This window comes from Zingiber officinale, chromosome 10A (genome assembly GCF_018446385.1).
Source record: "Zingiber officinale cultivar Zhangliang chromosome 10A, Zo_v1.1, whole genome shotgun sequence".
Taxonomy (NCBI): domain Eukaryota; kingdom Viridiplantae; phylum Streptophyta; class Magnoliopsida; order Zingiberales; family Zingiberaceae; genus Zingiber; species Zingiber officinale.
The window spans coordinates 2,437,779-2,509,867 of record NC_056004.1 but is presented as its reverse complement, the minus strand read 5'-3'; the positions used below and the strand labels follow the sequence as shown (position 1 = coordinate 2,509,867).

The 72,089-nt window shown below is 40.4% G+C and overlaps 2 protein-coding genes across 3 annotated transcripts; both read right to left on the bottom strand.

Annotated features, from left to right (window-relative positions):
• Positions 1–1,812: 1,812 nt before the first annotated feature.
• Positions 1,813–2,958, bottom strand: LOC122027554 (oxygen-evolving enhancer protein 3, chloroplastic-like). Its single transcript, XM_042586540.1, has 3 exons — positions 2,595–2,958; positions 2,142–2,437; positions 1,813–2,056 (listed from the first exon to the last, which is right to left on the bottom strand). The coding sequence occupies exons 1-3, from the start codon at positions 2,914–2,916 to the stop codon at positions 1,958–1,960; spliced, it is 717 nt and encodes a 238-aa protein (XP_042442474.1). The 5' UTR covers positions 2,917–2,958; the 3' UTR covers positions 1,813–1,957.
• An 11,714-nt stretch (positions 2,959–14,672) lies between these two features.
• LOC122026322 (phosphatidylinositol 3-kinase, root isoform) lies at positions 14,673–49,132 on the bottom strand. Of its 2 annotated transcripts, none has more exons than XR_006124105.1 (19): positions 48,579–49,132; positions 48,191–48,325; positions 46,207–46,303; positions 45,956–46,052; positions 44,591–44,749; positions 44,288–44,497; positions 43,344–43,522; positions 27,349–27,496; positions 26,708–26,803; positions 25,897–26,032; positions 23,161–23,282; positions 21,483–21,677; positions 21,223–21,393; positions 20,191–20,328; positions 18,906–19,060; positions 18,386–18,529; positions 15,743–15,890; positions 15,430–15,656; positions 14,673–14,833 (listed from the first exon to the last, which is right to left on the bottom strand). XR_006124105.1 is itself a non-coding variant. In XM_042584995.1 (19 exons), the coding sequence occupies exons 2-18, from the start codon at positions 48,297–48,299 to the stop codon at positions 15,519–15,521; spliced, it is 2,442 nt and encodes an 813-aa protein (XP_042440929.1). In that variant the 5' UTR covers positions 48,300–48,325; positions 48,579–49,132; the 3' UTR covers positions 14,674–14,833; positions 15,507–15,518. The 2 variants fall into 2 exon arrangements, 1 of the variants encoding a protein (XP_042440929.1); XM_042584995.1 differs by having other exon boundaries at positions 14,674–14,833; positions 15,507–15,656.
• Between the last annotated feature and the right edge of the window lie 22,957 nt (positions 49,133–72,089).

The window sequence follows — 72,089 nt, the reverse complement described above, 5'->3', positions numbered from 1 at the left end:
ACAGCCTCCTTTGATTAGACTTGAGGGGAAGGCTTGTGATGCGGTGATAAGGGAGGGTCCACCAAGTGCGGGTCAAGGGCGGAGATAGCAACCAAGGTGGAGGTCAAAGTCAAGGCGGTCAACTCTAGGGAACCAACGAGCTCACCAAAAGTGGATCAAGCGGAGGTCGACTTCAGTTACCAATCGGGCATGAAGTGTCCAATCGACCAATGGTTTGTCCGAGCAGAACGTTCGTATGGCTAAGAGCACTATGGCATGAACATCATATGTTCATTACGGGTCGTAGGAACATTAAGGTGACTAGAGCGCTTGTCCGGTCCGACATAAATAATCTACTGAACCAACTTAATGCAGGGAAAGCAGCAGAGGTCGACCGTGCGGAGGAGTGTCGGCCGAGTGGAAAGCCCGCTTGGCCGAACAGTAGGACCATTCCCGTATCTCTTAATATCCCTTTGGGAGGTAATGTCACTGACAACAGGACATGGTCAATAGGCGAATCGTACAGTAGAAGCTTCTACTATCTCATCGGGGATTTGCATGTCTTATTAAGGTATGGTATCAGAGACACTTTTCTGACATGTCCTTTCATAAGACGATTGTGAAAGTGTGTCTGTACATTGAGGAGTGTGCATATCGCCCACTAGGGCACTATATAAAGGGGGTCTATGTACCGGTAGAGATATGTGCTATTCAGTATTCACGTTTGTGCTTTCATTGTTGCTATGTTGCTCTGTTTTTTACTATTTCGGTGACTGACTTGAGCATCGGAGGATCAACGTCGGGACCCTTTCCCTGGCCTGACACTGACATTTCCTATATTACATAGTGCATGGAATGGAGTCTTTACGTGGTCAACCGATGAACCACACCTCCAGCCAACCTTTTTTACGATTTTTAGACGATATCAATTACTAAATAGAGGAGAATGGAGTCTTATAATTTATGTCACATTTAAACCTACACCTTAAATCCTAAAAAAATATTTAATTTTAAAAGATATATATGAATACAAATACATAAATGATGATAACACTCCAAGAAAATAACTTGTTTTTAATCATATAATTTTAACAGATATATATGAATACAAATACATAAATGGTGATAACACTCAAAAAAATAACTTGTTTTTAATTTTATATATATATAAAAGAATACAAATACATAAATGGTGATAACACTCCAACAAAAATGACTTGTTTTTAACATTGATGATGTATCAAATTCGATGTTGAAATTACAAGCAAGCAATGATTAATAGTTGAAGTAATGGCCTTTAAACATCCTATGAAACATTTGAATATTGTAGAAATAACATCCATTGAGTCACAATCTAGTCTGGTAAGACAACTTAGTTTGATTATAATTCATAGAAAAATATTTTTATAATCAAAGACCTAAGTACCACAATTAATATGATTGAGATTTGAAGTCAATGACAAGTAATCACACAATAAAGCCTTAAGGTTTCCACCGACCATCATTATTTAGTCCTCAATTAGTTGTTGATCATTTCACTCACCACTATAGCCTATTTATTGAGGAGAAGAGAGAGTAACAAATGAAAATAAAATGATAAAGAGAAATAAAAAATATAAGGAGCATAAAGAGAAATATAATTGAGGGAAAAAAAAGAGGGATTTAAAAGGGAAGATCTTTGGTCTACTTTTTACGGATTAGAGGAGGATCACTTATATATATTAATGGAGAGTTATATCCCCCACTTATTTTACAAGTAGGAATCATGTATGATTCACCAAATATGTACTCTATAGAAACTTATATCATAATCTAGTTTGCTTGGACTTAGAATGAGAATCTCATAAAAGCATCAAAATCTTATCAGTAGCCAGCATTCATAATCTTAGTTGCTAGAAATTACATCCATGACTGGTTCACCAGGAAGGAATTCACAGAGATTGTACCAAACAGAAGAACAAGATTGACCTCCAGCGGTCTAGCCCAACTTGGAGAGGACATCATCAAGGAGAGTTTTGGTGGTTGCATAATATTTCTCAGCTTCTGGAGTGCTCTTGATCTTTGCAGCATGATCAAGCTGTTACACGTTTAAACAAGGACAAATGAGATGATCCAATTTCAGACAAATGATGCAGAGGATGTGATTACTCAAGTGTTATTACCCCATCGATGGCTGCAAAGAGCTTTCCAGTGAGATCCTTAAGCAGCTTCTTCTCCTCCTTTGATTTTGCAGAGATGACGGTGTTAAGATCAAAACGCAAAATTCCTGCCTTGAGGCGGAGATCGTTCATAACATAGGGCCATTCCTTCTTATCGATCAATGGCTTAACATTAATGATATCCTTGGCCGAGTCTTTCGCCCTTGCAGCTGCTGCAGTTGGAGGTAGAGGTTGAATATAGAATCTCTCCTTCAGTGGTCGGTCCACTTCTCGCGGCTCATCGGAGTTTTTGGTCCCGGCTAAGAAAAAGGGGGTCAGAACGGAAGATTAAGCAATCCATCGTCGGACATTGAAGCATAAATCAAGCGAAGCTCGCATCTTTCGGACTTAAATCTTCCTATTAGGTTTTCCGAATTAGGGATCGAATCGATTACGAAGTAGTAATCAATCACTTACGGAGGCCGCCAGAGGGCGGAGGCGGCGGTCCGATTTTGATGGACTTGACGGCGAGCACGTCCTTGGTGAAGGAAGCTCCGGCGATTCCTGCAGCCACGAGTCCAAGCACGGTGCGGCGGCCGCTCTGGACGGCGGCGGCGGCGGCGTCTCCCTCGGACGGAACTTGCTGCTGGGCTCGGACGACGAACCCAGGCCGCGCGATAGCCACGCGGCTCCCGCCGGGGATGGATAGCCTGCTCGAGCCGCTCACCTGAAGGCTCCCCTCGAGCAGCGCCTGCGACGAAGCCCGTAAGCCCGCCATGGAAGCCATCGCCTGCGCCATCTCTGTCGTGTCTTGTGGACGGGAGACGAATGGGGCGACAGCTTTTAATTGGAGCGTTGCTTATTTCTTATCTGCCCGTGCCCAACTTTGGATAAGTTCTCAGCCACTGGATGACTGACACGTACACTTCCTGGTCCGACGTGGCATTGTTATGGATTGGGTGTCACTTTCTCGCCATCGGGATATTAACGTTCGTTTTAATTCTTGATCCTCAAATATCCAAAATATCTTCTCATTTTCAATTCTACGAATCATTTTCCTCCACAATACATTCGCAAAACCCTTCTGTTTTTTTTTTCTGTTTTACAAAATATCTAATACAAACTTGAAACGCATTATTCAAAATTCAGATATCGGCATTATTTTCAAAGGAGTTTGTCGACTCATTAGAAATAATCTTTTGTAAAAAGTAAAGTAAGACGGTGTGCAATGAATTTTTTCTCGGGACTTCACACGACGGAAACTTCATGTTCCGAACTTTTTTTTTTCGACGACTCTAGCTTGCATCAACTGGAGTTATCTCTCAACTATAACAGAGTTAGGCATAAACACAACATTAGCCATAGTGGGTCTTTGTTCTGGGTCTCCTTGCACACATAATAATCCTATATGTGCACATCTTAATGCTTCTACTTCTTGAGTGGGGCAATCAACTAGATTTTGATCAATTATCTGTAGAGTATTCCATTGAGTCCACTGGCGCCACACCTTTTCAAATCAGATGAAAATTGAAAAAAAAGTTGTCCATTATCTTTTATTCAAAGAAAAATGCTAATTAGATTTCTATCATTCAATCAAAGAAAGATTCATACTTACATGAGTTACGAGGTCTATGCAATACCCAGATTTTAAACTTCCATTCTTCTGACCAATTAAAATCTCTAAGATCAGCACACCATAGCACTTCATTTTTCAACTAAATCAGACTTTGCACTGATCTTGAAAGCCTTTTCACTGCTATTTGCTCGCCGTTCTCTCGTCTTAATTCCCTGCGTTCAACTACCATCGATATTTATCAATAAATCAATCGAGGTATTTGACATATGATGTGGACTCCTGACATGGTCAAAATCTAAATTTTTTAATCCATATTTTTCCGTGTGAGATTATTTTTTGCTCTTCTCTTCCTTCGCCCGTCTCTCTTCCCTAAAAATGAAAGTCCTAAAACCTCTTCGCCGCTCATCCACTTCTCTCTTCCTCCGCTTCCAAGCCTAGATATAGGTTATTTTGTTCAACTCTTAGCTTGCAACAAGTGAGTGAGGATTTTCGTCTAAACTATACTGGTCATCTCTCTCCTCTTCTTTTTCTACTCGTGTTTCGAAATGACGTAAAAAGGTGTTGCAAAGGTATGTTGAGTGTTTATCTTTTATTCATCATAGTTTATAAGAACCAGTTGTTTAAAAACTATTACGAGAACACTTTGGTGCCTAATTTTGAAGAATATAATGGTATTGGTTTTCAAAAATTGCACATTAATGTTGATCTTCAAAAACCAGCATCAACGTCGATGCTGGTCTTTCAAAATCAGTACCAACGTTTGTACTAGTTTTTCAAAATCAGCACTAATGTTGTCATTTTTAAAAATCAACATCATCATGTTCTTCAAAATCAAGCACCGAAGTGTTGGTTCTGGTTTTTGCAAATCAACACCAATGTTGGTGATGCTTTTTGAAAACCAACACCAACGGTTTATACTACACACTCTTACATGAGCGATCAAGGCAGCATCTAACATGGACTCCTGACACGTCCAAAATCTAAATTTTTTAATCTCTCTCTTCCTTCGCTCGGGCTTATTTTTGCTCCTCTTCCTTCGCTCGCCTCTCTTCCCTAAAACGAAAGCCCTAAACCCTCTTCGCCGCTCATCCGCTCCTCTTTTCTTCCGCTTCCAATTCTAGATACAGGTCATCTTGTTCAACTCTCAGCTCGTGGCATGTGAGTTAGGATTTTCATCTAAACTATATTGGTCATCTCCCTCTTTTCATTTTTCTAATCATGTTTCGATATGGAAGGCATTGCAAAGATATATTGAGTATTTGTCTTTTACCTATCCTAGTTTCTAAGAACTAGCTATTTAAAAACCACTACGAGAATACTTTGGTGCTTAATTTTGAAGAAGATAATGGTGTTGGTTTTCAAAAATTGCAACATTAATACTAGTCTTCAAAAACTGGCACCAGCATTGGTTCTGGTCATCACCCTAACTCACTTGCCATGAGCTGATAGTTGAACAACATGTATTTAGGGTTGGAAGCGGAGGAAGAGAGTAGCGGATGAGTGGCAAAGAGGGTTTAGGACTTTTGTTTTAGGGAAGAGAGCTGAGCGAAGTAAGAGGAGTAAAAATAAGCTCGCGCGAAGGAAGAGAGGGATTAAAAAATTTGGATTTTGGCCTTGTCAGGAGTCCACGTCAGCTGTCACCCTTGGTCGCTCACGTAAAGATGTGTAGAGTGTATATATATACACACATACACTCTTAAGACACTTGAACAATTTAGATTATGAGTTGAAGAATCATCTTCTACCTTGATTTAAAGGCATTGAACACCCTCGATATATATATAATAAGTCAGCATTTGCTCATTATTTAAAGGTATATATGATTGCATTAAGACACTTATATTGGGGTTTAGGAATGTCTTTGCAATAAACTATCAAATTCAAGCTCATGGTATGAGTTGCAATTCTAAGCTAATATTCACATTAATGTTGATCCCGATGAGGTTGGCTAGAAGACGGTGAATAGCCTGCAAGTACAATTTTAAAACTATCTCTTGGTTCTTAACTTAGCAAGGACAAACAGGTGTTAGTTGAACAAATAAAATATAAAAACTAATTAAAAAGTAGAGGTTAAAATTTTACTTGGTTTGTAACCGAGGAAGTTACTAATCCATGGCAATGAAAGCTTCAATAAAAGATCTCCTTTCAGTCAGACGGAGAAACCTTTTTACAAGTGTCAAAAGCACAAAACAGAATTTAAATTGAAAGTTCAAAGTTCGTTGTTTTTAACTTCAAAGATCAGGACTCGATTTATAGTCCACTAGTCGAACTAGCTATTTGTTGACGTGGCAGCTCCTAAGCGCCTGGACCTGGTCCGGACCCATGGATGTGGTCGCCTCAATGCACTCCGCAACGACGGCTCTTTGCCAATGACTTATCAGCTTCTAAGTGACTAAACCCGGTCTGAGCACCTGGAGTCTGTTGACGTAAACTCCAGCTCTGATCCTCTTTGCAATGGATCGTCGACATGGCTAGGACATCTCGGGTGCCTGGAGTCCGAGCACCTGGATAAAGTCAACTCAAGTTGACTTGTTCGATCGCTTGGGTGATCTTCCAGCCATGAAGAGTTGAGCTCACCTCAACCCAGCTCTGGCCTAATCCTCGAACAATCTTTCTCCCCGACTTCTCGTCTCTCGGAAGCGTCGCGAGCATCCTTCTCGCCCGTCGATGTACTCTTCCGCAACGCCTCGTCCCTTAGATGTACCGTCAACTCGTTTCTTGTGTCATTCTTTTCGTTAGCTGCGTCTTCCGCTCAACGTCTTATGTTCCTAAGTCTCTACGCACTTAGATAGAAGGCATTAATAACACAGAGTCTAACTTAACTTAGTTGATCACATCAAAACTAACCCGCGATACTTACAATCTCCCTCTTTTTGATATGCATCAACCCGCCAAGTAAGGATAAAATAAATGATAAAATAAATTATGTAATTAAATACAATAAATTGGCAATTTTAGCAAATAAAGAAAATTGCAATAAAATATTAAAATCTATATCATGCCCTAAACTTAATCCCTAATTTTTTTACTTTTGATCACATAAAAAAATGTTAATAAAAAGTTAGAAAAATATTATAAATTTTTCTATAGCTTTGAAATAGAATTTTTAGCAATTTTCCTTTTTATAGAAATTAAATTTTAAAAAGATACTAATTTATCAATTAATTCTTTGTTTTGACAAATAAAAATAAAATTTATTTTTTCAAAAAATCCTAAAAATTTTATCAATAACAATCATGCGTATTCAAAATATGATAAAGATTTTCACCTACAAAATATTCACATCACAGTGTAATAGCAATAAATATTTTTGAACAGTAAAAATTAATTTTTAAAATTAAAAATAATTTTCGAGTCCTAAAAATTTGGATGATTTTTCTCACTATTCAAAATACAAGGACAAGTTCTTGAAAATACGGGTTTTCAAAATTAATCTCCAAAAAAAATTTAAATTTTAAATTTCCTTTTTTCTTATCAAAAATTCATAACAAATTATATAATCATCGAAAAATCTCAAAAAAATAATCTAATAAAAAATAAACTTCATTATCATAAAAAAAAATTCAATAGAAATGAATAACATATATACGAAAGAATGAATTTTACTAAACAATAACAATAATTTAATCAAACTAACCATGATTTATGACCCCAAAATAAGTTCTTACCTACTAGATTTATTAGAAATTTTCTTGGAACATATTTTCTAGCTACTTTTATAATTTGACCCCTATGATTTTTAATATATCAATTTAGCCCTCTAAAATTTGAAATTGATGAAAACTTCGAGCATGCGTCATTCTTTTTCAGTAATTCTATTTACTCTTTTAGTTTTGCATTTTCATTTTTCATTTTGTCTAAATCTCCTAATAGATATTCATAGTCTTTCTTTGATTTTATGTATTTGGTTCTATTTTTTACATAAGGATCTACTTAGCATTTGCACAACTTCATATAATTGCTCAGAGGAGAGGTTACGTACCTCACTTACTGTATCGTACTTGTAGTTCGACGCTGCCCCTTCATCGTTGCTCTCAATGCTCATATCAGACGAACTGTCGTCTTCTTTTTGGTAACTCACCGTTAATGCTAGTCCAACCTATTGCTTAATATCGGATTCGAATGACGATGTTTCTTCCCAAATCACCTTGAGGTTCTTTTACTTTGACCATCTTCGTCCTCTGTCTTTTTCCTTTGCTTTGCTTTTTAACTTTGAACAGTTATCCTTGATATGCCTTTTTTCTTGACAACTGTAGCATTGAGCCTTTCATTTGCTCCATAGAATCTTCTTAAAATGTGACTTATCAAGTTTGTTAGATGAACTTTGACAATTTTCTTATCATGTACTCTTCTTCATTTTCGTCGAGTGAAGAATCTAAATCTGGTTTGTTCTTCTTGGTTTGCCGCTCTAAGTTAGGATTTGGTTCCTTTTCTTTTCTTAAGTCTACACATCTAGACTCATGTAATTCAAAAGTTAAAAATAAACTCTCTAAATTACTATAGGAGTCTACTATGGATGTTCATTTCGGTGTTCTCGGGAACCCATTTAATGCATAACTTTGTGAATCCCAATTTGTTATAGATTCTCATAGATTCATGAGTCCGATAATCAACTCCTTAATCCTTGTGTGTAGATAAGCAACTGTTTCTTCTTTTTCCATCTGATGGTTCGTTAGCTAATTTCTGATCAAGCCCCGTCTCGCTAGCTTAGTGATAACAAGTCTATCACACCTGTAAATTAAATTAATAATTTATATTTAATGAACCCCTTAACTACATAATGATATCGTAATAAAGAGCCAGGGTCAAATCACTCAAGGAACTAACAATTAGATGTTTGTCTTAGACTTAGAACTATTTTTTTATCATTAAAATAGGGGTTGCTGATTTTTTATTCTAAATCAAACAAATGAAAAAGAAAAACAATAAGAAACTAATCTAATGCATGAATGAAAGCTAACTAAGTACCAACAATTAATCCACAATGCATTGTCACTCTACGCTATGAGTTTAACCATCAATACAATTAAACTAAGGTACGAAATAGCAAGACATAAATGAATTCTAATCTAAAGCAAGAACTAAACTAAGGAATGAAATAAAATCGATCCAAATTCGCAACTAACTACGTAAATATCACACTCTTGCCGTCACACAAGAGGTTGGAGATGAAGCCTCCCAACTCCGATCGTCGGAGAAGATGCACAAGTAACTTTTGAACTCTTGAATCAACACAAAGCTTGCAATCTTCACCACAGAGACCTCTCCAATGATGAATGCAAGAATCTAATCGAATTCAGAAGCACAAGACTGGAATCTGCCGATCTGAATATCTGCTCCAAGGGAAAATCTGATGATGGATGAAAGGGTGTTAGAATGAACTTAGTAACACAGGGGAAACACCTCCAATGTTCACTGCTACAAGGCGGAGCCGCTAGAACGGAGAAACTCCTCCAAATAGGGCGTAAATAGAGAATTCAGACCAGCAGCAAATTCACCGTCGAAATCTCCCTCCGACGAACTTTCAGCTGGCCAAAAGATGGTCTAGAAGCTGCCTTGAAACTCTCTCTCTATCGTCAGCACTTGAGAAGCTGATTGGAGGTGGAATCGAGAGCTGTAGGCGAAAAATCACAGATGAACAGTACTTGAGCTATTGTTCATCCGTGAGAAATCTGGGCTTTATACATGGGTTTGAACTGGTTGTGAACAGTAGCTTTAGGTTTGGTTCAAGTGGGGTTTTAGGATTTTGGTGAGGAGGATTTGATTTGGGTTAAGCTTGAGAGGTGACGCCTTGTGATGGGTTGAATTAATTTTGGTTTGAGCTTCTTCCCTTGTTAGATGAACCAAACTTGTTTACCTTGATCAAGTACCAATTGAACCAACTCAAGTGTCCTACAAAACCAAATTCAAATTGTGAGAATAATATCATGAACTAAGAGAAAGAAATATACACTTGAGCTAAAACAATCTCCATGTATAAACATGATAAAAAGTGCATATAACATGTGCAATTAAGTGTAATACACCCAATATCAACCCAAAAGAATGTATCAAATAATAGCTTATCACTTTGCCTCTAAGGTCCCTTCGTGAAGCTCTAAAAACTTCTCCTAGAGCTTTTTGGTAGAGTCGTAGGTGCCGATCCGATTGACTTTTTGTAGTAGCAATATAATTAGCAGATGAAATTCTGCTTTACTGTTATCCATGAAGTCGGTCTGCTCCTTTTTACTCGAAAGATGTTCTTCTTTTTAATTGTCATGCTGATCTCTAGGTGCTACAAAATCATATTTGATAGTTAATAAAATTTTAAAATCAGTCTTAAAAAATACCTCCATACTGTTTTCCATATAGCGAAATCTCCCTCAAATTTTGGTGGGTGGATGCTCTCTCCGGTCATCTCTTTATTGCTTCAGTTAGCGGTTAGTCCTTATGAAGTTGCCTTGCTCTGATAGTACATTTTGGTCTCGATGAGGTTAGCTAAAAAGGGGGTGAATAGCCTACAAGTATAATTTTAAAACTATCTCTTGCTTCTTAACTTAACAAGGGCAAATAGACGTTAGTTGAACAAATAAAACATAAATATTAATTAAAAAGTAGAGGCCAAAATTTTACTTGATTCACAATCGGGAGATTACTAATCGAAGGCAATGAAAGATCCAATAAAAGATCTCCTTTCAATCAAGTGGAAAAGCCTCTTTATGAGCATTGAAAGTACAGAAATAGAAAAATAGAATTCAAATTGAAAATTCAGAGTTCGTTGTTTTTAACTTTGAAGACCAGGACTCTATTTATAACCCACTAGTTGAACTAGCCATTTGCTCATGTTGCTGCTCCCGGACGCCTGGATCCGGTTAGGGCGCCTGGATGTGGCCGCCTCAATCCATTTCACAACGGCTCTTTGTCAACGACTTATCAGCTTTCGGGTGCCTGGACCCGCTTCAGGTGCCTAGAGTCTGCTGACATGGACTCCAGCTTTGATCCTCTTCATAACGGGTCGCTGATGTGGTCGGGACATCCTGGACGCTTGGACCTAGTCCGGGTGTCTGGAGTTTGGGCACCTAGACCCAATCCAAGTGCTGGATAGAGTCAACTCAAGTTGATTTATCCGATCGCTTGGGTGATCTTCCAGCCGTCTAGAGTCGAGCTCACCCGAATCTAACTCTGGCATTCTCCTAGTGCATTCTTCCTTCCCGGCTTCACGTCCCTCAGAAGCGCCGTGAGCGTTCTTCTCGTCCGCAAGTGTACTCTTCAACAGCACCTTCTCCCTCTGATGCACCAAGCTCATCGACACACTTTCCATGTCATATTCCTCGCTAGCTACGTCTTCCACTTGACATCCTGTGTTCATAAGTCCCTACATATTTACACACAAGGCATGAATAACATAGAGTCTAACTTAACTTAGTTAATCATATCAAAATCAACCCGAGTTACTTACAATTAATTCCACTGTCAAATTAGTAAATTAAGTTTTAGTACACAGATAAGTACATAGTTTGTTAGAGTTAAATGCCATCTCAAAATACACACACACACGACATTGTTATCATGGGCACCCAGCGTGGGCGACGCGGAAAGCATCGCCCATGGTGATTTTTTTTTCTTTTCTTTTTTATTTTTTTACGCTCCCAAGTATGTCAATAAGATTTTACTTTTAAAATTTAAGTGTTGGGTTATAGTATTAATCACAAATAAATTTTTTAAATGAAAAAAATACATGTGCATGGGATGTGCAGGATAAGGTATGTAGGGTAATATATGTTGGAGCAATCGGTGTGACCCTAGGTTTTGATATTTGGGCAGAGGTTTAAGTTAGGTTATTTGTTATATTTAATATGTGCTTGTGAGTATGTAGGATGTAAGTTCAACAAGGAAAGTCCAAGTGGGATCTTGGCAAACGCAAAGTTCAAGGATGAGTCTTGGCGGTATAAATCCAAGTATATATTTTTGACAACGTAAGTCCAAGTGTGACTTGGCAAGGTTGAAGTTCTGGAGTGAGGAGTTCTTGGCAATAGAAGACCTGACAATAAAAGACAAGGTTGAAGGAAGCTCTTGAAGGCAAGACGTGAAAGATGGGGAAACATCCGAAGGACGCAAGGCTGATGGAGGAGGCTAGAAGGCAAGGTCGAGGTTGTGCGGGCGAGGACGAGTGCATGAGAGATTGTACTCAAGGTAAAATCTTAGGTTTAGGGTTTTACCAATCGACTGAAAACTGGATCAGTCGACTAGGGCAGGGCATAGAATATTTCTATGCCCGACGGTTATGAAAATTAGTCTACTAGTACTGCAGCCAGCTGACTGACACTATAGCCAACTGACAGGTACTGTAGCCAACTGACTCATACTATCACCAGTTGACTGGTACCATAGTCAGTCGGCTAGTACTATAGCCAATCGACTGCTACACTGTAGCAGTCAATTGGTAAAGAGTCGTTGACTGAATTACAGATTCTGTGGAGTGTCGTTGGCCAGCACCAGTTGACTAGTGCAAGAACTAGTCGATTGGTAACGATAAAATCAACTTGCTGATTTCCTTAAGCTCTATTATGGGTGGCTGACCTTAGTAACGAAATTAGACTTGGCTAAAACGCAATTAGAGTCTCCAAGCCTTCATAGCAAATCTATAGTCTTGATCGAGTTTGTGGTGAGGTTTCTCCACCGATAAGGAGGATTGTGCTAGTCGAAGTTTCTGGGGACTAATCTACCGACGGATAGGGATCGTTCAGCTTATGGACAGCCATGAAGTAGAAGTTTTATCTCCAAACCACATAAATCGACGTGTACTGTGGTTTGTTCTTCTTGCCATTATAGTCTTTAGGGTTAAGCTTTCGTTATATTTGTTTTTTATATTTCTGCTACGCTAACAAATGTAGGAAGAGATCGAGGTGGGTGATCGACTATTCACCCCCTATAGCCTAACATCAAGGTCCTAACAATATATATATCTTGGGCACCCCAATGGGCACCCAGGATGGGCCACTGTTGTCAGTTTTTTTTTTTTTTTTTTTTTTTTTAAGCTCCTAGTTATGCTCGTAAGATTTTATTCTTAGGGTTTAGAAATTGAGTTATAGTACTAAGCACATAAAAAACTTTTAAATCGATTTATGTGCATAGGATGTAAAATGTGAAAAATAACATTCCAAAGTGAGCTAGAGCTCTCTTAATGTGTATATCATAGAACTGGCATGGAGAAGTTATTCAAGTGGAACTCAGGAATACCTTCTTAATTATGAGGAGCCCTTATTTAACCATTCCATCAAAACAACTAAGGTTTTGGCTGTGAATCATGTCCATGAACACGTTTGAACCCCAAAAAAAACTGTATTTAACTAAAAAAAATGTTTTATGTATTTCAAGTCAGCAGATTAAGAAATTAGAGTTAGGTGGAGTTGACTTAATATAATAAATTATATATATATAAAACAAAAAAATCATTTATATTATACTATTCAACAAAATTATACCCTACGAGATTTTGAAACATAAAATTTATTTATAATAAAATATATATATATCTATATCCTTAGTTAATTCTCGTTCCATATATAGTGTCCATCTATCTTTAATAAAGTCATCCTCCATTTTATTGTGAAGTGATGTCTTCACATATTTCATTACTGAAAAGGCTTGCTCAGTACTGGTCATAGAAATAGGTAACGTCAAAACAAGATAAATCAATCATAAGCCTTTGACCATCCTCTAAGTCAATTGTTGACACAACTTAACAGAGAAAGTAGTTTCACTGATGACTCATTGAACTAAGTATTTAACTTCATATCAAAAGGTTGCAAATCTACTAACCTTGAATTTCTGTGCATGAACAAGAGTGATTCCTAAAAAGATAAAGCAATGAAATAAAGTGAAGACAAATCCAAACAAATACAAACAGTAAAGAAATATAAAAGAAACAGTTTAATTCAATCAATCTGAATTTCAGCCAATATTAATCTACGTCAATCCTCGACAACGGTATTAAAAACTTGATATGGACAAACCGCAAGTACACAGTTATGTGGTCAAATAATAAAGATCAAATCCACATGGAGGGATGATTGAATACTAGCTTACTAAATAGATTTAATAGTCCGGACTAAATCAGAAAATGATTGTCACGAACTCAGATATCAACGGTTAAAATGGAAATAGAAAAGAAAGAGAAAGACAGCTAGATTAGTAAGACAACAAAGCAATAGTAGTCCAACTAAAAATGACCCTCTCAAAAAGTAGTAATGCAGTAGAAAAACGATAACAAGGTAGAAAGGGATGCAATTAATTAGAGAGAATGATTCTAAGACTTCAGTTTTACTTTTATGTAAGTAAACACTTAATTTAAGTGTGAATCTTTATCCTCAATGTTGATTTGTGTAGGTAGATTATTTAGAGTGGATCAAGTTAGGGATTGTACTTAAGTAAGGCCTTGTAACGATATATATATATATATATAAACGTTGAATTAATTTACTAGTGTTAAAATTGTGGCCGCTAGCGGCTGGCTGCGAGCTTCTGGGTTGGCTGCAACATCGCAGCTGCCACGTGTGCTCTAGAGCCAAGCGGCTGCCAAATTGCAGCTGCCGCGCTCTAGAGTTTGTTTTTTCTTTCACGGTAACAGTTTGTTTCCGGCAAGAAAGGATTCAATCCGGTTAGAAAAATAGATAAAAGAATATTTTAGAAAAATAAGTTATTGATTGACCAATCAATCAAATTTAAATGTGTTAACATTTCAGATCAATCAATATGTATGCTATTTGGTAAAAAACCAATTTAGATATGCATTTTAAATAATTTGCTTTTTAAAAAAACTGAGTCAGTAATATGAAATCATTATCAAAATCTTGGAGGGACTCTCATAGGAGAAATTAGAGCAGCATCAGGAGATACACTACGATATTGTGCACGGATGTTTGCGCGTACATCCACACCAAGAAATACAAAATTAATACATCTTTACTCAGGAATAAATACTAAAACAAGATTCCCATAAAGAAATGTTTTAGATTGAAAACAGAAGATGGTAACTGTACAAAACGAATTTTGACTTATGATTGCTAATACTATGATCATATCGTTAATTTACAAGATAGTAATTCCCAGCATTAAAGAAAACCTACCTAAATACAGCACGCAATTTCCGGAACCAGCCCTGAGAAAATAGAAAACCCTTCAACTTGCTGAATACAAATTGACAACGCAAGTAATTTGTCAGACATCAGAAATCGCATGATTCTTACCAAGAATATACCATTCGACTAGAATCATTAAACTCATGGTTCATTGTGCTTGGTTTATATAAATAATTTAAGGAATGAAATTGACAAGGGATAAATAGGAATACCTATTCTTTAATTTTGGTCATTCAGTGAAATAAACATCACATCCAAGTCGAAAATAGTCATTCAGCTAGAAAGGAAAAACAAATAATAGGATGCACAAAGAAACACAAGGGCTTTCCAACAGGAAATATGGAGCAGAATAGAAAGGGATTATAACTGTACAAGAATGAATCTATAAGCACAATTCTTGCAGATTGCATGGGAATTAGAGTAGAATTTAAGGTTTATAAGTGTAGAAGAAGAATCTATAAGCATAATTCTTGCAGATTGCATGGGAATTATGGAGTAGAATTGAAGGCTTATAAGTGTACAAGAATGAATCGATAAGCATAATTCTTTCAGATTGCAAACTCAAGAATGACTGGAATCAACATGGAGTGCATAATTTAGGGGGAAAAAAAGATACCTAGCAGCAAGGCCATAATAAGATACGTGTATCAACCTTAACTTTGACACAGGCCCACAAAAGTTGGGAAAACCCACCATGGAGAATAATTAACGCCAGTATTGGGCCCATCGATGGATGGTTTCAACCATTTGAGGGAACAGGGCACTAACACTCTCAGTTATGAGATCCTGGAAGAAGTGTATGGCATCTTCATCATCCAGATCCAAACGGAACTTTTCTTGAACCTAAACACAGATGATCAGATTGTGAACTTGTATATTATTTGATATTCTTACTGAAATACAAACCATGAAATGAACCATAAGCACACCTTCAGAATGCCTTTTTCAGGATCAGAAGCAATGTCAGGGATGTTAGAACCAGCTATCAGATGAAAAAGGTTCAATATAAGGTTGCTGGATTTCCGCAAAATGTTGTACGCTTCACAACAATAAGATTTAAATCTTGTGTAATATTGGCTGCAACGGAAGAGCAAACTAAATTATGACATGCATAATGGTTTTTTAAAGGTCTAGCATCTAAACTTAGAGGTCAATCCAACATGCACACATTAAACAATAGACAATTTCCAAGAGAAACATTCAAAATATTTTGAAGATTAACCTCCATCAAATATCAGTGAATTTATATAGCTCACAGAAGATTAACCTTGTAATATTTCATCTGAAATAGAAAACCATTTACTAGGTAGCCAATAGTAATATTATAGTCAATGGTTCAAAAGAAAATAGAGGCACGTTCGTTCATGGGAATGTGTTTGTATGGATGCTAATAAGATAGTCTGCATAAGGACTCAGAGTAGACAACTGGTGAGTATGCCTCAAACAATTTTCAATTACATAAGGTTATTCTATTCAAGATCACAACACTACTCTTCAGCCTATTTGTTGATATAAGATAGATAGGTTAGAAAGACAAAAACCTTCTCCCATAATACCAATCCAGCATTAAAGTTGTCCTTTCTTCCTCAATTTAACCTTCATAATGGTTCTATTTGTAGTAAATACAAACCATAATGTTTTGCTGTAAGATAGGTCACATTGCCATTAGATCCAGAAATCTAATCATAATTAAACATCCTAACATAAAGGCAACTGATACTTCAACTACAACAACAACCAAGCCTTCAACTACAACTGATACTTCAACTGTCATGGATATTCAATCAACAAATTTCCTATTGAGGATGATTAGATGTATAGATAAATTTTCCAAATATGTAATCTTAAAACTATTGTATTACTGACCATAAAACATGCCCATCAGTTGACACATCAGATTTAGAAAAGTCGAATCTCGAGATGGTAAAGCTACACCCCAAGGACAAACTACTATGAAATTTGGATCCTATATAACTTACACTTTAATTAACAAAACCTCTTCAGCAAATGATATTTTCTCTTGACTAAGCGGTGCAACATTTGATTCCAACCACAAATCTAGTGTCTACTGCCAGGGGATTCTATTCCATTTTTGAACCCTAGGAAAGGATATATCACTAGTAAAATCATTTAAATATCTACTAATTATGCTAAATATAATTTTCTCCAGTCATGTTTTTATCTAATAGTAAATAAATGTAGCTATAAAAATGATAAAATGAGAGAAAAAGAATGTTAAGATGATATGGCTATTCCAAAAAAAACACACAAGTTAAAATGGATCAGAATTGAGGTGTGAAAAGTAGAGGGAAATCAAAGAAAAACTATGTTTTAATGTAATAAGTGATCTAAAAGATCTAGATATTACTAACAATTTAACCTTACATATAGTTCAATACTAGACCATCTAAGTATTCTCAACATTTATACACTAACTTTTTACATGTATTATTTCCTAAGTACCCCAAACACTACCATGTTACATGTAAAGAACGAGTAGCTATACCATAGTATTACATTAATCCAAGAAAAGAATTAACGACAAAATATATGATCTTTTTGTTCAAACTTTATAATGAGTATCCTTCTCCTAAAACCACATGTATTTTTCAATTAAAAACAATTTGTCCTAATAAATTCCAAGCATGAAAGTTCAAATTAAGTGCTAAGGCTTGAAGGGATTCAAAGAATCCATTCTTTTTACTAGGAACAAAGAATTGTCATCTCTTGGCAAATCAATAGCTAGCTTGTTTTTAGACCACTCAACACTAGCATTATAAACCAATAACTGCAATTTCATGCAGTGATGTGCTGAATTTTTAAAGGGTTAGTTACAGATTGATTGTTATGAAATTGAATAGATTAGTTATAAAATTGAATAAATTAGGACACTGTTTGTTAAAGTAAAAAAAAAATAAGAATAGACAAGATATTTTTAGCCATTAATCTGTTTTAAAAAATTGTGGTGAGCTGTTAGTTGACAAGCCATTTAGCACACTGGAACTTTAATCTAGCGATGTGCACATAATTCGAGTATGAGATCATGAAACGTGTTGTTGCCTAGTATTGCATTAAATAGTTGTGTGCCATTTGGCATCACAGCCGTTAGTAAGGCCTGTGACTCAACCATCTACTTCTAAGGAAGCATGTTAAGGTAATTTTCTAGCCATACCAATATTCGACAAGAACAAAGAAGCTATCAGTCTGCTATGACTATCTCTAATGTCATAATTTGCAAAACATTTTATGAATCAAAAGAAAGATTAAGCATATTTATGTTGATTTGGCAAAGCTATCATCAGATTCTATACAAATGGTTACTATCTATTTGTTCCATAAATATTTGTAGTGCATAATTTGGTCAAACAAGAATTCTAATAAATGACCCAAGCCAGTGAAAGGGTGATTCAAATGCCAAAAAATCTGAGAATTGCAGGATACCCATGGAAAATTACAGCAACATAGAATTATATGCATCATTTCAAAGTCGCAAATTTAGTTGTGCCTATATTAAATTGGCAGGCATTTCATAAATATAAAGAATACATACTATCTTAGATGTCTCAATATACCTTTCAGCTCCACCCATGGCCTCAACCATTTCCTTGCAGAGTTTCATGGGTGGTGGAAATGGCTTGGGATCTCTACCTAATATATAGCCAAAGTCCACATGAAAGAGGCGACCATCATCTCGGAGGAGGAGGTTGTCCAAATGCCTGAAAGTCACATTAGAAAAATGAAAGGTAGGAAAATTGAAAAGTATACAATAAAAGTCAGTATATTTACATTCTTCTAGAAATCAAAGAAAAAATTGATCAAACAGTTGAAACAAAGTGCCAAGGTCATGTAAAATATTTAGCCATAAGGTTGATCCTCATTTCAATTCATAAAGAAAGCATGAGACACATTGAGGGATGTTCATCCAATTCTATTGAAACTGTAGCAAAATATATAGCAGAAAATTTACTCAAACGAAACATGTGGGCAACAATTCACTATATTATGCAGTCAAATGCAAATTTCTCATAATATGCATTTTGAAATAATTACTTACAACAAAGAAAAAAGAAAGGAAAAAAGAAGTAGACAGACCTGTCTCCTATCCCCAGTATGTATGTAATAACTGAGTAGCCAGCGCAACTCTTGATAAATGTTTCAAGACATTGAGCTGTTATGCCAAATGGTCCATCTTCATCAGGGTGAAACCGTTGTAAATAGCTCACAATACTACGGTCTTCTGATAGAATCTAAGATGATACTATAATATCAGTATTTTCATAATATGTAAAGATACAATGAACTATCAACAAGGAAAAAGTATATTCTTGGCTAAACATTTTCAAGTATAAAACCTGCTCCTTGAGAAGCAAATAAAAGCATAATCTAAGCAATGTTTACTCAGATAAAAGACAAGTGTTAAGTGTAAACTTAATCATCTCCTCATCACTACAACTCTAAACTCAGTCCGTACTGGTCCAAGTAAAATATCTCTCAAATTTGGTAATAAAGTAATTGAAGAAGCAATGTTGATTCATGTACATTAAGCAGTTACTGAATGTACCCTAATTTGGTAATATACTAATTAATCAAGGTTCTAGATACCAGGTAACTAAATGATCCTAACTGATTCATTAAGTTATAAATTTGCTTTAGTTGATTGTTTCTTCTAACCCAACTTATTGATAGTCTTTATCCATGATCTAGTGTAATAATATAAAAGTGTAAAACAAGTCTAAAAAACAAATTTGTTGGCTAGAGAAAGATCACAGATAACTCCTCTTCCGAGGAATTAATTTTTATGTTCTCTATTATTTATCTTTAACTATTACTGCAAAAAATTTTAAAAAATCACCCTTCAACTACCTACACAGCTCACTATATTTAAGATTATTTTCAACTATTAACAACATTAAATGAAGCTCAGAACCTCATATGATGTATCATTACCTTATTTCATGCATTTTCTTCTGAAATATGAAGATTCCGTTAATTGTAGCCATGTGTTATCTGGTTAATATTGATGTATCAACCACTTATACTCTATAATAATTATTTTGATCATGACACATTTGAAGATGGGGACAATTATGTAGTTATTCCAATTATAGATAACCCTCTCTACTTATATGTATATTATTTTATTATTATTTCACACAAAACCCTTGTGAATTTATAAGATCTCAATCAACTTCTCAAGGCCTTGTACTTTACACCAGACATTATGATACAAAATTTACAATCATGTGAGTAGAACACAAAACTAATATGTTCAAGAAAACAAGTACTGGTCATAGCATGATACCATGCCAGCAAAATAGTAGTGCAGATTTATTTATTCACAAGTGACTAATTCAATATTGTCAGAACATCAAGATACCTGTGCAAGAGAGCTGGATGGGACAAATTCTAGCATCCCTTCATCTTGCCCAGTTGCAAGAACTTTATATGGAGTTAACTGCAAGTCCAGATTCTCCAATTTTAGCAATCGATCCATTAGAGACACCATTTGGATAACCTGTGTTAACACAACCCATCAAACTCTTTAAGTCATTAGAGATTCACTAAGGTAGCACATGAACATACATGAAGCAAAAACAGGAAACAAATTAATATAATTTTTCAAGAACAAATATTCACCATTGAGAATAATATATTTACATGTTTACTGTGTTCCTTGAACCTTTTTTCCTAGCCCTGTCTGTTTGTCTTGGACACCAGACATCAGGCTCTCATAGGCACCTTCACATGTAAAAATTTTTAGAAAATGAATTCCCAAACATCTAAATTCATATGCCTGTGAAAACTCTTCCCAAGTGAGTCCAATTAGCATAGCTTATTTAACAGTTGTATGCATCCAAGAACCAACATCAGATGAAACCTCCTAGTTACATTGATCACATGTAAAAGTTGTTAGAATATGAAATGCTGCACGCCTAAATGGATATGCATGTAGCAAGTCTTGTCTGAATGAGTCCAATAATTAACCTAGCCTATTGAACAATTCAATGATTTGGGCAAGTCTATCCCACATCTTCCATTTACCTACAATATGATCTCTAAAAAGAAAAACTTTTACATAACTGAGCAGCCTGAGCTCAATTATTCCATAAGAGAGATTTGTAGAACATAAATTATTGCTTAGAATGTCAAAACTTTATTGTGACTAAAGGTCGAAATTCTCACATGATTTACTTTAGCAAAATAGGAAAGAGGGCATGATCAGAAACTTTTGTATCCAAATCTAGTGGATACATGATATAACTATCTTTTGTTATATGTTTGCTAGGTTATTGCATCTAAAACAACATGCATCGGATTGCCAAAGGAGGATAAGAATAATGTCATAGAAAACTAATCAATAAGAGGTACAAAATTCAAATTTAATAAAACCAAAAAAAAGGAAACCAACCAGCTGATCTTGACGAAGATCATCCCCCTTTTTAAAGATCACCTTGCAAGTTTCACCACTAAGGGTTCTAAATGTAAGACGCAAAGGATGCAGTGCACTTTTGAAAATAGACGACTCTGCTGGTACAATTCCAGTTATCAATGTCCCAGGAGCCAGAGGTGATCGAATGGGCTAACACAATACAAATAAGAAAAGCATGTGTTAGACATAAAGATACCATAGATATACAGCTAACCAAATTCAGCTAATGGTAATAATACCTCGTCAAAATAGGTAAGCTCACTAAGAAGTCCAGTAAGAAGATGTCGTAACTTCTCTATTTTCTTTTGAGTTCCACCACGTACATTTCTAACATCCTTTGTAATTGAACACAGCTGAGCTATTAGGTCGGTTTGGCGAACCAAACTCTGCCATAACTTGTATCCATTTTCTTCTCGACTTATACCAACTTGCAACTGTTCACAACAACAGAAATTGTGAGCATTGAGATTCAGAAGCAAGAGAAGATAATTAAATTTTAAAAATTTCAAATCTTTCTTGAACTTTCAAAACTAAATAAAATTCTAAGATGACTTGGTGGATGATCCATCACTATGTGGTCCACAGATAACCAATGTTTGATCATTTCTTTTTAAAATTTTCAACAATAACCTAATAAACTCTCAGGTATCTTAGGTGATAATCCTTAAGGGAAAGTAAAAGTGACAACTAGAAGCAAATAACTCTGGTTTTAATCTTGTTCAGATACAGGTACGAAATTAACTTTATAATTAATTAGCATAAACCCTAATAGAATTGTGCATGTTAAACACAAAAGGTCATGTACTCATGTCGTTCCCAGGATAGATATTCTAGTATAGCTTCATGAGGTTCTGCACTCATTCCACAACAGATGCGTAATCAAATTTAAGCATTACATATGTACCTATGAGTTGTGACCAAGTCCACTGTAGTTGTTGACCTGTATGATGCAATCTCATGTTCCACCCACTAATGTGCAATTAAAGCTCAAAGAACAAGACCACAGGATAAGAATAAAGGAGAGATTTCTGATCATAACCTAATCGTGTTCCATTGCATCCATTTGTTCTTATGAAAGATATATGCCCTCAAAGAAGTGACAAGTCTCTGACACAAATCAGAACATTATCTACCCACCACTCTATAGGTAAAGAAATAACTAAATTAAAACTTCATAGAACTCTTCCACAATGTGTGACTGTTTAACAACTACACCACTGGTGATTTAATCTGTGTAATATCTGGCATGTTGTTCCTCATTTAGCATGCATAACATTACTATCTACCTGGACAAGGTTCTTGTCATCAAGTACCAAAGGGGAAAACATTTTAAAGCATATTTTTCTCTCTTTTAACAAAAGAAGCAGACCATCTAGAAATACATAGTTGCAAACCTGGAACCATATTAGGAACATGCCACTGGAAATACTCAAGGTAGAGCAACAATCACAGATAAAGGACAGCTCGGTGCATGAAACTCCTACCAATGCGGGTCCCGGGGAAGGGTTGGACGACATTGGGTCTATTGTATACAACATTACCTTGCATTGCAATAAGTTGTTTCCACGACTCAAACCCGTGAGCTCCAAGTCAGACGGTAGATTCAACAATCAAATGACATGAGATTCACAGATGTTACTCAAGATTATTTCAACAATCACAGATGTTGAAAAATATATATATATATACAGATTCATAGCCTTATACAAGATTGGGATGGAAAATCAATGACAATAATTCATTATTCCCTAAATATGCAACTGGTGGCATTCCTTCTAGGGATGCCAAATAATTATGTGATCTCAACCTACAGAATGACATGAGACAACCTAAACGATCTAAAAATTGCATTACATACACAAAGAAGTAACTTCTGGCAATCAAGGAATAACAATGAAATGAAATTTAAAATCTGACCTTCATCATGTTGTCTTCCAGCATATCATAAGTACAGTAATAGCGCTTAGCATAGGCAGGATCATGAAGCTCAACTGCTACATACCAACGAAGGAAGCTAGCTAGCTCAATATTTGATAAAGCTGCAATGTTTTAAAATGGAAAAGTTTTAAAAGTAAAGACAGAAAAAAGCATAGTGAACTGAATAGTACGGAAATCTTGATAGATGAAACTTGAAACTTCAAGATCATATAACTACCATGAAAATGGGATTCTTACCTACCCAAAAAAAAAAATTGCATTCTCATCAAGTTCATAGACAAGTAACAATATTCATTTACTAGCAACAGTTTCAGAAAAGAATGCCAATAGTCATCCAGCAAGCACAATAAATTGATGGCTGTTGAGCAAAGGGTAGTCAAGGTTTGAAATATCAATCTATATTGAAGTTTTAATCTTTGACTGAAATGGTACCATTTTAGCAATGTGTCGAGCATCAGTATACTTGAATGTGTCAAGATCAACTCATGAGTTTTAATCATATAATGTTCTTTTACTTACTTTGTTTAGTTCCAAATACAAATCTATAGCATTAGAAAGTTAATTGAGATTAAAATTTTAAAGCAATTAGAGATAAAATATAACTAAGCATTAAAATGAGTGTCGCGAATAAGATAAAAATATTGATTTGAGTAGCATCCTAGTGAGATTGTACTTATAATTTTTAATGTAGATTAAATAAAGCTTATAGGGCATTTGGCAATGGAGCTAACTTATCCATGTTGATAAATATATCTCAGTTAACGACAATTGGAATTGGAGATGACATAAGTGTAATATATGGACAGTTTCTGTGACTCTGACCTCCCCTCCCTTTACTATTGTTGTGCTTTTTCTCCCCCATTCTTTTTTTTTTTAGTGTTTCGTCCCCTTACCGTCGACAAACACAGTTGAAAGATAAATGATGGAAAGAAATTCTTCCTTTCTCAGTAGGCTCTAAGCGGTATCAATTAAGGTAAGCACTGTAAGATGTAAACACAGGTGATACAATATCATTCAACTGTCTGCCATAATTTCACTATCAGTCAATGATTAGAGCAATACATTTCTACTCTGCCTACTGTGCTGACCAGTACCCTTTGGCACTTGAAACCAAAGGTAAGAATGAGTAATAATAATGTAATCACGTCTAATGATTCCATGGATGTATTCTCATTGTTTAGAGAAGTTATAGGTAGTAAAGAAACATGGTATCAAATTGAATTTCTCACAACTAACAAGAAATCAAACCTCCAAGAATTGTAAACAATACGTGCATTAGGAATCAGCAGGCATCTTAATGCTATTACTGAAAAATATCTCCTGGGAATGAAAGGACTGATTATCTAAAATTTTAATTCTATGGAGTCACCATTGGTTTTTCAATATATGTGCAGTCCCGAAGAAAAAGCTAAAAGACAATATTAGAGGACTACACAGTGTTTTAGTGCGATGGACAAAAGTGTCACTCTCTACTCTTAGTGAGATGCAGCAGAAAAATTTTGTTTGCCAAGCAGGGTTACAGAATTACCATACCTACACAATTATAAGTTGTAACAAGCAATTTACACTTTAAGATGAATGAAGCTCAATATTAACACATGATGGTAAGAAACAACAACAACAAACTGTAGCTTAACAAGGAGAATATACTCCATCTACATTAAAGAGATATATATCTACATTCCCAAATCCATTACTTTGAATGCTGACTTCATTTGTCAATTGACCAATTTATCATCCACACAAACAATTTGCCAGCAATTGACACATGTCAAGAACAATAAATACCAGGACCAATATGCCCAACCCCCTATTTAAAACTCCATCTAAAATGCCCCAACAGTCAAAAAAGCTAGTTTGAGGTATTTAAGTCAAGTGCTTGCTGCTTCTTTACTAAAAAAAGAGGTTGTTATCTGTGTTATTCTTTGGGATAAGGATCAGTTCATGTGAGTTCGTGCTTGCTCTCAATCACAAATTTGAGGTTGGTTAGGGCTTCCACATGAGCTTGGACTTGATGACAATAAGAATTCCAAGTTCTACATAAGCAACCATTGTTTGATCAAGGATATGTACTTGGCATGCACACATAGTCCAATCACATTGGGTATGTTATATTCTTCAATGAAGGATTTGATGAGAACTTCATTCTATCAACCCTTTTTCTTTTATTTAATTGGCATCTTGGCGATACTATGATGATAAGATACATTAAAATTAAACCATCACTTCTCTAATCATGTTTTAAATTAATATAAGTTTGAGAAAAAATATGGATAAAACTTTACAAGGGCTCTAGACTATATATTGATTTTATTCCACCTCAAGTATAAATCCAAATTGGAATATAAATCATATTTTGGAAGTTGTTTTGTGATTGATTTTACTTCACTTAAATTGCACTTATTCTTTTAAAAGAAAAATAATTATTTTCAATTTAATATTATTTACCTTTTGATATTTTTTATTCATATATTCAATCAAGTGTATTAAATGTGTATTCAATTGCACATGTAGACATACAATCTGTGTTCGTAAATCTAATTGGGCAATAATGAACATCTCTAAAAACTCCAATTTGATATTCAAAGGAAGAATAGTCCCAAAATCAACAAATATAAAATATCCTAAATAAGGACTGTGTAGCAAAAATGAAAGCAAAGCAAGACTGTTGATCCAATAAAGACAATTAAAAGTTGAAATGAAGAAAAGACATACAACGTTGCACAAGAAATTGTGCCAAACGAGACTTATCAGTTCTCTCAAAGCGAAGAGCCTGGACCAACTGAAGTAAATAACATTTGAGTTCCTCATCATCAGCCCTCTCAAGGACACTAACTGCATAAGCGCGAACCTGTATGGATATTTTGCAAGAAATTTATCTATATTTATCATCAATTAAAGTGCCATATCACAAGGAAATGCATGAAATTACTCAATATTAAGTTTATTTAAAGAAAAAACCCAGCTATTTCTAGTAGTTACTATTTTCAGAGGAAGAGACAAAATTGATTACTTGAAAACAAGGATAAACTCTAAACACAATAATAATAGGAACATCATCAGTTCTAGCAGTCACCAACATCAGTGTTGCGTATTTAATCTTCCAATGAATCTTTACCAGTCACTTAGATAAAGTAAAGTTGGTTGCTTTCAGTTAACAACTAATCCTATCATAAATCTGAACGCCGGGGACATGTCACCACATAGGAATGCACTAGTTGGATAGTCATTTAAGCACACATCTAGAATAAGGCAACAATGTTATACATCCGTAAGAATTTTTCAGTTATAGGAGGCCCAGAAAGAAAGAAATAATGTCGAGACAAGGGGTGCATACTGACTAGCAGATTTTTTTAAGAACCAAGCACTATGCATGTTATGTCAAGGTTAAACTAATTATCATTAATTTAGACTTCCAGTCCGCCAAACTAATATAGGTTAGTTTTGCATTGGCATTTCAACAGTGAATTGGCAGTATATTGAACACATTGAACATACAGAGAACCACAACATCTCGAATACTCACTTCTTCACTTTCAAAAACAGGAGACAGAAGCTCCAATGCATCAGTAACATCAATGCTTTCCCACCTTCCCATCAAATCAATTGCTTGTTTTGCTTCCTGTTGAGCATATTCATATCAAATGCCAGGCAAGCAAACAATTGTAGAATTTATATATCAGAAACATTTAAATTGTGTCTTAGTGTAAAATATATAAACTGATATAGTTTGATAAGTGAGTAGATAAATACGATTTTTTACTTGTGCTTGGAAGGAAAAAGTAGATTAATTTTCAAGGACAAGGACAGCCATAATTGTCAATACCACAAGATCCATACAAATAGGGGAAAAAATGAGAAATGGAACGTACAGCAGTAAAATTGCAATTTTTTTCCTAAAATGAACCCATTACCTCCATTTTGGAAATAAAAAGGAATTGGATCTGATTTAGATTTCAGGGCTGGGGTTTTGCTTCATGGGAAACAACAAAATTCCAATGGTCCAAGGGTGATATCAGGTTTTAAAAAAAGGCATAACTTCCAAAGTAATTCCAATTCCAGTTAAGGATAGCAATCAGATCCTAAAGTAATTACTATTAGATGTGTAAATGTGCAAGGATAGAATGCTCAAAATCTGGATGCTAGATCAATTCACAAGATAATAACCTGAATATCACTCCATTCAACACAACGTAAAAATTTAGTAAGAGCTCTCTTCTCCGACATCAAAGAGAAACGAAATTTCCATAACAATTGTCTTTCATCGCCAGTCAGTGTGCGTGTTGGAGGATACTTCAAGATTCCCTGTATCAGCCTACACGCCAAATTGCACAATTATTAGTTAAAAAATGGAAGCATCAGGTTCAGCGAATAGAATGCTTTCATACAGAAGTAGCAAGACATCGCTGTCAACAAATGTTGCACATAAAACAATCTATCTTCTTTTTTTTGAATTGCTCGAAGACCAACAAACTGTTAAAGAAACTTTATTAACCAGAGTACATTCAGTGATGTGTATGTATGTGCACAGGAAGAAGGATAAAAGAAAGGCAACCATAAGTTATTCAAGGTTCTTAGCCACACGAATTGCATCCTGAAAGACTATATCATATCATTAGCAAGGTATTAAATTTCGTTCCATGTTGGTATGGGTAAAATTTATTGTTTCACCTGCCACTCGGACCATGAAACTTACTCAATATTCAAGATGATGCAAGTGCCACTAGGTGAGGACCAATGATTGGCAATAGGGCTTAGAAGGTTTTGTGATGAGGTGGCTTACAAGATGCAGAGCTTCAGCAATAGTTTCTGGCCTCCTCAAACCAAAACCAGTTCAAGCCACAACAGGATGTGAGGGCTAAGCTTACATGATGGGATGAATCATGAGGTGAACATGAGGGTTTGTGCTAACTGCACCACTGTTCCACAACCCAAGCCATTACCTCCTCCCGCTCTTCTTATTCATTTGTTATGGCTCTACATAAGTTTGAACTTGATTCTACATCACAGCTTTTTTTCTTCAATGCCTCTGGCACATGTGTCAACAAGCCCAGCACAGCACCAACACCAGGACTATCTCACTTCAACTAAGGTCGGAAACCCCAACTTGGAACAATATTTCAAACATTGATCACTAGTGCCATTTATAAATATGAATAATCTTTTTATGAAATTACCATCTTTATCTTTTTTCTCAGGGATAATTAGTAATTGAGGGTGTATTGAGGCTTCAGCCAAATGATCTACAGCTGAAGCAGGATGTCTAAAAGGGGATTTACAGGAATTTGGTCTGATATGAGTTCAATTTGTGTTTATTTTGGTTGATTAAGGGTAAGAGCAGGTGGGAATCATCTTGAATTCACTTTTGGGCTTGAATCAGGCTTAACTTACATTTGTATTGGACATTTTAGAGTTGTTGCAATGATAAAGTTGTTGCGGAAATACAGGGTAAAGCTGCATACAATAGACCCTTCCTCGGGACCCGCATTGCCAGGAGCTTCATGCCCCGGGCTCCCCTTTTTTTTTTTGGACATTTTAGATCTGAACCAATGTTGAACTAGTTAAACTGGTCTGTCTCAGATTGGATAAATTTGCAAGTTAGGTTTTGTGCTATCGATCACTTTTTCCCAACTCTTGTACAACCTTCTCCCTCTCCACTCATGGCACCAATCCAAAATCCAAACCCTCCACTTCTCTCGCAATCTCACACATATATCTGCCATCAATAGTCAACTGCAAAGCCTCACTGCATGCAATGCTCTCTCCACTAGCTTCATTGTCTCACAACCCATCATCACTTGTTGTCTTTTGTTGCAACAGCCTGATGTCGGCACCTAGCAGCTGAGATCCTTTTTTCTTCTGCTGCTTGGGTAGAAGCCCTAGCCACATCCCCTTTTCAAGGTGCACCAAGCAGTGAACCATCTGCCCCCTCGCACCTCGTGCCTTTTTCTTTGATGTTTATCTTTGTTCATAATTGTTGTTGACTTTTTTCTATAACTTTCCTATATGTGAGATCTTATAATGTATGTTCATAGTTTCATATAGCTGTGTAGTGAAAAGTTACAACATGGAGTTATATGTTATATCATGCTAGACTATTACTTGCATAACTATTTATGTGAGTTATTATGCAATATATATATATATATATATATATATATATATATATGAAGTTTTATACGATTGCATGATATTAAGAGCATCTACAACGCGGCGTTAAACGCCGCGTTATAATGCTACTGTGCATTAACGCCGCGTTGCAGGATGTCAACGTGGCGTTCAAAAGCTTGAACGCGTTCAAGCAATTGAACGCGTTCAAGTGTTCGTGGGGTGGGCCAGGGCGGGCCCACCCCATGTGCAAAATTTTTTTTTTTATTTTTTTTACCAACGGCACATGCAACGGCTTGTTAACATTTTTTTTTTTTTTACCAACGGCACATGCAACGGCTTTTTTAAATATAAGTTTTTAAATAATGATTTTTTTAAATAACAGATTTACATTTTTAAATTAAAAAATAAATAACGGCTAGTTATTTAACGGTTACTTTTTAACAGCTAGTTAACGGCTAGTTTGAAATTTCGACTATAAATATCCATCCATATGTGCACATATTTTCATTCTCACTCACTACTCTTTCAATTTTACTCTCTAAATTCTCTCCCCATCTATTTTTTCAAATTCCTACCATCTTATTTTCTATCCGAAATGGATGAAAATAATAGGGCATTTTTTACAAATTTCTTGAATTCTACAAACATGTCGCAAAAATATTCATCTTCCCAAAATCCACAAATTCCACCAAATTATCAATACCCACATCCATTTCCCAATATGTCGTTTCCTCCACAAAATCTTCAAAATGTCCACAGTTTTGGAAATTCTATGAATCATCTGAATTATGCCCCTCGAGGTCCATATCAACCGCTTCCAACTAAATATTGGCAAAACATGAGCCATCCATATTTCACGCCGTCGGTTGTTCATGGATATGGTACCCCGCACACAACTGGTATGTCTTTCACTCCTTCGATGTCGAATGAACCTGCAACTCCGACTTTTGTCCCGGAGACTCAACTTTCCGACCGTGAATCCCCAATTGAGGTGGTCAATTTAGAAAAGACGGTTTCAAATGCTGAGGGTACAAGAAAGCGTTCAAGTTGGACAAAGGTTGAAGATGAGGTCTTAGCGAGAAGTTTTGTCACTATCAGTGATGATCCAATAATCGGCAATGATCAAAAGGCGGATGCTTTTTGGGGACGGGTTGCAAGCTACTATAATGAGAATCTTTCCCTAGGTTCAAACACCAGAAGTGCAAATGTTATACGGTCACATTGGCACAATACAATCCAAAAGAAGGTATATCGATTCAACGCAAATTACAATAGTATTTATAGTTTATATCGAAGTGGTCACAGTGATGAAGATATATTGAGGTTTGCATACGAAAAATATCTATCCGAAAACAACGGTGTTGCATTCAATCTAGAACATGTGTGGAGAATTGTCAAAGACCGTCCAATGTTTACTCCATAGTCCGCTGATCACTTTGTGGCCACAAAGAAGACGAGGACCTCAGAGTCGGGAGCAAGCAACACCTCCTCCAACCAAGATGTGAGTATAGACCTGGATTATGAAGATACTCGTCCAATGGGGCAAAAGGCAGCAAAAAGAAAGGGAAAAGACAAAGTAAAATCGACCATGGAGGATCTGACAGTAAACTACAACAATATTATCACAAAGTTCACTGAGTACACAAGCGTGAAGAAGTCCGAAGTCGATTTGAAACAAAAACAACTCGAAGTAGAGGAGATTAAGGCAAAAACTGCATTGTCCAAATCTGAAGCTAAGAATCGTCGCTTGAAGTTGAAGGAGTACGAAATATTGAACAAAGACACCTCGCAGATGACAAAGGAGCAGCTTATCATACATGAATGTCTATGCAAGGATATTAGGTCAAGATGGAATATCTGAATTGTTTACTTACGTTTGATCCTGTCCGAATGCTGAATCAACGGACGCTGGGCACGTGGCGCTCCCCGGCTGCTGACGTGGATCTTCGACTGGTTGCACAGAAGTCGAGCCGGGAAGGGGTTCCCGGCGGCGACCCTCCGACGCTCAAGTCAGGCAAGCAAACAGTGAAAAAAGTGGCCCCAAAGATGTTGAACGCGTACCTCCGGCGAAGTATAAGGCTCTTTATATAGAGCGGTGAAAGAGCTTATGCACGTCCACCGAGGCGCATACGTGTCCACAGCCCATACCTCGGTATGTGTTTGTCAGAGAGCTTACCTAACGCCATACTGCTACAGTCCAAGCACGTCTTCGATGGGACAAAAGAACACCTCGCTGTCAGACTTGGAGTATGGCCTAGCTATAGGACTTGACAGCTGTCATAAGATGTTCTTGTCTTTCTCTACCTACCACAGGCCGGGGCGTCCGTTCGGCCGGCTGGACGTTCGGCCTACCGTTTGCATCGATATGCTGGGGAGATTTTCGGTAGGGTGCTATGTAGGGACTGTTAGCACTATGTTACCTTATATCTTCGGCCAAGCATGACTTCCGCTCAGCCCCTCGTTACTGTTCAATCGAGCGCCGGAATCCCGACTCCTATCCGGCCGTCCGGGCCCATCCTTCTCCGGTCAGCCGCCCGGTCCACCTGGCCTTTTGACTTCCACGTGGCGTCGACCCCTCAAAACAGGGGCCCCCTGTTCTATCCGCCGGATCACTTGCCTCCCCTTCAAGTCTAGTCGAAGGAGGCGAAGTCCGACTGACTGGACTGCCGATCTGACTGAGTAACGACCGCTACATTAATCCGCTCGACCAGGCTTAGGGATGCTCATCCGTTCGGCAGTACCTTGCCCGTGCCTTGCGTTCCCTTGGAATCCATGCCAAATCCTTTCCCCTATTGCCCATCACGTGTGCTGCGCACGGTAAGGGGCGATCATTAAATGCGACCTGCATCTGGCTGACACGTGGCGATTATACTCTTGTCAGCGTATGGCGGTGGCGTCACCTCCGATGGGACATCCGCCGTTTGAAACGAACGGCTGGATGATGGCCTCGTTCTTCACGACCTGGATCGGACGGTGGAGGCTGCTCTCGGGCGGCGATATAAAGTCCGCGACTCCTTTTTCGCCGCATTGTTGCTTCGTCTTCCTCCAGCGCCCCTCTGCTCCTTTTCTTCCCCGGCGACCTTGCCTTTCAACTCTTCGGCAACCCCCAGGCCCCAGTCGATCATCCCTTTTGATTGTAAGACTCTTTTCCTCGCTCCCTACGTTTTCTTCTTTTTGTTAATCGTTTCATTCAGTCGGTTTCCCTTCATTCCTTGCTCGAACCTTCCCTTTTGGTCCCGCATTCTTGTATTTCGACCATGACTAGCACCTCGCAGTCGACCGGCGGCGCTCCTGGTCTATGGTACACGACCATGGAGAGCCGTTTCGACGAGGAGGACGCGTTGCGTCTTGCTCGAACTTACGATATTCCTTCTGACCACCACATAGTATTAGCCACACCGGCCGATCGGCCTCATGAACCGCCGCCCGGCACCGTTCTTTTCTTCCGAGACCAATTTTTGGCCGGGCTACGCTTCCCGCCCCATAAGTTTTTCTTGCAAGTCTGCAACTACTTCCGCATCTCACTCGGCCAGCTAGTTCCGAATTCCATAAGACTGCTAAGCGAGGTGATAATTCTATTCAAGCTAAACGGCATTCCCCTAGACCCCAAAGTTTTCCATTACTTCTACTACCCCAAGCAAGCTGAGTGGGGTACTTTTGTTTTTCAATCTATGATTGGTTTCGTTCTTTTTGATAACATGCCGAGCTCCAACAAACATTGGAAGGAGCACTTTTTCTACTTGCGTTTCCCCGAGCCACCGACCTTCCGTATCAAGTGGCAGACAGCGATGCCAGCGCAACCAGAGCTCGGCAAGTTTAGAGGCGATGCGGCCTATCTTCATGCAGCCGATCGGCTGATCGGCCAGCGATATCACATCGACAAGCTGCTCCTTCCAGGAGTAATGTATATATTCGGCTTGTCTTCTACCCCGGCCGATCTGCCCTGCAGCATGAATAAGTTCCCTTGTCTTCCCGTTTATTTTGTTCTAACTGATTTATTTTTTGCTTCTGCAGCTGAAGTTATGTGGCGCGCTAAGGCAACCGAAAAGCTCAAGCTGAAAGCCGCCAATATTGAGGCGGTAAAGGATAGGGAGGTCGCCGAGCGGGGCTCGGCTTCAGCTGGTCCGGCCAGCGAAGAAGGTGAGGGGACTCAAACTGTCCCCGAAGCCTTAGACGCTCCTGCTTCTCACGACGAGGCCACGGGCGACATAGAACCCTCTGCTCAAGTCGAGGTAGAGGGTCGTTCGGCCGACGACGTTCCTCTGGCAACTCGGAAGCGCAAACAGCCAGAGGCAGCCTCTCAACCAATTCCATCCGATGAACCGCAATCCGAGCGGGGCGACGAAGCTCCAGTGTTACCGGGACGGTCTCTATCGAGAGTACCCCGACGCCGCTCGGCTCTCCGAGGGCAACCTCTGAGGTGCCGCCCTCCAGTCCTCCAAGAACACTGCGACGTATTAGGCGGTTGGGCGACCGTCCTTCTTCCTCCACCGGTGAGCCGTCCGGTAAGGCTGCTGCTTCTAAAGGTGATCCGAGCGGTCCGAAATTGATAAAAATCGTCTTGCGCCTCCCGTCGGAAGAATACATGGCGGCCGCTGATCGGCCTGTTATCCCCGAGCAGCAAATCACGCTCACTAGTCCCCTTGCCAAAGCTTGGGAGGATGCTCGGCTTAGAAATGCCATGATGACTCCTGGTCAGCTCGGCGACAGCAATTTACAACAGGCGACCGGGGTATGTTCTTTTGCTTTGTTGGTTATTTTGGATCAAGCTTCTAACTTGCTCATATCTGCTCGCAGAACTGGGTGGAGCAGATTGCCATCAGCAATCGCCTAGCCGAACTGGAGGACGAGCTGAAGAAGCTCAAGGCCGCGGGAGACAGCAGACAATCGACGGCCGCTCTGGAGAAGGCCAAAAGGTTGCTGGAAGCCGAACGGGGTAAATCCTTTTGCTTGACGAGCGAAGTGGCCCGCCTCGAAGCCTTGGTCAAGCAGCGGGACAAGGAAGTGAAGACCGCGACCGTCCGGAAGCTCAAAGCCATCGAGGACATGGATATGATGAAGGTAGAGAACCGGGGGTTAGAGTAGCGCGTCAAGGAGCTGGATGCCCTCCTGGCCACCGAGAAGGAGAGCCGCTCGACCGATCTGCTTAAATTTGAAGGAGATTTGAAGGATCTCCATGCCGCCAACGATGCTTCCCGAGCCGCGCTCAAAGAGTATCAGGATGGGGAGTCGGCCCGCTCTGACGAAGTGAGGGAGGCATTTGTCCGCTCGGATGACTTCGGAGAGAAATTTACCGACAAGATTTCCCTCACTTTCGAAGAGGCGATCAAGGCGGCGGTGAATTACTTGAAGACTAAAGGTCACCTTCCCGCCGAGCTGACCATTCCCCCAGAGAATCTGGCTACCGTGATGGGCGCCATTCCTGATGCTCTTTTTGATTTTGAAGCGTGAGGAGTGTTTTTTATCAACTTTTTTGTATCCTCGCCGTTCGGCAAAACTTATTTTTACTGTAACTTCTTTTGTTTGCCCAGCGCTTGGCGTAAATAGATCATCTTTCTGTTCTTGCAACTTTTGTTTTGGCAAGAAATTTTTCTTTCGTCATGTTTAAAGTGTTCTTTAAAACTCCTCCGCTCGGCTTCATACTCTAACATGAGCCCAAGCCGATTGTTTTCAAAAAACGCCTTTCGCCATGCGACTGCATAGCCGCTCGGCGCGCGCATGTCATTCATTCACGCGCTCCCATCTTTAATTCTTATTAACCATCTTTTGCTTTGCACCTTACCTCAAATCTGTTTTTGCTAAGCGAGCCGCTCGGCCGTATGTTGGCCTTAAAGAACAGGCTCTATCGTCGATCGGCTCTTACCGCCGGAATATATCACGTGGATGGCTATCCGCTCAGAGGGTTTATAGACGCCGGCTCGTCTCTCGATATTTAACGTCGGAGCTCGACGGTCTTCCGCTCGGAAGTTTATAGACGCCGGCTAGTCTCTCGATATTTAACGTCGGAGCTCGACGGTCTTCCGCTCGGGAGTTTATAGACGCCGGCTCGTCTCTCGATATTTAACGTCGGAGCTCGACGGTCTTCCGCTCGAACGTTTATAGACACCGGCTCGTCTCTCGATATTTAACGTCGGAGCTCGACGGTCTTCCGCTCGGACGTTTATAGACGCCGGCTCGTCTCTCGATATTTAACGTCGGAGCTCGACGGTCTTCCAAGCCTAATTTGGACGATATCTACCTGGCCGAACGGCGCAGGGGTTTCGGCATCGAGCCTTTGGCTTGTATAATATACCTCCGGTCCGAGCGGAACGGGGCCTTCGTTTTTGAGCGCTTGGCTCGGCTAATTTACCTCCGGCCGAACGGCACAGGGCTTTCGTTTTTGCTGACGATGCCTTATACTTGCTTTAGTCTTGCGATTTTTCATTTCTGCATTTCAAGTATACAGCTGAAAAAAGTATACATGACGATTTAAATTGGCGCACCTTTCACCCCGCCCGGTAAGGCTGGAGATGATTCGCGCTCCAAGGTCGGTCCAGCTGCCGCCCACCTTCATCCTCCAAATAGTAAGCACCCGAGCGGAGCTTTTCGATGATTTTGAAGGGGCCTGCCCAAGGAGCTTCTAGCTTGCCGACGTTGCCGACCGGCTTTACTTTCTTCCAAACAAGATCGCCAACTTGGAATGATCTGGGGATTACGCGCCGGTTGTAATTCTGCTTCATTCTTTGACGATACGCCATCAGCCGGACGGATGCCTTGGCTCTTTCTTCCTCGACCAAATCCAGCTCCATGTTCCTCCGCTCGGCGTTGTCCTCATCATAATTTTGGATCCGAGCGGACTCAACTCCAACTTCGACAGGAATAACCGCTTCGCCGCCATACACCAAATGGAAGGGCGTGACGCCAGTTCCTTCCTTCGGGATCGTTCGGATGACCCATAAGACGCCCGGCACTTCATCCACCCAACTTCCTCCCAAATGGTTGAGCCGAGCGCGCAGCATGCGAAGAATTTCCCGATTGGTCACTTCGGCTTGACCGTTGCTTTGGGGATAGGCCACGGATGTGAAGTGTTGCTCGATGTCATAGCTTTTGCACCAATCCTCGAGCAACTTCCCTGTGAATTGCCGCCCATTATCGGAAATAAGTCGACGGGGGATGCCGAACCGACAGATGATGTTCTGCCAGATGAACTTTTTGACCATCTGTTCGGTGATCTTGGCTAGCGGCTCGGCCTCCACCCACTTGGAAAAATAATCGACCGCCACTAGCAGAAATTTCCGCTGTCCGGTCGCCATAGGAAATGGACCAACAATATCCATTCCCCACTGATCGAACGGACATGAGACTGTTGATGCCTTCATTTCCTCTGTCGGTCGGTGGTAGAAGTTATGGTACTTCTGGCACGAGAGGCACGTCGACACTGTCCGAGCGGCGTCTGCTTGTAAGGTTGGCCAGAAGTACCCAGCTAATAGGATCTTCTTAGCCAGCGAACGTCCGCCCGAATGCCCTCCGCGTGATCCTTGATGTACTTCTTGGAGGATGTAAGCCGAGTCCTCCGAGCTCACGCATTTCAACAGCGGGCGTGAGAAAGCCTTTTTGTAAAGCTGATCGCCGATGAGTGTGAACCGACCGGCTCTTCTCCTTAACAGCTGGGCTTCGTTCCGGTCGGTCGGTGTGGCTCCCGAGCGCAAAAACTCCGTGATGGGTGTTCTCCAGTCGCTCGGAAACGTGAGGCCTTCCATCCGGTCGATGTGCGCCACTAAAGATACTTGTTCAATTGGCTGCTGGATGGCGATCGGCGTTATTGAGCTCGCAAGTTTGGCTAACTCATCGGCCGCTTGATTCTCGGCTCGGGGTATCTTTTGGATAATTACCTCTCTGAAGTCGACCTTGAGTTTTTCGAAGGCCTCGGCATAAAGTTTGAGCAGAGCATTGTTAATCTCAAACGTACCTGTGAGCTGCTGAGCGGCCAATTGAGAGTCTGAATGCAGCATTACCCGTCCGGCCCCTACATGCCGGGCGGCCTGTAAGCCGGCTATAAGGGTCTCATACTCTGCCTCATTATTTGTAGCTCTATAGTCAAGCCGGACAGATAGATGCATCTTCTCTTCTTGGGGAGACAGCAATAATACACCAATACCGCTCCCGAGCCGAGTGGACGATCCATCCACAAATATCTTCCACATGGCCTCGGGCTCTGGCCTTTGTACCTCGGTAACGAAATCCGCCAAGGACTGCACTTTTATCGCCGAGCGAGGCTGGTATTGGATGTCAAATTCACTTAACTCCGTCATCCATTTGATGAGCCGCCCGGACGCTTCTGGATTCAGTAATACACGCCCGAGCGGGCTATTGGTTTTGACAATGATGGTATGCGCCAGGAAGTATGGGCGAAGGCGCCGACTTCTCGAGCCCGGTGTAGCGAGATTCGACATCTTTAAAATATGACTAAGAAAATACAGGCTCTTCTACGCTCGCCTCACTAGTGCTGAGCCGATTGCTTGCTCGGTGGAAGACAAGTAGATCTGAAGTGGCTCACTGCGGTAAGCAGCTATCTGGGAGGAATTCAGATATGCCTTGAATCTTGAGCATGATCGCATTCTTCGTCGGTGAAATTTAGTGGCCTTGAAGATTTTGAAGAAAGGAAGGCTCGGTCGACGGTTTTGGATATGAATCTGGACAAAGCAGTTATCCGACCGGTCTTGTATTTCTTGGGAGCGGCATGTCTTGTAGGGCTTTTACTTTGCTGGGATTTGCTTCAATACCCCGCTCGGTCACTATGTACCCCAAGAAACGTCCTCCTTTTGCTCCGAACAGGCACTTCTGGGGATTTAGCTTGACCCCATATTTGCGTAGCGTTCGGAAGGTTTCCTCCATGTCTTTGAAGAGATCGGTCGCTCGGACGGACTTAATGAGAATGTCGTCCACGTACACTTCCAGATTTCGCCCGATCTGCTCTCTGAATACTTTGTTCATCAAGCGCTGATATGTGGCTCCCGCATTCTTCAATCCGAACGGCATCACATTATAGCAATAGGTGCCGTCGGCCGTCACGAAGCTGACTTTTTCTTGATCTTCACGGGCGAGCGGCACTTGATGATAGCCTTGGTAAGCGTCGAGCATACATATTAATTCGCAGCCGGCCGTAGAGTCCACCAGCTGATCGATCCGGGGCAGAGGATAAAAGTCTTTTGGGCACGCCTTGTTAAGGTCCCGAAAATCGATGCACACTCTCCACTTGTTGTCGGGCTTGGAAACTAGCACCACATTCGCCAACCAGCTCGGGAACTGGACCTCGCGTATATGGCCGGCCTCCAAGAGTTTCTCCATCTCCGCTCGGATGATGGCATTCTGCTCGGCGCCGAAGTCCCTTTTTCTTTGCTTTACTGGCCAAGCGTCCAGTCGAACGTGGACCTCATGCTGCGCTATACTTGGTGAAATTCCGGGCAGCTCATGTGTCGACCAGACGAAGACATCATGGTTTCTTCGGAGGCATTGGATCACCTCCTCTTTCTGATTCGCCTCCAGATCAGACGCGATGAAGGTCGTGGCCTCCGATCGGGTCGGGTGTATCTGCACTTCCTCTTTTTCTTCATAAACTAAAGAGGGAGGCTTTTCAGTTATAGCATTCACCTCGATTCGTGGCGACTTTCGGGCGGAATTTGCTGCTCGGACCATTTCGACGTAGCATCGCCGAGCTGCCAGTTGATCTCCCCGTACTTCTCCCACTTTGTCTTCGACGGGAAACTTGATCTTCTGGTAGAAGGTGGAGACGGCCGCTCGGAACTCGCTGAGCGCCAGTCGTCCTAAAATGACGTTGTAGGACGAGGGAGAGTCGACCACCACGAAGTTTGTTGTCCTCGTCCTTCTGAGCGGCTCTTCTCCCAGCGAGATAGCCAGCCGGATCTGTCCGACCGGCTGAACTTCGTTACCCGTAAACCCGTATAGGGGGGTGGTCATGGGTAGCAGCTCGGCTTGATCAATTTGTAGCTGATCGAACGCCTTCTTGAATATAATGTTGACTGAGCTTCCTGTGTCAACAAATACGCGGTGAATAGTGTAATTGGCTATTACCGCTTTGATGAGGAGAGCGTCGTCGTGGGGTACTTCGGGTCCGCTCGCTCGCTCTTGGCTGCAGCCGACTGCATGGATTTGGAGCTGCCGGACGCTCGCCTTCCTTGCTCGGTTAGAGTCCCCTCCGGTCGGTCCGCCTGCTATGATGTTGATCTCGCCTCGGGAAGCATTGCTTCTATTTTCTTCTTCTCGAGCGGACGAACGGGGACGTTCCCTAGACATCCGGAGATTCTCCCGTCTCGGAGAGCGATGCCGCTCGGGAGTCTGTTGTTGTCGCCTGTCAGCTACAGTCCGCTCGGCTTCGCGAGGCCTCTGTCGTCTGTCGGCTGATGGCGATCGACGCCCGCCACCTCTGGGAACGGGGTGGGCGATTAGTGGAAGACTACGGCAATCCCTGGTATTATGTGTGTCCGTCCGATGAAAGGAGCAGAACATCGGAGTCCATCTCTTCTTTGTCCTGGGCCGCTCGGCTGCTACTTCTTGAACATGAGGTCTTGGATGAGCACGAATTGTTTCGGCCCGCGGTCCTTTGGGTGGCTGATGAGCAGCGTGCGACTTCCGTTCGGCAGGGGGAGGCCGCTCGGCTGGAGTTTCTTTTTTCCGGGCCGCTTGCGCTTCCTCCACGTTGATGTATTCATTGGCCCGGTGTAGCATGTGGTCGTAGTCTCGGGGCGGCTTCCGAATGAGTGATCGGAAGAAATCCCCATCCACGAGGCCTTGTGTGAAGGCATTCATCATGGTCTCCGAGGTGGCCGTTGGAATGTCCATGGCCACTTTGTTGAACCGCTGGATGTAAGCTCGGAGCGATTCGCGGGCTTCCTGTTTGATGGCAAACAGACTAACACTGGTTTTTTGATAGCGCCGACTGCTTGCGAAGTGGTGGAGGAAGACCGTTCGGAAGTCTTTGAAGCTTGAGATAGATCCGTCTGGCAATCTTCGAAACCACCGTTGAGCCGACCCAGAGAGGGGTGAGGAAAACCCGACACTTCACCCCATCTGTGTATTGATGCAGGGTTGCCGTGTTATCAAACTTGCCCAAATGATCATCCGGATCGGTGGTTCCATTGTATTCGCCGATCGTCGGAGGCACGTAGTGCTTGGGTAGAGGGTCTCGGAGAATAGCTTCTGAAAATTGGCGATTAATCCGCTCGGGCGATGAGTCCGCTTGGGGGGCCTTTCCTTTTCTGTCACCTCGTCTAGGCATTTCATCCGAAGAAGATCCCCGATCTCTATGAGCTGTTACGGCTTCGGGGGTGCGGAATAGGGCTCGATGAAATGCAACGGTGGCCTGCGGTGCTTCTGCTCGGCCACCAGATGCGGACGTTGCTTGCTGCTCCGGCCGCTCGGCCGCTACTTTCTGTTTTTGCTCCACAAGCTTGGCGGCCCTCAACTCGATCAGAGCGTCGAGTTCCTCCGAGGAAAGCGTCACCGTGTGTTGTCGTCCAGCCTCGTCCATTGTTTCCGTTCGGATGCAGGAGCGTTCCCACAGACGGCGCCAAATTGATCATGTCCGAATGCTGAATCAGCTGACGTGGATCTCAGGCCGGTCGGACGACGCTCTTGCGAACCTGCACAGAAGTCGGGCCGGGAAGGGGTTCCCGGCGGCGACCCTCCGACGCTCAAGTCAGGCAAGCAAACAGTGAAAAAAGTGGCCCCAAAGATGTTGAACGCGTACCTCCGGCGAAGTATAAGGCTCTTTATATAGAGCGGTGAAAGAGCTTATGCACGTCCACCGAGGCGCATACGTGTCCACAGCCCATACCTCGGTATGTGCTTGTCAGAGTGCTTACCTAACGCCATACTGCTACAGTCCAAGCACGTCTTCGATGGGACAAAAGAACACCTCGCTGTCAGACTTGGAGTATGACCTAGCCATAGGACTTGACAGCTGTCATAAGATGTTCTTGTCTTTCTCTACCTACCACAGGCCGGGGCGTCCGTCCGGCCGGACGGGGAGTGCCGTCCGGACGGCCCTCATCTTACGCGCCGGCCGGATGGCACTCCCATCACGTCCGGCCTGCCGTTTGCATCGATATGCTGGGGAGATTTTCGGTAGGGTGCTATGTAGGGACTGTTAGCACTATGTTACCTTATATCTTCGGCCAAGCATGACTTCCGCTCGGCCCCTCGTTACTGTTCAATCGAGCGCCGGAATTCCGACTCCTATCCGGCCGTCCGGGCCCATCCTTCTCCGGTCAGCCGCCCGGTCCACCTGGCCTTTTGACTTCCACGTGGCGTCGACCCCTCAAAACGGAGGCCCCCTGTTCTATCCGCCGGATCAACGTTCATTTTCTAGTATTATTATATTTTCGAGTGATTGTAATTTTTAATTATTGTATTTCTCATTTCGATTAATGTGATTTTTAATTATTATAATTTTGTAAAATAGTCGTTATAAACAAGTTGTTGGAAACTAGCTGTTACAACATATTTATTTAATAAATATATTTTAAAAATTAATATTATTTTTGAAAAATAATAATAATAATTTAAAATATTTTATTATAATTAATAATAAAATAAGATTATTAAACGTTTATTTTTTGAACAAACGTAAGATTATTATTTAAAATAATAATAATAATTTAAATATTTTAAAACATATATAAAACATATTTATTTAATATGCTATAATGTTAAAATGAGTGAGTGGATGGTGGGGCCCATGAATAATGAGTATTAACGTTAAAAGGGTTGTGGGTGAAAGAAGGATGTTGTTATAACGAGTATGTGGCAGTGGGCCCCATGCTTTTTGATGAGGTGGTAGGTGTTATAACGTTAGAGCATTGTGGATGCTCTAATAAATGTGGTCTAGCAAGCGGTAATGAAAAATGTTATTTTGGGATGAATAGTATTTATTGTTGCTAGTGTTGGTATACATTTATGATGGTAAGTAGTTAGACACATTATAGAAGGTTAGGAAATGATAGTTATGTGACAAAACCTAATACAACACTAAAAAATTTACTTACAGATGAGAGTTTATGGGTGGAGAATGAGTCTATTGTAGATGAGGCCTTTAGAGGATGACGACTCTATTGCAAATGAGACATGATGATGACTCTATTAGCAAAAAATCAAACATGCTTCCAGAAGGGTGTCCCTATTTCAACCATCCTCTCTTATCCTATCGGTAATATCTTCACCAATATTTTCATATTGAATAAAAGATCCAAGATATCAAAAACTTAATTAAAGCTTATAAAAATTTATATAATATAGTTAATTACTATGGTATATTTATGAAAAAAAACACATTCCAAAGCACTTTGGGTCAAGAACACATCAAATTAGAACATGGAAGTATTTTCAGAGGATGGAGGATGATCTTTTGACTAATGGTTTCCATGACCTAGCTTAGAAAAGAGTATCACATACAAAGTGAGTGTTTTGTAATAATGGTACGTGAAAAAAAATGTACTTCCAATAATTTGAAATTAACTCAGGCAGGAAGAGTGCATCCATCATAACAAAAGTAATAGAGATTAGTATGATAAATGCCATATAGTAATTGCAGTATTCTCCAGGAATCTGCTGGGCAGAGGCAGACCCATGATAAAAGATTAAAAGTAATGAATTTGAATGCAACTGGCAACTGGCCCAGTTCCCTTAGTTCTGTTAATGAAGACAGGATGATGAGAAACTTAGAAGGCTAGAAACAATATAGAGTCCAATTATCTCCCTAATATGATACTAATTTTCTATTATTCAAGTAACAAACACAAATATTCCTTGGCAAACTACATTTTCCCTGGGACACAATGTCGGTATACTTAATTCAAAGTTCAATGTTCCAACCATCAGGTTTAAATTACCATGAAAATGCAATTGTTGACTAAACTTTGTGGGCCTATTTTTAATCAAGAAATCTAGAATAACTTAAAGAAAGTTAAGCTTTGTTAGATATTGGCAATGATAAACAGTCAAACATAGAAAAAGCATGGAAAAGCAGAAAATAGCAGCAATAAGAATGAATTTACTTTCTCTCGTTAGAGCTTGGTTTGAGATCCCTATCTATAATCCCACGTGTCAAGCTTCTAGCAAGTTTTAATTGCTTGTGCTCAGAAGGATTTGTCCTTCCAACTTCAGGATCCCATACAGTAACAAGCTCATTTGTGGATGATACAGGGGATGGTGCAAAAAAGTTTGCCCCAGATTCCTGCACGGCAAGTATGAGAAATAAGGTCAATATTATCGACAGAGTTATTCTTTGTTTTGAGTTGGTCATGACAGATAGAAAGATTTCACAATAAAACCAAATGTATACTAAAACTTTGTACAGAAAGGATAATCTAAATAGCAAATTTAAATCTTGTGTGGTCCAAGTGAAATTCCTCAAAGGTTGAAAAGGCAACAAAGTCAAGTTTCAGTGGTAGCCAGTAGCTTAGAGAAACACTATGCAACCAGCCTGAAGTTGCTCCTCACCACCCCATATAATGGATTGAAAGATGTACAAACATAGATGAATTCTACACATTTGATCTCATAGATTATGTAATCTAAGTGTCTAAGTTATCCATGACTAAGATCTCTAACAACAAAGCATGGGAAAAAAAGTAAATGCGCCTCTCTATATAACTCAGTTAATATCATTAACCATCACCAAAATAATTTGAGATTTTACTTGGGCAATCTTCCTGTTACATGAAAAATGGTTCTCAAGGTAATACTCATTTTCCAAAATTACTCGAAAGGTAATTGTGAAATAATCAAATGATGATAACTTAGGTCCTCGACTGTCACAGAATTACAGTTCTAGTAGCCAACCCTTTTTTAACCAATTAGCAATGGCGTAACAATATCAATGAAAATGTTTATATGTGGCTTCTATTTATGCATGAGATTGGAAGCATGAAGAGTCCAAATTTTAGCAAACAAAAAAGATGCCATGAAATCATGAAAGCCTTGTGAAGGTACAGCTAACCTGGAAAGCAACTCTGTGTTCAAAAGTGCAGAAGCTGACAACCACGCTAAGGTGAGAATTGTCATTACTAAGGTTTTCTCTGTCCTTAATTTTATCCATAGCTTTAAAAGTAAGACGATCCAGCCAATCAATTTGTTGTATTTGGCCCCTTTCATACTTGTTTACAAGCCTCTCGAGACGTTCTATCTCACCACGCTCATGTTTGGCAACCTGCTAATTTGTAGGCATTTAAAAAGGTGGATGACTATTGATGCAAAGTCTATGTCAATAAAAAAAATATCCAACTTATAACCTAATAATAACCTTTCCTGGTGTAGAAGTCGGAATTGCTCCATCTGCTTCTTTTCCAGGCCAAAGTCGAAGCTTTTGCCTCCCTGATTTTAGTTGTTTTTTATTATTAAACAGATAAATTGTTGCTCCACCAACTAAACCATTATCATTACCACATGAGACATCCCAAACCTACAGGGAAATTAAACACAGAAACAAATCTTAAAACAACAAGGCTAACAGGACATATGAATATGCACAGAAAGATAACGGAGGTACTATATATTGAAACAAAAAAAGATCCACGAGATTCAAGAAAACAAAAGCAATTTATACAGATAAAACAAACATCTATATATTGTTGTATGCTTAAAACTTGGTATTCCTTGTTGTTGATCTGATATTCCAGATCCAACTAAATTTATTAGGAAAGATTACTTCAACACTTGAGGAAAAAAAAGTATAGATGTCTACCATGGAAGAAGATTATAAGAATTGAAGCACAACCAGCTCTCTTAATTTTCCCAATAGTTGCTTGCCATCTTTTCTTATGAAGATATCTGCCAATGTTTTGTCATAATTTTGTGGGATATAAAAAATAATAATATCATCTCTGAGTGTACAGAAGTATTATGGTCTCAGTTCCCTAGGTATCTCATAAGCATAACAAACATGATTATAAGTGAAATGTTATAACACAAATCATTACCCTACTTAAAAAATAAGTTGCAGACATCGTGCAAATGTGAAATCTAAAAGTGCTCTCTCACCAGCCCTACTTACTGCACCTCATCCGTAGATGCACAACATAGAAAATTATGATACATGTAACATCAGCAGAGGCCATAGAGACAACAACAAATATTTTCATATTTATAACTGATATGTTAAGTTTAATAACAACATTATAGTCATTGTTATAAAGCCATATATTTGTTAATTCAGAGCTAATAATAAACAGACAAGAACTAAGAGTTTTAGCATATTTCATAGAAAAGAATCTAATTTAGCAATTAGAATCATGTTCAAATGGAAATAAAGAACATAAATCACATTTATCAGCAAGACAATTAAACAAATTTTTACAAATTAGCATATCATTAGGCCATTTTACGTCAATCTATAAGAATCATGGGGGAAAAAAATCATGACTATTGCTAGAGTCAGAGTATGTGCAAACTTACACTAAAACCAAGTATACTTCATAGAAAGGAATCCAATTCAGCAATTAGAATCTTGTTCAAATGGAAATAAAGAGCATAAATTGCATTTATCAGCAAGACAATTAAGCAATTTTTTACAAGGTAGTATATCTTAAAGCCATTTTATGTCAATGTATATGAATCATGGAAAGAAAAAAAGGATCTATTGCTAGAGTCACAATATGTGTAGACTTACAGTAAAACCAAGCTGAGCCCGTGAAGTTAAGTCCCGGTACTTTGTGCTCAATGTGATGAGTTCATTCCAGCAATATGGATGTCCTGATGATTCTAGCCTGGGCATATGAAACTTTTTCACTTAGATAATATACAAATAAATAAAAGGTTAAAAAGGTATAAAAATAGCAGGAACTCAGAGCTCCATATAGCTTTTATGGTTACAAATAGAATTGAAATAAGTGTATGCAAGGTGAAAAGAATAGAGAAAACCTTGTCCTTGTGGGCAGCCCAAAGGGGACGCCATCAATATACAAGGTACACTCAACAAACAGTTCTGCATTTTTGTTCCCACTTGATGAATTGCTTTCTGAATAAGATAAAACAAAACAATGGAATATAGTATCTAACAACACAATGATAGGAAAGAAAAATGTAGACAACCATCAGCATTATAATTAGTATACAAAGTGTAAAAAGAAAAGCCCAAAATTTTGGGTGCTAATGTAGACATTACATATATTCCTATAGTCTTGGTCTGGCTTTTTACCACTCTAGTAAAAAAATATTTGTAAAACCACTCTTGAGGCTACTCCACAAGAACTAAGTTTGAAGATTTCACTAGTTTGCAAAGGTTGACAATCATAATGCGATAGGTGTTGGAACTTTTGTCCCCTTCTGCAGTTAGGCAATTAAGTGTTTTGATGAATTGGACTAGGGATTTAAGTTAGGTTTGTTGTTATGTCTAACTTGTGTGCGCAGTCATCAAGATCTAGTAGGTATATAAATTGACATGATGTGGCCAATGTGTTTGATAGCTCAAGGTCTGTAGATCAAAGAAGGATAGTGGAAACATCCGGGGGACTAAATGAGGTCTGTGGAGATCGACAAAGGATGGCGCAAACATTTAAGGGACCATAGGAGAGGTTCGTAGATCAGAAAAGGATGGTGTGGGCATCTAAGGGGCCACAAAATGAGATCCATTAAGATGAGAGAAGGATGGCGTGGGCATTTAAGGGATCGCAAGTCGAGATCTATAGAGATCAAAGAAGGATGGTGCGGGCATCCGAGATACTATAGGACAACAAGCATTGGAGCAACATAAAGCCAAGGAGGTGAACTATGTAAGAAAAGGCGTGAAGGATAGCAAGAAGAGGAGCCAAAGGCTCAGGGCATCTAAGGGGCGTAACATGACAAGAGAATACCTCAAGATTTAGAAAAACTCTATGAGAGATGCAAGCGGAGTACCTTGTATACAAGGGGCGACATTAGATAACAACTTAGGCGAACTCAACCACGATTGTGATTGAAATCAAAGGAACCAATCTATTGATAATTGAAATCCAATTGATTGGTGGTTGAGTAAACCACACTCCAAGTGTTTTAGGATTTTGTTATTTGAACAGTAGATCAGTCGGCTTGTGATCGTGGTATTCAGTAACCCTTATGGTTTGCCCAGCTGATTGGTGATTGAATATTGCAAGTTAGATGGGTATTCTAGAGTGGAACAGTCAACTAATTGGTAACAATCAATCGATTGTTGGTTCAAATTGATACAAAAGATCATATGTTCATCAATCGACAAGCCCAGTCGACTAAGGTTCGATTGGCAGGGAATATCACTGATAAATCCATTGATGGTACGTCTAGTCAATTGGTGCTATAGTAATTGATTCAAATGCAACTAAAGATGGAAATTTCAATGGCAGGATGTGAACAAGACACTATGAATTAGTTGACTAATGGAGGATGAATAGTCAATCGATGGTTGCCATGATCATAGAACGTTGGGTTATGAAGAATAGCATAGAATGACCAATTTTATATCCTGACATAGAACTTATACGTATAGATTTATAAACTTCATGTTGTGCATTGTGTTCAAGAACGATCTCACGAAGAATAATTGAATAATGGAGGATGAATAGTCAACTGATGGTTGCCACAATCATAGAACGTTGGGCTATGAAGAATAGCATAGAATGCCCATTTTTATATCCTGATAAGTATAGATGTATAAACTTGTTCAGGAATGATCTCACAAAGAATAAAATACATTGTTAGTCTATCATTCTGCAATGCTTACTAAAGTCATAGACTAGATTAATTATTAGAACTGACCACTCATTGCCCTTTTTGCTTGACTAACCCAATCCAGGTTAGCCAGAATAAGAAAAGAATATCAGGTTATAAAATCCAAAGTTCTTGTGCTTAACTGCGTTGAGAAAAGAAGCCTGAAGAAGATAAGAACACTCACCTAGAGATGTAACAGAATTTGGCAGATTGCCTTCAAGCCTCTCAATCCGTAAGGTCACCGGGAGATTTATATCACAGGAAAGGAAAAAACGGAACTCGTTTCCACCCATATGGATTATCCAAGTTTTTCAAAGCACTACACAATAACCATAAAAACTAATTATCAACTAGGCCTAACAGAATGTGAAGTAGTTATCAACGGGAACAATTAGATAGAATTGATGGCAATTGGTCACAAATAGGATACAATTCGAACGAGGATCCTGATGCAACATAATTTCATGAAAACAATGCATACAACTAAGTACTTCAAACAATGAACAGATAGCTAAGTTCGCAATCACAGTAATCAAACAAGAGGAAATTGAAGGAGCAGGTATAGTGTATACTGATTAAAACTTCACGCCCAGGGTAGAAATCGTTGTTCACCCACAGTGGCAGCCCAAGTAAGAAATAGATTGGCGTCAATCTCTACTCGATCCCACAGGCCAATCAAGTTTCCACATTGGTGTCAGCAGGGAGCACGACGATTCATCGAAGGTCGGAAATTGCAACCAAATCTTAACAGCCACACACCAGATCGGCAGCCCGGTCGTTCACCACTCCAATCTGCCTACTTAAACAAGAAAGCAGGTCTTCCACCTCTGGCCCTTCGATCCCGTTATCTCAATTGCCAATGAATTTGACGCCCCGCTCCTGACAGGTAGCCCTAAGAGGGAAATAGGAAGAGCAAGGGATTGGAACTCGCCAACCGTCGGCGTCGCTTTTAAGGTGGAACGAGTGGGGCGGCGCCCAGAGTGAGCCTACTGGATGTGCAGCGGCTCAGGGAGATCGGCGGGAGTTAGTATGTCGAGGAGGAGGATGGAGGCGATGGGTAATGGGTCCGACGCAGAGAACGGATACAATCAGGCAGATGTTGGTATGCGCTGGAACAGCGGGTCAGGTTGATTAGGTGGAATTTTAAGGCTAATTTTTGAGCAACTAATCGACTTAACCTAATTTATGAAGAAGTCTTATGGTTGCATTTGTTGGGGGATCTGCTCACTTTTCCCGCGCATTATTTATCCAATCATTGAATATATGACACAATAAGTTGGCTATATCATAAGTTTAATTAAAAATATTTCAAATATTAAGTACGATAATAAATAAAATTATGTGCAATCTGGAAACGTTATATATACATATATTTCAAATTAAATGATTTTTGTAATTTTATTATTCGTAAACAATAAGCCAAATGTTATTAATATATAAGTATTTTTAACCAAAAAAAAAATCAACAACCTAGGGTCTAGCCAAAGTGTTCCCGTATTCAAGATACATATTAGATATTAATTATATGAATGCATAATTTTATATATATATATATATATATATATGCTGCGGACAAAGCCGAGCGGACCGCTGCGGACTTGTCTTCCTGATCGGTCTGTAGACCGATCAGGGAACCTTCTGACCGGTCTACAGACCGATCAGGGACCCGATCATTTTCTGATCGGTCTACAGACCGATCAGGAGGTTCCCTGATCGGTCTACAGACCAATCAGGAAGGCAAGTCCGTAGCGGTTCACACGGCTTTGTCCGCAGCATATCATTTCTGTATATATATATATATATATATATAATTCATCTATAATAGAATCTATATTTATATTTTTAATTAAATCGTATTCAATATAGAGTGTCAAGTAATCTTCAATAAAGTAATCATTCATTTTATTGAGAAGTGATGTATTCACATGCTTTATTGCTAGAAAGACTTGCTCAGTAATGACGACAGAAACATGTAACATCAAATAAGATGAATCAATCATAAACCTTTGACCACTCATTCTCAATCAATTGCTAACACAACTTAATAAATATAGAAACCTTCAAATTCTTCATCACATCAAGTTTATAATGTACCAATTCATAATCCAAAGTAACAATATATTGATTTGGTTCAACTTCAAGATAAAATTTCGATGCAAGCTTGCAAATATCATCACTGTTAATTGATCAGTCAAATAAATTTTTAGGATCAAAAGTTGTACTAAGAGAAAACAATTCCACTGATAACTCATTGAACCGAGCATTTAATTCCATCAAGATGAAATCTATTGTCGCATTAAAAATATCAAAGTGGTAATGATACTCAACTGTAGTTTGTTGATGGAAATAACTGGTCTTATATTGGCAATCAAGGTCAGGCACATCAATTTCATTTCTTGAACAAAAATCTTTCACTTCATAAAGAACTTCTTCCCACCCACATTTTCTAAGTTCTTATCCTTTTGGTCGTAGAGACAAATATAATAGCAGTCAAAAGATCTAGAAATTATCTTTGAAGAATTTAACAAAGAGTATCGATTGTTCTCATAATTTTATGCATTAAGTACAAAACGAACACAAATTCAAAGCTTGTCATGTTTCTATAAATCCCCGAACTTCAGCCTTAGTTCTTTCATTGGAGAATGGTCACTAAGAACTTTAAAAAATTTACAAGTTACAATGTACTTACCTATGAAGCTTTTTTACTGAGTCATAGTGAGAACTCCACTGAGTAGTTCCTACTCGTTGTAAATTACCAATCTAATTAGCTCTATTTCCAGAATCACATCCTCCAATTACTAACATATTCTCAATTTAATTTCTCTGTGCAACATGTAACTCAGCAATATGCTTAGTAGAAGAAGTGACAATATTGGTAATATTATCCAAATGAGAATTCCCAAATAACACTGACATCCTTAATTGCAGAAACCAATGTCAATTGTAATCAATGGGCAAAATAGTAGACATAGTATGCATAGAGACAATCTCTGAAAAAATAATGTCTGAAGTCCATTCCATGCACCACGTATATTGCTAGCACTGTCATATCTTTGACCTCTAATTTTCTTAACCTGGAGGTCATGATGAACAAGAATATTCTATATCTCTTTTTTTCAGATTCAATGAAGTAAAATCACTAACACTTTTAATAGCAAAAAATCTTTTTGTCAAAATCCCATGATTGTTCACAAACCTCAAGGTAATGGTCATTTGCTCTCTTTTAGATATATCTCATGTTTCATCAACAAGAATACAGAAGCATTTACCTCCAACTTCTTCACAAATCATCTTTCATACTCTATTAACCATAATATGTAAAATCTTTTCTGATTTTCTGGAGCTATATATTTGACATTTTTTTTAGCATTCTTAAGTACAATTTCATTAATTTTTGTACTCATTGTTGCAAAAGCTTTTACCAATTCAAGAAAATTTCCACTATTAGATGAAAACAAAGATTTATCGTTACCTCTAAAGGCACAACCTTGAAGTGTTAACCAACAAATAGTTACAATTGAGGTCTCAAACACAAATGATCTTTCTTCTTTTCTTGAGATTGGGCATGCATCACATTATCAATATGTTGTGAGGGCTTCATCAAATTTTTAGCTCATATAGCATGAGGCGAAGAGGTTACAAAATCAATATGGACAAGAAATGCATATGTTTTTTCTTGATTCACCTTTTTCCAATTGTTAAATTCTTCATTGACTGATGATGAGATATTAGACGAATTAACCTCATTCAAAAAAAAAAGAAAACAATAAAAGTAATATATCTTATTTATTGAAAGCGAATACTCAAACCAATGAAATTTTTTGAACCATTTTTTATAAAATTGACGATTTTGACTTCTAGATTCTGTAGTCGGATACTCCAACATATCTGGTTGATAAGGTCCCGTCTTTAGATATGAATGTATTATCTCATCGCGTATATTAACATGATATTCACATATTTATTTTCTTTTTCCTTGATCTCGTTCAATATAAATAGAGGATGACTGATAGTCAGTGTCGGATCTGAGATTTTGAGGCCTGAGGCGAGCACAAAATATAGTGCCCTCAAAGTTTAATATTCATATATTTTTTATCAATATAAATATAAAAATATTTGAAACATGAAATCTAAGAATAAAATATAGACAAAATATATCATCAAAAATAATGTAGTAAGCAAATACTAAAAAAAAAAAATCCCAACAAAATATAAAATTCATGTTCCGAACTAGTACTTGAATATTATTTGTCTTGCATTTTTTGAATTAAAAGTATTGATTAAATTTGCATAATCAACTTTCTCAATGATTGTTTTCTCAATAGATAATATAGCTAATCCATTTAGTCTTTCTTGCGACATAGTTAATCGAAGATAAATTTTAATCAACTTCAACTTGAAAAACTCCTTTCGGTAGATGTAACTATAACGAGTATAGTCAACAAAACTTAATAAGTGATGTAGTCATTTGAATAACAATCATCCATTATTCTCAAATAATTCAGCACACCAATTGCTATTGTTGCTTCTCTAATGAGTGTCTTAATAACTTTAGTTCTAGAAATAAATCTGATCCATCAACATTGAAACACCCATCATGTGTTAATGAATTTTGAAAATTGACATATGAGCTCAAGAGATCATCTTCATCAATAGACAACAACTTCTCCAAACTAAATAAAAATCCCAAGGTTTTTTCTACTTTTGAAATTGCTCAAACCGAATTTCAAGTGAAGAAAGAGCTTGATCAATTATAAATATGAAGTAATTAACTCAAAAATATTCTTTAGAAGATTGAGGTACTTTTTCACTGTTGATCTTATCAAATTATCTTTTTCTTCGAATGATGCACTTTTCTCAAAAAATAGGTTTAATTCCTATTTCACTTACAATATGTTCAACTACAACCAAGTTTTGATCAAATCTAGATTTTTTTTGAACTCTTAGAGAAAAGAAATAAGCTCCTCCCTCTCTTCAGCGTGTGAATGCTTGATGAATCTGTTGATTTCTTCTCTGTTATTTAACATTTTTTGAATCGGTCAATTTCTTTTCTACATAATCACGTTTAAAACTAGCTAAAATAAAATATTTTTTAGAATACAAATTTAGATAAGACTTATTTATCAACTATTACTTATGAACTTCTTAAAAATAAGCTCATGAACATATCAAACTAATAAGCTTTTAAAAAAAATTTGGTGGCCCAAATTTTTTTGGGCCTGAGGCACTTGCGCCTCACTTGTTACACTATAGGTCCAGCCCTGCTGATAGTCGTTACTAAGAGAGGAAATAGTAGAAATTTGGACACTAGGAATTAAAAGACTTTCACTAGATTGATATTGCATTGTAGGGACGGTAGCAATTGAAGTATTTTCACTAGTTTGACAAACTCTTTTTCTAAAGAAAAAGGATTCACTTCTTTATAGTAGATTGATGTTCCATTTTGAAATAGTCCAAGTTATATCCCTAAATAAGTAATAAAATAACAATCATATAAACAAATAAGTAATAGTCAATTAATGGCTCAAAAGTACAATATTGAATTGAGAATATCTTGAGATATAAATTACAATCTATTAAAAAATAAAACTGTAAAAGTTACTGAACTCAAACAAAATAACATAATTTACAAAAGGGAGCCGCTCTAAAATAACAATTGATTATAATTCATACTAAAAAATAACAAAATTATAAAGAATGAGCGAAAAAATAAAAGAATTTACTTTTCTGACGTTAACATCCAAAGTAAGAAAGCCTCATCAAATTATGATCACACCAGTTCACAATTTTAAATCTAGATCTAGAGTGCAAGAGATAAAAAATGAATGCAAGAAATAAAAATTCAAATAGATAATAAAACATAATAATAATTTTAATTTAGCCTCCTTTTTCCGTTGACAGCATCTCTATTTTCCACCAAGTGCAGTAAAAACAAAGTTGACAACATCTCTTATTCGCTTAATATATTACCAAGCAAATCACTTATTAAAAAAATAATGTTGTTTCACATATTGATAAAAGCGAAAAAAAAATAAAATAAGCTAGCTATAAATTATTCAGACTCATCCCATAGACGCTAAGATCTGGCGACTGGCATCAATGTGGAAACTCATAAGTTAACTCAGGTCAGGTAAGCATATGTCATATGTCTACTCAATTTTTAGAATATTCATGAAATGTATTTTGCATTTCATGTGTACCGTTGAAGCTTCAATTAAGTGATGAACTCAATTAACTCAACAATAAGGAAGAAGAGTTGATTTCACCACAGTCAGAACAACGGTTCACCATAAAACTACGCCGTGATCGCTGAAAAGCTCAAAATCAGGAGCCTCCTGCTGCCGCACGCACCGACGCACGTCAGGAGCAGTGGGCAAAGATACATTTGAAATGTTTAAATTTATTTAAATAAAATTTTAAAATTATATATAATGAGAAATATACTTTAACCTGATGTCTATGTGTTTACTGATCATACGTTAAGGGTATATTTGGTTCAAATTATCATTTATAATCTTAGTTATGTAATCACATAATCAAAGTTACGAGGAATAAAACATAACCAAATGTTGTTTGGTTCAACCTAGATAATGCAACCAAATTTATTTTTAAAAATTTTAAAATTTTTTAAACATTTATTTATTTATTTTTCATTTTTTAATATTTTTTTTCTTTTTTCCATGTTTTTTCTTATCGGAGGGTATTTTTGGTAAAAAAAATTCGTTAACCCCGGAATCAAGAAAAACTTTAGTTTTCTGAGGTTTTCCTATTCCATGCTGTATGACCCTTTTGCTGACGTGTCGGGCATGGAACATTACTCGAGAATCATCGAATACCTAAACCAAACAAGGTTTTTGTTGATAACCTTGGATGGATAACCAAGGTTATCAAGAATAACCCCGAACCAAACGCACCCTAAAGGTGTTTCATGTGTACGGCGTTTATTGGAGACATAAAATTAATATGTTTAATTATTTTGATATATTATAAAATATCATAAATATATATTATTGATGAATGAAAAATATTTATTGATTCTAGTATTTTAGGTCTGAAATTTAAGCGGTAATTAATAAGGTAATACTAAATAGTTAGAAGCCGCTAAATTTACCGTTAATAAAAATGCTTTAACTAGAATTTATAATGTTATGAATTGTACTATATATTCATGTGAATATCTTGTACCAAATTTGTTGATATTTAAAAATGATGATAAATTAACTATTTAAACGCCGTTATAAAATTATCATTTTTAATACAGTGATATTAATTATGGCCTTATTATAAAAAGCACACTGGGCTAATTTTGATGGCAACAAATCTTATTCTTTGTTTCTAATTAAATCTTTCATATGTGCATAGGAGAGATCTGTGGAATTTAGATCGGCAAGCTGGAAATCATGTCCAGGAATAGGACATGTCCTTACTTGGGATTATGTTGCAACGATAAAATACTCAGATTGTCATTCAGATATCCACGATTTAAGTTTCAGTTATGATGAATTTGTAGGAATTTTTTCTTCAAATGAGACACACAACTAAAGGATGTTGGGTTTTGGATTGCTTGCTGCAAGCGCTTTCCGATTTACCCTAGTGGTCGGTGAAAAACTTCCATGGAACTGAATCGATCATCCCAGATTTGACATTATCCAGCATAATTAAATATTTTTATTTTATCCTATTTTCCCTTTAATCCATATTTGTATTAATTTAACTTAAATATATATATTTTGTTTAATCTATTTATTTTATAGCCTTTTTATGAGTTTGTGTCTATAAATTTTGGTGTAATTTATAATATTATTATATTATTAAATAGATTAAGTGACATTATATTGAACTTTTAATAATTTTTTTATATAGGATGACATCATAAAAAAAATTAAATTACTGCAAAATTTCAAATTATTATTTAACTTTTATACAATTAAATATGTAATACTACTACGAGTATCTGTATCAGATTCATTTAAAATTGTCATGGAAAAAAAATAATAGTGTAACGGTGGAGCCCTACAATAAATAACTAAGAAATTTAAAATTTAATTTTTAGTTACGGTGTATTGTGACAAAAAGGTCACGGATTCAAATCCTAAAATTAACCTTTTGTAAAAAATATGATAAGACTACATATAATGAATCTTTCCCCAGAATCCTGAATAACTGGAGTTTCGTGCATCGGACTGCCCTTAGTAGGGTATGACGTATTGTAGGATAATTTTTTTATCAATTTATTCTGATAGTCAATAAAATTTTTTTATGAAGTCAAATTGATCATCTTCAAGATTGATCGGTTGGAGAACGGGTGGCAATTAAAAAAATACATTTGAAATGTTTAAATTTATTTAAATAAAATTTTAAATTTATATATAATGAAAAATATACTTTAACATGGTGGGCATGTGTTTACCGATGAATCGTTAAAGGTATGATAATTTAGTTAGTCTCATTGATTATCCTTGGGATGACTGGTCTAGTCTTATAGAATTTTTCATCGGTCATCAAAGTAAATTGGGAAGTGCACACGACAGTCAATCTAGAAGCCTAATATCTTTTGGTTACACTCCCCTTTCCTCCATTTAAAGGAAAATTTCTATAAATACATCGTAGCTAGGGTTTGAACCAGGAATATCTGAACGACAACCTAGATATATATCCTACCGTGACACCATGACTTGGGAACGATCATATGTTAAAGGTGTTTCGTGTGTATGGCGTTTATTGGAGACATAAAATTAATATGTTTAATTATTTTGATATATTATAAAATGTCATAAATATATATTATTGATGAATGAAAAATATTTATTGATTCTAGTATTTTAGGTCTGAAATTGAAGCGGTAATTAATAAGATAATACTAAATTAGTTAGAATCTGACCGTTAAATTTACCGTTAATAAAAATGCTTTAACTAGAATTTATAATGTTATGAATTGTACTATATATATTCATGTGAATATCTTGTACCAAATTTGTTGATATTTAAAAACGATGATAAATTAACTATTTAAACGCCGTTATAATATTATCACTTTTAATATAGTGATATTAATTATGGCCTTATTATAAAAAGTGCACTGGGCTAATTTTGATTGCAACAAATCTTATTCTTTGTTTCTAATTAAATCTTTCATATGTGCGTTGGAGAGATGAATTTAGATCGGCAAACTGCTGGAAATCATGTCCAGGAATGGATGCTGCTTCAGTTAGGACAAGTCCCGAAAGTGTGTGATAGCAATTTTTTTTTCTTTAACTTTCTTATCTCAAATTAATCTTGAATATATTCCGCTCGGAAGAAATAATTAAACAAGTCATTACAGTAAAACTGTCACCTCTAATAAACTGAGCATTCACTAGCTAGGAACACACATGGCGTCATTGTATGCATTTTATCTCTTTGTATTTCAAAAATAACATTTAATCTCTTTGATCAAAGTTAAATAAAATTAAATGAGAATTTTTTTTAAAAAGATAATTATATCCTTATCTTTTTAATATTTTTTTATAATTTTAAAAAGAAAAAATATATAAATTTATTAATAATTTATGATAATTACTATTTGTTTGTTGATATCTGAACTAACTTTAGATAATTCAATGTGTATATTTTCAATATGTGGATGATTATTAATTTACTAATTAAAATTAATTAATTACATGTAACCTCTGATAATATATAAATATTAATACTTAATTATATGAATAAAATAAAATTAGATTGTTTAAGATATATGATCCGGCAGTAAGAATGGGGAACCCACTTCCTGAAGGGGATCAACCTGAGGACCGATGAAAGGCTGTGCGGTGGATGGCCGAGCCGAGCGGATGGGTAGGTCCGAACGGAGCTAAAAATAAGCCCATCCATGGGCTCATGTTTCCGACGCCAGGACAGGAAGACCGAAGGGCCGAGCGGGAGTCCGCTCGGCAGGGGCCAAGGGCCGAGGGGGTTGTCCGTTCGGCCAAATAGGGGCGAGGGTATAAAGGGTGCCGAGCGGCCTATGCGCTCGGCTCAGGATATGAGATATCAGCAGAAGCATGTCTGATGATTAGGCCGTACACAAGATCACACGATCTTGCCGTCACATCACGGAGAGGCTGATACAGTAACAGTATGGTCTCATGGACGTCTCCCTGACAGATCCATATTCAGACATGGCCCTTCTGACAGACCCATACCTGGGCATGGTCAAAGGGAGGTGGTTGCTTTGATTGGCACGCCCAGGCTTCTTTGAGAGATCTATATAAGGCTTCCATTTCTCCACTGGAGGTATGAAAAATCTTCATCTTGAAGCCACCTTTTTGTTATTCCTCGCCTGACTTGAGCGTCGGAGGGCCGTCGCCGGGACACCCCTCCCGGCTCGGTTTTGTTGCAGGTTCACCGGAGCATTCGAGGATCTAGCAGGAAGCGCCACGTGCCCAGCGTCCACTGATAACCGGTTCGGACAGGATCAAATTGGCGCCGTCTGTGGGAACGCTCCTGCATCCGATCAGAAACAATGGACGAGGCTGGACGACAACACACGGTGACGCTTTCTAGGGAAGAACTCGACGCTCTGGTCGAGATAAGGGCCGCCAAAATTGTTGAACAAAAACAGAAAGCAGCGGCCGAACGGCCGGAGCAACAAGCAACATCTGCGTCGGGTGGCCGAGCGGAAGCACCTCCAGCCACCGTCGCATTCCACCGGGCCTTATTTCGCACCCCTGAAGCCGGACCAGCTCGGAGAGATAGAGACTCTTCTTCAGACGAAATGCCAAGGCGAGATGACAGAAAAGGGAAAGCTCACCGGGCGGATTCATCTCCCGAGCGGACCAATCGCCAATTCTCGGAGGCTATTCTACGAGACCCTCTACCCAAGCACTACGTGCCTCCGACGATAGGCGAGTACAATGGAACAACGGACCCGGATGACCATCTGGGTAAGTTTGACAACACAGCCACGCTCCATCAATACACCGATGGAGTGAAATGCCGCGTCTTTCTTACCACTCTCTCGGGATCTGCTCAACGGTGGTTCCGAAGGTTGCCGGACGGATCCATCACGAGCTTCAAGGAATTCCGAACGGCCTTCCTCCACCACTTCGCCAGTAGTCGGCGGTATCAAAAGACAAGTGTCAGCTTGTTCGCCATCAAGCAAGAGTCAAGAGAATCGCTTCGAGCTTACATTCAGCGATTCAACCAAGTGGCGATGGACATCCCAACGGCCACTTCGGAGACGATGATAAACGCCTTCACGCAAGGCCTTGCGGATGGGGACTTCTTCCGGTCGCTCATCCGAAAGCCGCCCCGAGATTATGATCACATGCTACATCGAGCCAACGAATATATAAATGTGGAAGAAGCGCAAGCCGCTCGGAAAAAGGAAGCTCCAGTCGAGCGGACATCTACTCATGCCGAGCGGAAACAGCACACCACTCAGCAGCCCCCTAGAGGACCGAGGGCCGATGCAATCCGATCCCCCCATGCCAGATCTCACGTACAAGAGGTGGCTGCCGCTCGGCCCAAGCCAAAGAAGAGGTGGACCCCTATGTTCTGCACCCTCCATCAGACGGATACGCACAACACGAGAGATTGCCGAAGCCTTCCCTTTGTATCCAATCCTGTTCCCAGGAAAGCCGAACGACGATCTCCTCCCATCGACAGGAGACATAGGACCCATGAAATGGACCGAACCCGCACCGAGAGACGACATCAGCAGACACCCGAGCGGCACCGATCTCCAAGGCAGGAGAATCGCCGAGCGTCCAGAGAACGGTCACGACCGTCCGCTCGGGAAGAGGAAAACCGGAACAATACTTCCCGGGGCGAAATCAGCGTTATTGCCGGCGGACCGACCGGAGGAGACTCCAATCGAGCCAGAAAGGCGGGCGTCCGACAGCTGCAGATCCATGCGGTCGGCTGTAGCCAAGAGCGGGCAAGTGGACCGGAAATCACTTTCGGACCCGAGGACTTGGAAGGAGTAGAAGTGCCCCACGACGACGCGCTGCTCATTAAAGCGGTAGTAGCAAATTACACCATTCACCGCATATTTGTTGACACAGGGAGCTCGGTCAACATCATATTCAAGAAGGCGTTCGATCAGCTGCAAATTGATCAAGCCGAGCTGCTGCCTATGACGACCCCGCTCTACGGGTTTACGGGCAACGAAGTTCAGCCGGTCGGACAGATCCGGCTAGCCACCTCGCTGGGAGAGGAGCCGCTCAGGAGGACCAGGACAATAAACTTCGTGGTGGTCGACTCTCCATCATCCTACAACGTCATTTTGGGACGACCGGCGCTCGGCGAATTCCGAGCGGTTGTCTCAACCTTCCACCAGAAGATAAAGTTCCCCGTGGAGGACAAAGTAGGAGAAGTGAGTGGAGATCAGCGGTGCTATATAGAGATGATCCGAGCAGAAGCTTGCTCCGCTCGGAAGGCGCCCCGAATCGAGGTAAATGCCATAACCGAGAAACCTCCTGCTTTAATTTATGATGAAAAGGAGGAAGTTCAGATCCATCCGACCCAACCGGAGGCCACGACTTTTATCGCCTCGGATCTGGAAGAAGAGCAGAAGGAGAAGCTGATCCAATGCCTCCAGCGAAATCATGATGTCTTTGTCTGGAATTTCGCCAAGCCTGACGCAGCATGAGTTGCATGTCCGACCGGACGCTCGGCCAGTGAAGCAGAGAAAAAGGGACTTCAGTGCCGAACAAAATGCCATCATCCGAGCGGAAGTAGAAAAACTTCTGAAGGCCGGCCACATACGCGAGGTGCAGTTCCCGAGCTGGCTGGCCAACGTAGTATTGGTCTCCAAGCCGGGCGGCAAGTGGAGGGTCTGCATCGACTTTTGAGACCTAAACAAAGCATGCCCCAAGGACTTTTATCCTCTGCCTCGGATAGATCAGCTGGTGGACTCTACGGCCGGCTGCGAATTAATTTGCATGCTTGACGCCTACCAAGGATATCATCAAGTGCCGCTCGCCCGGGAGGATCAAGAAAAAGTAAGCTTCGTAACGGCCGACGGCACATATTGCTACAAAGTGATGCCGTTCGGATTGAAGAATGTCGGGGCCACCTATCAACGCTTGATGAACAAGGTGTTCAAGGAGCAAATCGGGCGGAATCTGGAAGTTTATGTGGACGACATTCTTATCAAATCCGTCCGAGCGGCCGATCTTTTTAAGGATATGGAAGAAACCTTCCGAACACTGCGCAAATATGGAGTCAAGCTAAATTCCCAGAAGTGCCTGTTCGGAGCGAAAGGAGGCCGTTTCTTGGGGTATATAGTGACCGAGCGGGGAATCGAAGCAAATCCCAGCAAGGTGAAAGCACTGCAAGACATGCCGCCCCCAAGAAATACAAGAGAAGTGCAAAGGTTGACCGGTCGGATAATTGCTTTATCCAGATTCATCTCCAGAACCGCCGACCGGAGCCTGCCATTCTTCAAGATCCTGCGCAAGGCTACTAAGTTCCAGTGGGATGAAGAGTGTGACCGAGCATTTGAAGAGTTGAAGACATATCTAAATTCTCTGCCTGTGCTGGCCAAGCCGATCGTGGGTGAGTCACTGTATATGTATCTGTCGTCAACTGAGCATGTTGTAGGCTCAGCACTTGTGAGGGCGAGCGGCGAGGAGCAGCCGGTGTATTTTCTGAGCCATATTTTAAAAGACGCTGAATCTCGTTACACTGGGCTCGAGAAGTTGGCCTTAGCTTTGGTTCTAGCCGCTCGGCGCCTTCGACCGTATTTCTTGGCTCACACCATCATTGTCCGAACGAACAGTCCACTCGGAAGGGTGTTGTTGAATCCAGAAGCGTCCGGACGGCTTATCAAGTGGACGACAGAATTAAGTGAATTTGACATCCAATATCAGCCCCGCTCGGCGATTAAAGCCCAATCCTTGGCTGATTTTGTGACCGAAGTGCAAAGACCAGAGCCGGAGGCTATGTGGAGAATATATGTGGATGGATCCTCCACCCGGCTCGGAAGTGGGATCGGAATATTACTACTCTCACCTCAGGAGGAAAAGATGCACTTATCCATCCGACTAGATTACAAAGCGACTAACAATGAAGCCGAGTACGAGGCCCTTATAGCCGGATTGCAGGCCGCTCGGCATGTGGGGGCCGGTCGGGTGACACTTTATTCGGATTCACTGTTAGCCGCTCAGCAACTCTCCGGCACCTTTGAAATCAACTGTGTTCGGCTTAAGCTCTACGCTGAGGCCTTTGAAAAACTCAAAGCTACTTTCCGAGAGGTGCTTATTCAGAAGATTCCCCGAACGGAGAACCAGGCGGCCGATGAGTTAGCCAAACTCGCGAGTTCAATAACGCCGGTCGCCATTCAGCAACCAATTGAAAAAACGCTGCTGGTGGCGCATGTCGACCGGATGCAAGGCCTCACATTTCCAAGAGACTGGAGGACACCTATTATGGAATTTCTCCGTTCGGGCACCACACCATCCGATGAATATGCAGCCCGGCTCCTTAGAAGAAGAGCCGGTCGATTTACACTCATCGGAGATCAGCTTTACAAGAAAGCTTTCTCGCGTCCTCTGCTGAAATGTGTAAGCTCGGAGGACTCAGCTTACATCCTCCAGGAAGTACATCAAGGATCATGCGGAGGTCATCCGGGAGGACGCTCGTTAGCCAAAAAGATCCTCTTAGCCGGATACTTTTGGCCAACTTTACAAACAGATGCCGCTCGGGTAGTATCTACTTGCCTTTCATGCCAGAAGTATCACAACTTCTCTCACCGACCGGCAGAGGAGATGAAGGCATCAACCATCTCATGTCCGTTCGATCAATGGGGAATGGATATTGTGGGTCCGTTTCCGATGGCGACCGGGCAGAGGAAATTCTTACTAGTGGCGGTGGATTACTTCTCCAAGTGGGTGGAGGCCGAGCCGCTCGCAAAGATTACTGAACAAATGGTTAAAAAATTCATCTGGCAACACATCATTTGCCGGTTCGGCATCCCTCGCCGACTAGTGTCCGACAACGGGCGGCAATTCACAGGGAAGATGTTAGAGGATTGGTGCAAGAGCTACGGCATTGAGCAACATTTCACATCCGTGGCCTATCCTCAGAGCAACGGTCAAGCCGAAGTCGCCAACCGGGAAATTCTTCGTATTCTGCGCGCTCGGCTCGACCATTTGGGAGGGAGTTGGCCAGATGAAGTGCCGAGCGTCCTGTGGGCCATCCGAACGACGCCGAAAGAAGGAACAGGAGTCACACCGTTCCATTTGGTATATGGCGGTGAGGCTGTCATTCCGGTCGAAGTTGGAGTTGAGTCAACCCGGATCCAGAGCTACGATGATGACAACGCCGAACGAAGAAACATGGAGCTGGACTTGGTAGAAGAGGAGAGGGCGAAGGCGTCCGTTCGGCTGATGGCATACCGTCAGCGGATGAAGCAAAACTACAACCGGCGCGTCATTCCCCGATCATTCCAGGTCGGCGATCTTGTTTGGAAGAAGATCAAGCCGGTCGGTGACGTCGGCAAACTTGAAGCTCCATGGGCAGGTCCTTTCAAAATCATCGAAAAGCTCCGCTCGGGCGCGTATTATCTGGAGGATGAGGACGGTCGGCAGCTAGATAGACCGTGGAGTGCGAACCACCTCCAGCCTTACCGGGCGGGGTGAAAGGTGTATCACTGTAAATCACCTTGTGTACATTTTTCGACTGATTACTGAAAATGCAGAAATGAAAGGTCAAAAGAGCGAAAATAAGGCATTATCATCGAAAAACGAAGGCCCCGTGCTGCTCGGCCGGAGGTATATGGGTCGAGCCAAGCGCTCGAAAATCGGGGGCCCCGTACCGTTCGGACGGAGGTAAATTATCTGAGCCAAAATGCTCGACGAAATAGACCATGAGCCGTTCGGTCGGGAGTACGTTCTCCGCGCTGGGTGGCAGGTGCGCTAAATATAAATGTATATACTTTTTCGTCGCTTATATGCTTGCGATGCAGGAAGCAAAAAGATAAAAGCACATTGAGCATTCTCCGATGAACGGTTCGCCGTTCGGCCGTAAGGTTCATATCCGAGCCGGGAGCTCGGACTCGAAGACCCCAGGCCGCTCGGCCGGGCTGCGTATAGAATATAAACACCGTTCGAACTTGAAGACCCTGAGTTGTTCGGCCGGGCTGCATACTAGGGTGGCAGAAAGAAAAACCAAAACCCTGCGCTGATCAGGGTGATAGCGGGAGGTTATGGCCTGGAACGAAGGCCTGAGCCGTTCGGCCAGGTGTGTAGTCTCACTGGGACGCGTCGACGAGCACCGTCGTTAAAAATCGAGAGCCGCGCCGATCGGCTATAAGAACCGCGCCGTCGAGCTCCGACGATAAATATCGAGAGACGAGCCGGCGTCTATAAATAATCCGAGCGGACGCGCCGACGAGCCCCGTCGTTAAAAATCGAGAGCCGCGCCGACCGGCTATAAATATCCGCGCCGACGAGCACCGTCGAAAATCGAGCCGCTACCGACCGCTATAAAACCGCGTCGACGAGCCCGTCGTTAAAATCGAGAGCCGACCGGCTATAAATATCCGCGCGACGAGCCCCGTCGTTAAAATCGAGACCGGCTATAAAAACCGCGCCTCGAGCTCCGACGATAAATATCGAGAGGCGGTGTCTATAAATAATCCGAACGGACGCCGACGAGCACCGTCGTTAAAATCGAGAGCCGCCCGACCGGCTATAACCGCGCCGTCGAGCTCCGACGATAAATATCGAGAGAGGGTCCATAAATAATCCGAGCGGACGCGTCGACGAGCCCCATCGTTAAAATCGAGTCGCGCCGGCGACTATAAACGCGCCGTCGAGCTCCGACGATAAATATCGAGAGACGAGCCGCCGTCTATAAATCACCGAGCACCGACGAGCACCGTCGTTAAAATCGAGAGCCGCGCCGATAAAACCGCCGAGCTCCGACGATAAATATCGAGAGACGAGCGCCTATAAATAATCCGAAGCGGACGCGACGAGCCCCGCTCGTTAAAATCGAGAGCCGCTACCGGCTATAAATATCCGCGCCGACGAGCACCGTCGTTAAAAATCGAGAGCCGCGCCGATCGGCTATAAATACACCAAGCGGAAGGACGAATATCGGAGTAAGAAACTGCGGAAACTATAAATATTAAAGCATTCAGGCCCGAAGGGGGGTTGGTCCTTCGACACTCGGCGTTTATTGACTTCACGCAAGCAGGATACGTGCAGAGCGAGTAGGTCTGCTCACTCGCACTTTATGCAATGAGCCAAGCCTATCGGACGCGTGAGGGAGAAAGCTTAAGAGCACGACTGGCGAAAATTTTACAAGCATTAGTGTTAAGCAAACAGAAGAATATTATGGACAATGGGTAGGAAGACAGGAAAAGGGGCATCGTTTCATTAGAAGAAAAATTATGCCGAACGACACGTACAAAAATTTCACATCCGTCGAGCGGAGGAAGTACAAAAAGTGCTTGAAATAACCCACATCACTCCGGATCCTCAAAATTAAAAAAGGTGTCCGGGATGTCGTCGATCATGGCCGCCAGTTCGGGAGGGGGAATGCTCAGGTCAGCAGGAAGATGCCCCCCCTTTTTGAAGTACGCCGTGGTGACCTTGACCGCCTCGAGGAAGGTTGAGGAGACGTTGCCACCAAACTTTTCACCAAATCGCTCTGAGCGGATGTATTCTTGGCGCGCTACAGCTAGGCGACTAGGCTCTCCCTCCTTATATTTTTTGAGCAACGCCCGGGAAGCAGTTAAGGAATCTTGGAGGGCCTTCAAGTTTGCTTCAGCCTTTGTGCGTTCAGCTGGGCCTCCAGATCCTTAGATCGCTGATTTAGCGCATGGACATCTACTTTCATTCTGTCCAGGTCAGCGATCGCCTGCCTCTTCCGGCTACCGGCGCGCTTCACATCTTTGTCACGCTTCTTCACCAAGTCCGCTAGCCGAGCTACTTCAGCAGCCAGGTCGGCAGCCTTCTTCTGTTCGGCCTCAAAAGCTTGTTTCTCCCGCTCGGCCGTGGGACCTTCCGACACTTGGAGTTTTTCCAGAAGGCCCTCCAACTCGGCTAGCCGATGGCTAGTGGCAATTTGCTCAGCCCAGCGCTGTAAGGGAAATAATAATGTCAGGAATCAAACAATAGCATGACACGGGAATGACGAGCTGCTTGGGCGTCATAAGGGCCACCTGAATCTGGGCGTCCTCGAAGAGTTTGGCGAGCGGACCAGTCAGGGTTATTTCGTGAACGGGGCTCGATGGCCGATCGGCAGACAGTAAATATTCCTCCGATGGGAATCGGAGGGTAGTCTTGATGGTAGGGTGGCCGGACGGCGCTTCTTCAGTCGCGGCCGCCTGATGCGAGGACTCCCCTATGGTGGAAGTTTCGCCCAACCGACGTAAGCGGCGGCGAGATCGGGAAGACTGTGCGGCAGGCGAAGCCATAGGGGTCCCGATCCGGGATGGCGTGCGGTCGGGCGAAGTTACGCCGATCGGCGCCTGTGGTTCCCCCTCTTGGGCTAGCGGAAGGCGGGGGTCTCTTCGACGTTTCCGCCGAACCTCCAAAGGTGGATCTCCAACCTGGGGAACCGGGGAAGCGGATGAGGCAGCTTCTGTTTCAGGAGCGGACTGTGCCCCTCCCTCTCCTGCACCTGCCGGGCGGCTAGGGATTAAACCCCGCTCGGCGAGCTCCTTTTTGGTGGCCGCTTCAATTTCTACAGACTTCAATTTCAAGTGAGCGGTAGCCTTGGAGCGCCACATGACATCAGCTGCAGTGAAAGAAATTAAAATCAGTTAGACAAAAAAGACTAAGAGAGTAAAGAGTCCTTACTCATGCGGAAGGGGAGATTCGCCTGAACGGGAGATAACCCGAAAATATATAACACCCCCTTCAGGAGCAACTGGTCGATCTTGTATCGCTGGAGGCTGGATTACTTCTGAACTTGCCGAGCTCCGGCTGGGTCGGCACGGCGGTCTGCCATTGGGTGCGGAAGGCTGGCCGATCGGGAAGTCGGATGAAGAAGAAAAACTCCTTCCAGTGTTTGTTGGAGGTCGGCATGTTATCAAAAAATTTAAAGCCTATTCTACTTTGGAAGATAAAGGTGCCCGGCTCGGATTGTTTGGGGTAGAAGAAGAAATGGAATATCTTAGGGTCAAGAGGAATACTGTGCAACTTAAAGAGGACGACCATCCCACTCAGCAACCTAAAGGAATTCGGCACAAGCTGGCCGAGCGGGATGCGGAAGTAATTACAAACCTCCAGAATAAATGGATGAGTAGGAAATCTAAGGCCGCCCTGGAATTGGTCTAAAAAGAAACAAATGGAGCCGATCGGCGGGTCGTGTGGACGGTCGGTCGGGCCGGCTATAATTATTTCGTGGTCATCAGGAAGCCCGTATGTCCGAACAAGGCGCTGGGCATGCTCCTCATCGAATCGGCTCTCCATGGTCAGGTACCAGGGGCCCGAAATGTTAACAGCGGGTTCGGAGGAACTCGCCATCTCAGAAAGAAATCAAAGGAAGGGAAACGAAAGGAGCGAAATGAGCAGGGAAGACCTATTAAGTGAAGGCAGAGGACTCACTGGGAAGGAAACGGGGGGAAAGAATCACCGACGAGGTGATCGCCGCCTAGAACCAGACACTAGATCGCCGGAGGCCGCAGCAACAGAACGAAGCAGAAGACAACGCGCGAGCGAATATGCGGCCAAAAAAGAGACGGAGGCTTTATACGGCCGAGGCCGGTCAGCCACCGCCGTCCGATCCAGGTCACGAGAAACAAGGACGCCGTCGGGTCGTCCATTTCAAACGGGGGCGTCCCATCGTAAGTGACGCCGCCGCCACACAAGGGTCGACACGTGGCGCCCTGTCACCGAGTGCAATTAATGCGCCCATACCGCGCATGCTCCGACTTAATGGAGAGGATTTGCATAATTTCCGAGGAGATCTAGACAAGCAAATATCAACATTAAGCGACAAGACAACCAAAATAAAGAGCCGAGCGGCTGAATTTGGCAGAAGGGCCGGACGGCCCTAGTGATATTATAAGCTACGGAAAAGCGGCGACCGCCCGCTCGGACACATATAGTCCAGTCAGTCGGACTCACTGGGAAGGCAAGTGATCCGGCAGTAAGAATGGGGAACCCACTTCCTGAAGGGGATCAACCTGAGGACCGATGAAAGGCTGTGCGGTAGATGGCCGAGCCGAGCGGATGGGTAGGTCCGAACGGAGCTAAAAATAAGCCCATCCATGGGCTCATGTTTCCGACGCCAGGACAGGAAGACCGAAGGGCCGAGCGGGAGTCCGCTCGGCAGGGGCCAAGGGCCGAGGGGGTTGTCCGTTCGGCCAAATAGGGGCGAGGGTATAAAGGGTGCCGAGCGGCCTATGCCCTCGGCTCAGGATATGAGATATCAGCAGAAGCATGTCTGATGATTAGGCCGTACACAAGATCACACGATCTTGCCGTCACATCACGGAGAGGCTGATACAGTAACAGTATGGTCTCATGGACGTCTCCCTGACAGATCCATATTCAGACATGGCCCTTCTGACAGACCCATACCTGGGCATGGTCAAAGGGAGGTGGTTGCTTTGATTGGCACGCCCAGGCTTCTTTGAGAGATCTATATAAGGCTTCCATTTCTCCACTGGAGGTATGAAAAATCTTCATCTTGAAGCCACCTTTTTGTTATTCCTCGCCTGATTTGAGCGTCGGAGGGCCGTCGCCGGGACACCCCTCCTGGCTCGGTTTTGTTGCAGGTTCACCGGAGCATTCGAGGATCTAGCAGGAAGCGCCACGTGCCCAGCGTCCACTGATAACCGGTTCGGACAGGATCAATATATATTTTTGTCGTCTCGATTGCGCAGCCTTCGAATGTAATGTATAATAATTATTTTCTTCACTTCCCTTTAAATTTAAAATTTTAGATCCGTCCCTATCCACAATTATATAAGGTTCCGCAAAAATAGGCAAAAGTATAATTTTCTTTTCTTATGCGAAGGTAAATTTTTTTCGTCTTCTTCGAACTGTTTTATTTTCTTATGCATGCACGCGAGTCTTACATCTCAGTTCATCACTCAGTTGACTGTTAAAGAGAGCAACACCAGCAACGCTGACCCTTAGCTGACAAGTTTTGCATTGCAGGACATCGAGAGTGGACGTACCAACAAATCGACATCAATAATAGTCACAGATCCGAGCGAGTGACAAAGAGCACCATCACTAGATACTTTTATATATTTTTTTTTATCCTTTTATATATATTTTTTTCTATGGATACACTATTGATACAACTAATAAATAATTAAAGAATCAACTTTTGAAAACATATGTAATTATTTTCTAGTCAATTCAATATATATTTTTTCTTCTTATGATTATAAAAAATATAAGGATATAATTATTTTTTATAAATTTTTTCACATGATTTTAATTAAAAACAAGGTTAAATGTTATTTTTTTCAATATAAGAGGTAAAATAGTTGATAGAAAATAAGGGGGTAAAAAGGTTTTTTTTCCTTATTAATTGAAAGGAAATTAATGTCAACGCATTTATTATTGAACCTCCCAAACAGATTTTTTTAGTACATTTCTAACGCTGTATAATATAATTAACTTCCTACGTATATATACTAACATATTATATGTGAAGTTTAATCTGCCTTCATTCTCTTTTGCCATGCGTGTTTCAACTTTCTGCTAGCTAGCTTGGTCCAGCAATCTAATGGAGACCAAATCTTGTAGAACTTTTTAAATCGAGAATCCTCATGAGCATTCTGTTAAACCCTAAGTTCTGGGGTTTTTGGTTAAAAATACTTATACATTAATAGCATTCGACTTATTGTTTACAAATAATAAAATTATAAAAGTCATTTAATTTGAAATATGTGTATATGATCCCATCTGAAAGTAGATAAGGTGGTTGTATAGGAACGGTGGTCTTAATATTGACTAAATGAAGATTTCTCGCTCTCCCAAGATGCCTCCTAAGTGTTCCTATGTCTCAAAAAGAGCGTTAGTTGCTGGGCTAGAGAACGGGTCTTCGGTGTTGGTCCTCCGACGCTCAAATCAGTGATCAAGTCGAGTCAAGTAGAGAGAAGGAATATTAGTGAACAGTAGAATTGTGTAGTCTCGCGTACTCGCGGGTAGATGGAGATCCCATTTTTATAGTGTTGTTGTTTATGCGCAAATCTCAAAACATTTTCAAAAAAAGACAGACCATAAAAGTGTTCTAACACCTTTCCCAAAATGGACCCGTAATCTATGTATTTGTCAGAGAGGAAACTTCGAATGTACAACTTGCATGTAGAATATTCTCTATCTTCCGTGGCGCAAAATACCAAAAATGTAGTATGAAGCCATTAGGTTGAGAGGTCCACTATATGTTTAGCTGATAATCCAACCGAACCTCCCGAGTGTGTCGACTGGCTATCGCTTGGAGGTATCACCTGGTCAGATTAGAGAACTACAGTTAGAGACTCAGCCCTTCATTGAGTCAGAAGGTTCGGACAAACTGAGTGTCCAGTTGGTCCGATCAGACGTATGGTTCAATCGGCTAGGTCACTATGTCGAGCTGGTTAATTGTACTATCTCTGAGCCACATGTGAGGCTAGCTCTGCGAAATACTGACTAGGCTCAGGGCTTCATCAATGTCGCGTGGATAAGCATCCGACCATCCCCTCAGTTCGGTTGGCTTGACGACCTGGTTAGCTATCTCTCGTCTGAAGTAATCAATTGTGCGGGCTTAGAAGTTGACCCTTCTTTGACTCAGATTATCATGTCATCCAACCTTCTTGAGTTTGATCCAACCCAGAGGCCCCACATCAATCGCCGCATCAGTATATATAATGTTTCTAAATTGCATATAATTTTAGTTATTATCGTACTTAATGTTGGATCGTTACACACATTGGGGGTGGGGGTGGGGTAAATCACGTGATTTTGAAAACTTGATTTTTCTTCAATTTTGAAAAATAAGTGCGTAGTGGAAAAGACAAAAAGAAATAAAAAGGAAAAGCATAATACAAGCGGTTTTACTTGGTTCGGAATTTTTAGCGACTCTTACTTCAAGACCCACGATCTTGCAGACCGTATCGATGAGCAATCCATTATAATTCTCTTTAGGAACCGCTGAAAGAGGGAAACGAGTATAATAGAAAAATCATGATAAACATAATACGCTATACTTTTCTTTTCTACAGAAATTAAATATAAAATTAAACTTTTATTACCCAACACTTTCGAAGATGATTGAATCAGACTCGATTTTGGACAACTTCTCAATAGTAGTCGGACATAGCAACGTCACGGCAGAGCAACAGGACAAGGTTGGAGCAGTCGGAACGTTGCACTAATGCGTAGAAGCTCATAGAAAAAGTGTGTATGAGTTGTGAATAAGCCTTGGGCGAGACCCTCTTTTATTGAGTGTTGAAAGCGCCTTCCATAGCACTGGAGGCGCTTTCCATAAGCAAACTCTTATCCTAAACAGCTCGCATCTTATCGTCAACAAAGTCCAATTTTATCGGACTGAAGGGGTACCTTTCAAGCTTTCGAAGGCGCTTTTCATCGCCCAGCTCAAGGCAACTTCCTTCGCATGGAAAGCGCCTCTGGCGCTGTTCACTCGAGGTATTTTGTACTCCTTTCGTCATGCAAAATGTGTTAGTCCAACAAAATAAAATATACCCTATAAGACGAAGTTAACACAATAAAAATAAGCAATTTCTTAATTAGATCAGGTCTCCCCAAGACTAGGATATAATGACGGTCTCAATTTAGGTTTTCGAAAGAGACTTAAATTAGACTTACGCCTAAAGTCCCCAAATGGGACTCGTCCTCCCTGGAACACTCTCCTCCAGTGATTTACCTTACTTACCATGCAGAATAGCTTGACTCCTTATGGTCCACTAGGTTTTTCCGCCAGCTATTAGGTCCGCAGATCCAACTAGACTTTGACCAACTGTCAGATCCCGCATACTTAGTTGGACTGCCTGTCAAATAAATAACTATTGATTACGGTCATTTCTTTTAGTTTTATATAAAATTCAAAAATCCAAATAAATATAACATATGTTTTTAAGCGCTAACAGATGAAGAATACATTGAGAGAGGGTATTAAAGATATATAAA

Excerpts from the sequence above, each read along its gene's own strand:
- LOC122026322 (XM_042584995.1), bottom strand. The coding sequence starts at position 48,299 with ATGGGTGGAAACGAGTTCCGTTTTTTCCTTTCCTGTGATATAAATCTC. Across the intron at positions 26,033-26,707 it reads CTGTTTTTGAAAGTGAAGAA|GTTCGCGCTTATGCAGTTAG; the intron begins GTGAGTATTCGA and ends ATATCCATACAG. Across the intron at positions 23,283-25,896 it reads ACAATTTCTTGTGCAACGTT|CTTTATCAAATATTGAGCTA; the intron begins GTATGTCTTTTC and ends AAAACATTGCAG.
- LOC122027554 (XM_042586540.1), bottom strand. The coding sequence starts at position 2,916 with ATGGCGCAGGCGATGGCTTCCATGGCGGGCTTACGGGCTTCGTCGCAG. Across the intron at positions 2,438-2,594 it reads TCCGCCCTCTGGCGGCCTCC|CCGGGACCAAAAACTCCGAT; the intron begins GTAAGTGATTGA and ends CCTTTTTCTTAG. Across the intron at positions 2,057-2,141 it reads TCTTTGCAGCCATCGATGGG|CTTGATCATGCTGCAAAGAT; the intron begins GTAATAACACTT and ends AACGTGTAACAG.